Source organism: Bubalus bubalis, chromosome 4, assembly GCF_019923935.1.
Source record: "Bubalus bubalis isolate 160015118507 breed Murrah chromosome 4, NDDB_SH_1, whole genome shotgun sequence".
NCBI classification, from domain to species: Eukaryota; Metazoa; Chordata; class Mammalia; order Artiodactyla; family Bovidae; genus Bubalus; species Bubalus bubalis.
Window position 1 is genome coordinate 14,200,993 of NC_059160.1, and position 53,368 is coordinate 14,254,360.

General features: G+C 46.9%; 2 protein-coding genes across 3 annotated transcripts; one reads left to right on the forward strand and one right to left on the reverse strand.

Annotated features, from left to right (window-relative positions):
* Positions 1-9,673: 9,673 nt before the first annotated feature.
* On the forward strand, positions 9,674-29,484 carry TIGAR (TP53 induced glycolysis regulatory phosphatase). 2 transcript variants are annotated; one of them, XM_045165254.1, is made up of 6 exons: positions 9,674-9,842; positions 15,614-15,651; positions 19,717-19,838; positions 22,487-22,564; positions 23,199-23,309; positions 24,332-29,484. In XM_045165254.1, the coding sequence occupies exons 1-6, from the start codon at positions 9,811-9,813 to the stop codon at positions 24,761-24,763; spliced, it is 813 nt and encodes a 270-aa protein (XP_045021189.1). In that variant the 5' UTR covers positions 9,674-9,810; the 3' UTR covers positions 24,764-29,484. The 2 variants fall into 2 exon arrangements, with proteins under 2 accessions (XP_045021189.1, XP_045021190.1); XM_045165255.1 differs by lacking the exon at positions 9,674-9,842 and adding an exon at positions 12,534-12,592.
* Positions 29,485-30,999: 1,515 nt separating this feature from the next.
* FGF23 (fibroblast growth factor 23) lies at positions 31,000-40,275 on the reverse strand. The gene is made up of 3 exons (XM_045165256.1): positions 39,803-40,275; positions 33,554-33,657; positions 31,000-31,966 (listed from the first exon to the last, which is right to left on the reverse strand). The coding sequence occupies exons 1-3, from the start codon at positions 39,996-39,998 to the stop codon at positions 31,529-31,531; spliced, it is 738 nt and encodes a 245-aa protein (XP_045021191.1). The 5' UTR covers positions 39,999-40,275; the 3' UTR covers positions 31,000-31,528.
* Between the last annotated feature and the right edge of the window lie 13,093 nt (positions 40,276-53,368).

Genomic DNA, 53,368 nt, shown 5'->3' on the forward strand with positions numbered 1-53,368 from the left:
AAGGAAACTGCCATCTGCAGCAACATGGTTGGACCTAGAGATGATCATACTCAGTGAAGTAAACCAGACAGAAAGACAAATACCATATTATATCACTTACACGTGGATTCTTTAAAAAAAAAAAAAAAAAAAAAAAGGAACTTGTGCACAGAACAGAAACAGACTCAGATTTAGAAAACAAAGTTATGGTTACTAAAGGGGAGAGATGGTAGGTAGGGATAAAGTAGGAGGTTGGAATTAAGGTACAGATACATGTCTGTATGTTATAAAACAATTAACAAGTGCCTATGGTATGGCACAGGGAGCTCTATTCAATACGCTATATGGGAAGAGAATATGAAAAAGATAAAGGTATAACTGAATCACTTTGCTATATACCTGAAACTAACAGTGTTGTAAATCAGTTACACTCCAACATAAAAATTTCTAATGTGAAAATTTAAAAATGTGAATTTCTATGGGGGTTAAACAATAAAATGTTAAAGGAAATAGAGCTGTAGAGACAGAAAATAATAACCTAGTCTCTAAGGGGTGGGGGAAGTCACTTTAGGCTATTTTCCAGTTTAATTCTGACCTCAGTTGCAAGCAGGAAGGGTAACAGTGGTCATGGAGGAACAGTCTGGATGAAGACATTTGGCTGTTATCCCCTAGTAACTCCACTCCACAGGATGCTTCATCTTAGAAGCACTCTAGAAGTTCCCCTTTGTCTCCGTCCGCCGCGGACTACCAGTGTTCTTGGAGGAAAGCAGGCATAACTTTTTTCTTGGGTTTCTGCCTAGTGGCGTCCACTGGGCCTCTCGGGAGTTTCCAAGACCTCTTTGGTTGGTTGCTGCTCTTAACCATCCTTGGAATCCTCTTCTGCACGACCGACAGTGCAGCCAGGTCCCTCCCTTCCCTCCCCTCCCCCATCTGTGCCCCACAGTGCTTGTGCCCTGTCTGTTAGTAACACTCCGGCACCTCTCCTCCCAAATACCGTCCAGTTGCTGCCGGCTTCTCCCTTCCGGGGCTCTGGGTATTGAAGGTGGGAAGGAAGCCGAAGCCCAACCCTGCACAGCTGGCCTGGGATCCATCCACTGGCCCGTCACACACATTTTCAGACTCACTTCATCTTACACTTGGAAAATCTCAGACTTGAAACATCGCGAACACCGATGTTGCTGCTGCTGCTAAGTCGCTTCAGTCATGTCCGACTCTGCGACCCCAGAGATGGCAGCCCACCAGGCTCCCCCATCCCTGGGATTCTCCAGGCAACAACACGAGTGGGTTGCCATTTCCTTCTCCAATGCATGAAAGTGAGAAGTGAAAGTGAAGTCGCTCAGTCGTGTCCGACTCCTAGCGAGCCCATGGACTGCAGCCTACCAGGCTCCTCCGTCCATGGGATTTTCCAGGCAAGAGTACGGGAGTGGGGTGCCATTGCCTTCTCTGGAACACCGATGTTACCCTCATGAAAAGAACGCAAGGGTTCTTTCTGCAAGTGGATCAGAGATGTCAAAATCCCAGGTCTTTTGTTTCTGCTCTAGGGACTTCCCTGGTGGTCTAGTGGCTAAGACTCCGCACTCCCAAGGAGGGGGCCCAGGTTCAATCTGGGTGCCCCCGTAAGACCCAGATGTTTTGGTCTTCCCGGGTGGCTCAGACAGTAAAGAGTGCCTGCAATGCAGGAGACCTGGGTTTAATCCCTGGGTCAGGAAGAGTCCCTGGAGAAGGAAATGTCTACCCACTCCAGTATTCTTGCCTAGAAAAATCCCACGGACAGAGGAGCCTGGCAGGCTACAGACAATGGGGTCACAGAGTCGGACACGACTCAGTGACTCACACTTTAACTTTGTTTCTGCTCTAGGGAGAACTTTTCTAACAACTTTGCAGAGATCTGGGGCTTTGAGTCGGGATACAGAGGTCACACCAAAATGAAAAGTTCCAGTTGCCCAAGTAACACACTCAACCTGCTGCCGTGAGGAGAGCGTTCAGACCTGAGTGTCACACCGGATCATTTCTGCCTTGTCCTTACAGCAACAACGGCAGCAAGAATGGTGGTGACTGTGGGTGTGAAGGTTCAGCGTGTCTCAAAGAGCTGACCGGCCACGGCCAGCACGTGTGTGCAGGGCCAAGTACACTTGGCCTCCAAGGAGAAGCAGAGCAGACACAACCCATGCTCTCCGGTTTAGGAGGTTTTCCATGAGACCCCTGAGGTGGCACAGAGCTCTGATGGCAAACGCCGATGCCCTGGGTGGCTCCAGGTGCTTTCTGACAAGATGGTTGGGTTTGCTCAAGCAAATGAGTTTTAGGAAAATACATACAGCCGGCCTTTCTGAGCTTATTGCTTGGGCTCAGGGATGTCCTGCTGTTGAGGGGCAGATTCCTTCAGGATCTGATCAGACAGGCAGACAGAACTGGGCGGCCTGAGAACACAGCAAGACAGTCCCAGGGCCCTGCCTCAGCATCCCATGGGAACTTGGTGTCTATGCTTATCCAAAACACTGCTTCCGTTTCACTGGTGGTGACTTGCTCTGACTCTGGCTTTTGCTCCACGTGGCTCAGTGGGTGAGGAGTCCACCTGGAGAGACGCAGGAGACACAGGTTCGATCCCTGGGTGGAGAGGATGCCCTGGAGGAGGGCATGGAAACCCACTCCAGTATTCTTGCCTGGAGAATCCCATGGACAGATGAGCCTGGTGGGCTACAGTCCATGGGGTTGCAAAGGAGTCAGACACAACTGAGCAACTGAGCACGCAAGCTGGGCCCCCGCCATCCTCTGGCCTTGGTGGGTATCAACTTCCTGGGAAGTCCGCTAGGTGGCACTAATGCCATGGGCGGGAGCAACTTGCAGAAAGAACCTTGGCAGACAGGTATAGGGCAACACCTCCCTCCCACAGGTGAGCAGAACTGGCAGCTGCCTCCCCAGCATCTCTCAGCACTGCTGCCTTCTGACTTCTCCTGGGATGCGCTGGTGCTATTCATGACTTCTTACTGTTCTTCTCAGTGTCTAATTTGGAGATGCACAAAGTAATTTATGGACCAAATCCACAGCCCTTGGGCATGTTGAGCTTGACTCCCATCGCGACTTATATTCATTGGAAATACTGATGCTGAAGCTCCAGTACTCTGGCCATCTGACTCAAAGAGTCGACTCACTGGAAAAGACCCTGATGCTGAGAAAGATTGAAGGCAGAAGGAGAAGGGGTCCACAGATGGTTGGATGGCATCACCAATTCAATGGACATGAATTTGAGCAAACTCCGGGAGACGGTGAAGGACAGGGAAGCCTGGTGTTCTGTAGTCCATGGGGACACAAAGAGTCAGACATGACTTAGCAACTGAACAATGACAACTCAGCCCAGAGAATCTTCCTGGTCCAGGGGACAGGGAAGATTTCATCACAGTCTCCCAAACCCTTGCTTATGTCAAGATTATTTTTTTATCCTCCAAGGAGAGATGGTCATTTCCTTGGCCTCTGGCACCTCCTCTTCCCTAAAAAGGGGACATGGGATAAAGAGCCAAAAAATGCAAGGGAAAAATGCTGGAGGAAAAACACTGATTACCATCTCAAAGGTATCCTGCTGCCGACATGATAACCTGAACCCTGCTAGGGCTCATGCTGTTCTCAGTGTAGGGTCCCTCAACAATGGAGGCCTTGACATAGGGAAAGTGCTCTCAGCTCGTGTGGGTTTCCGTTTGTGGCAGGGCTCAATGAGTCTGGACACCTCAGTCAGTACCTTCCTGGAAAGTCTTGATGCATCAGATGTTTTGACAGCAATCATTCACTATCTCAGAATCAGAATGAAGAGTCTACAGGGGACTTTCTTGGTGGTCCCTAGGTTAAGATTGTGTCTTCTAATGCAAGGGGAGAGGATTGATCCCCGGTCTGGTAACTAAGGTCCCACATGCCGTGGAGTGTGACCAAAAATTAAAAAACAAAACCAGAAAAAAGGGTAGGGAAGATCTGCTTCAATATGGTACTTTCTATGGCCTTACCCGCTCCACATCCTAAATCTTTCCAGATACGAGGGCCAGGAGAACAGGATTGTAGGGTCTTCCTGAGCACTCTTCCTGGCTCTAGGGGAACCTTCCCAATCACGACCCAACACTCCAGTGCCTGGAGTGTTGCTGACAGTGTTGTACATTTCTTCATTTCCTGCAGATTGTCACAGTGACAGGAAGGGTCAGGATGGCGTAGTGGAGAGGGCATTTCACTTAAGCAAGAGGCTCTACATTTGAATCCCAGGGTGGTTGCTTGTTAACTGTAAGATGCTGGATTATTAAAGGGATTACACGAGGTAGTGTAGGTACAACACCTAATACTGTAAGTTTCAAGCAGTGTCTGACCATAGCCCTTCCATATCCATAGGTTCAACCAAAGATCGAAAATATTTGAGAAAAAAATTCCAGCAAGTTCCCTAGTGGCTCAGACAGAGAAGAATCTGCCGGTAATGCAGGATACCCGGCTTTGATCCCTGGGTGGGGAAGATCCCCTGGAGAAGGGAATGGCTACTCACTCCAGTATTCTTGCTTGGAGAATCCCACAAACAGAGGAGCCTGGCAGGCCGCAGTCCATGAGGTTGCAGAGTTGGAAACGACTGAGTGACTTACGCTCCTAAAAAGTAAAGTTTGAATCCGCAGAGTTCTGACAGCTATTCACAGAGCTTTTATATTCTGGGTATTCTGAATAACCTAGAGATGACTGAAAGTGTCTGGGAGGATGTGCATAGGTTACCTGCCAATCGTAGATGGTGCGTTATATACGCACCATCGTGTATAAGGGACTTGGACATTCACAGATGGTGGTACCCAAGGAAAGTCCTGGAACCAGTTTCCAGTGAGCAGTGACTGTATATGCAAACACATCAAGTACCTTGTCAACTATTTTTAAAGGCGTTATGAATGCAAATGTTAACTTTCCAAAAGGGCAGAGATGACGGGAGGTATCGCTTTCCTGTAGATCATGATAGAAGAGACTGCTCTGATCCACGACAGTGAAACCATAAGCATTTACTCTGTCCACAGTATCCCCTTCATCCTGCTGCCCTTCTCCCAAACATCAGTGAACTTGGGCTTAGGCAAAGTTCTCTCCCCCACTAAGTGACAGGCTATCAGGCAAGGCATGAAAAGGGATTACTGGATACATGTATTCAAATAAAGGGGAGTTCCCCAGAAGCAGGCTCCTTCCACCATCCATCAGTAGAAAAGCCGTTTGATTGGCAGATATAATTTTTTGGAAGCAGCAGTAATGGCGAACTCTGGGTGACAGATGTCAGATGTTGACAGAGTGACTGCCAAAACAAATCTCCTTGCACCTTCAGACATCAAGCTGATGGAGGACTGGGCACAGTTGGACTGGCAGCCCCTTCCTGCTTGGATCACTGCTCACATTATTATTTCTCAATCGCCGGACAAAGCAGATGGTTTACCATGTATTTGTGACTTGTTATTGGCCTTGAAGTTCTGTTCTTCCATCAGGGTACAGCATGTAATCAATTATGACAGTGGGTGGTGTAAAAAAAAAAAATCCCTGCCGATAAAAGTCCAAGACTTTCTCTTTTATTACATTTGCATAAACCCTGACAATTTCCAACTTAAAAGCCAGAGGAGCAAAAAGCAAAGTCATGGTGTTAAAAATACAGTAACTGGGGTAATTGAAAAAGCACCAAATTTTAGTTGGTCCTGAAGACTCTCGTTAGTTTAGACTAACATCTGATGTCAGCTTGGTCCATTTTGAGTCTTCAGCTCAAAATCTTCTCATCTCTATTTTGGTGAGTCTTGAAAAACATTTTTTCTTTCTTTCTTTTTTTAGTTGCTCTGGGTCCTCGTTGCTGATCGTGGGCTCTCTCTAGTTGTGGCGAGTGGGGGTCCTCTTCGTTGCACTACATGGACTTCTCATAGCAGTGGCTTGTCATGTTGCCAAGCTCTAGGCGTGCAGACTCAGAAGTTGTGATGCACGGGCTCAGTTGCTCAGGAGCACGTGGGATCTTCCCGGACCATAGTAAAGAGTTTTCTCTTATGTTCCCCGCCCCCCTTTATTCTTTAGGAGCATGATTTTTGTGGATGACAAATGTTGATTGGGCTTCTGCAACGTGACTGTCACCATTCCAGGCACGTGTAAGAGAACAAGGGAGTCCCTTCCTTAAAAAAAAACCCAAAAAACCCTACATTCCAGCATATAACAAAACAGAAATGGATTTATACATACAAAGGGCAAACAGGCGGCAAAATGGCGGTAGTGGAGGAAACAAATAGGTGAGAGAGATTAGAAGGTACAAACTTCCAGTTGCAAAATAAATGAGTAGTGGGTATTACAGGTTCAGTGAGGGGAATACAGGTGACGTGTGGTAACCACTTAACTTGGTGATCATTTTGAAATGTGTCAAGCCACTGTGTTGTAACAGGAACTAACATAGAGTTTTAGGTCAATTATACTTCAACAACAAACCCATGGAGCGGGGGAGATCAGGTTTGTAGTTATTGGGGGCTGAGGAGTGGGGAAATTGGATGAAAGCAGTCAAAAGGTACACACTTTCAGTTGCAAGATAAATAAAATTTTGTCTCTAAGTTATGTCCGACTCTTTTTTGACACCATGGACTGTACCCTGCCAGGCTTCTCTGTCCATGGGATTTCCTAGGCAAGAATACTGAAATGGGTTACCATTTCCTCTCCAGGGGATCTTCCTGACCCAGGAGTGGAATGGGTGTCTCCTGCAGTGGCAGGTGAATTCTTTACCACTGAGCCACCCGGGAAGCTGCTGCTGCTGCTAAGTCGATTCAGTCGTGTCTGACTCTGTGCGACCCCAGAGACCGCAGCCTACCAGGCTTCCCTGTCCCTGGGATTCTCCAGGCAAGAACACTGGAGTGGGTTGCCATTTCCTTCTCCAATGCATGAAAGTGAAAAGTCAAAGTGAAGTCGCTCAGTTGTGTCCGACTCTAGTGACCCCATGGACTGCAGCCCACCATGCTCCTCCATCCATGGGATTTTCCAGGCAAGAGTACTGGAGTGGGGTGCCATTGCCTTCTCCACTGGGAAGCCCTAAGATAAATAAATACTAGAGATGTAATGTACAACATGATAAAGATATAAACACAGCTGCAGAGAGTAAATCCTAAGAGTTCTCATCAGGAGAAAAGCCTTTTATTTTTTTGCTACAATTTTGTGTCTCTAAGATGATTCTTTCAGGAAAAGAAACAATTTCGAACTTGATTGATAATCACTAGAGTTTTACTGGACTTCCCTGCTGACTCAGATGGTAAAGAAGCTGCCTGCAATGCGGGAGACCCGGGTTTGATCCCTGGGTTGGGAATATCCCCTGGAGTAGGAAATGGCAACCCACTCCAGTACTCTTGCCTGGAAAATCCCATGGACAGAGGAGCCTGGCGGGGTACAGTCTGGAGGTCGCAAAGAGTCAGACACGACTGAGAGCGACTAACACGTGACATGACAAGATGAGGGATATTCACTAAACTTTTTGTGACAGTCATTCCGTGATGGGTATAAATTACATCATTATGTTGCACACCTTAAACTTATAGAGTGCTGTATGTCCATTATATCTTGGTAAAACTGGAAGAAAAAGTAAACGAATAAGGAGAAAGCTGAGGGAGGGGACTGCAGGCTGGAGACACAAGTATCTGTACACTGGGTAGGATCAGTGAGGAGACTGCATGGTGGAGAACAGAAGAGGACCAAAGGCATAACCCACGGAGACCTGGACACACACTGTATGGGAGGCATTGTCCACACGCTAAACACTCACATGTCCCTCACTTTTCCTGCCACCTTTGCAGTTAAGGAGGGTCCTGTGAGTAGCTTCAGACACTGAATGAAGTATCTAAAAACTGGTTCAACACCCTCAATTGTTCTCGCTTCCTGCCCTAGTTATTGTGAATCCATGTAAGGAGGTCATTTTTAACTGTTACCTTAGGACTTTGTGGAGTAAAGCCTCTTCCTGATCCATGTCAGACATGTAGCATGAGAGAGAAAGAAAACTTTTATGTAGTAAGCCATGGAAACTCCAGGATTAATTTGTTACCATAACTTGGCCTATCCTGACTAATTCAGAATTCTATCATATGAGTTGCCACAACAAAGCATCCTTTTTTATAAAAAACAAAACAAACCAGCATGTTATTTTATATGTTGTCAACAAAAGTTTATCAGTGGTCATTTCCAGCTTATATCTAAACAAAGTTTAAATGAATTCCTTGTTCATTTTATAAACTGTAGGGTAGTCTCTGAACTCTTGAACGAATAACGCAGAATAATGTCCATTCTTTCAAAGAGTCTCATTTTTTCAACTGTTTTTTTCCTGATTCTCAATGTTTTTGAAAACATACGTGGTTTTTATAGGTAGTTCTTGGATAATTAAACATTTCATATTATTTTAATTTTCTAAATTTTTCCAAAACAATTCTCTCCTCTTATATTATAAAGCTAATTTTTTTAAATGTTTGATTTGACAAATGAATGCAACTCTGAACACAAGGACAAATGGAAATTTATAGCCAAGGGTGGGCCACCCAGAGGCTCAGGGGAAAAGAATCTGCCTGCAATGCAAAAGACGCAGGTTCAATTCCTGGGTCGGGAAGATCCCCTGGAAAAGGAAATTAATTACACCCTACTCCAGTATTCTTGCCTGGAAAATTCCATGGACCGAGGAGCCTGGCGGGCTACAGTGCATAAGGTCACAGAGTCACACACAGCTGAGCACACATGCATAGCCAAGGGTGCAGGGTGAAGGATAGAATAGAAAATGAGGTAGAGAACGGAAAATATGACCATGAGGAACTAGGTGAGATATTGGGGGAATGGGGACGGAGAGGAACGTGATTTTATTAACAGAATGGAGGAAGAGGAGTTCGATTAGACATCAAGGGTGGAAGGATTCTCCAGCAAGTGGCTTCGCAGGATTTTTGGTAAAAATCGGGCCCTGCAGGCGAAACAAGAGGCCTAGTCTAGATAAGGGCTGCTGCTGCTAAGTCGCTTCAGTTGTGTCCGACTCTGTGCGACCCCATAGATGGCAGCCCACCAGGCTCCCCCGTTCCTGGGATTCTCCAGGCAAGAACACTGGAGTGGGTTGCCATTTCCTTCTCCAATGCATGAAAGTGAAAAGTCAAAGTGAAGCCGCTCAGTCATATCCGACTCTTCGCGACCCCATGGACTGCAGCCTACCAGGCTCCTCCGCCCATGGGATTTTCCAGGCAAGAGTACTGGAGTGGGTTGCCAAAGGGCTGCCAGGGGCCAAGCCTAGACTTTGCGTCCGGAGCAGGTCAGTCTAGGCGGAGGTGGGGGCTGAAGCCGGGTGGGTCTAGGCACACTGCTGACCCCACGCTTCCAGTGCCAGCGGTTAACATAAACCCTAGGACCGAACGTGTCTGGAGCTGTACACCCACGAAGCAGGACTGCTGGCCGCACTCCAGCCTCAAATCAGACTAACCGCAATCGGAGCGGCAGGAGCCTTAATCATCGCGGAGCCTCCAGCCCTGGGTTTGCCCCAGCGCAACCCGTCTGCCGGGCTCGGGGCGGGGCCGCCGCACCTGCCGCTCTCCAATCACGGGCCTGCGCGCAGCGGCGCACGCGCCACGGCCCTGGGCGGGATCTGGCCGCCCATCAGTCTTCGCGACCTGCCGGGCCTCCGCCTCCCTGATTGGCTGGTCAGGGAGTGACGTGGAAGCCGCCTTCACCTATAGCTGAGGAGCCGGCCGGCGGCGCGGTGCGGAAGCGGCGGGGCTCGGCGGGCGCAGTGCTGGGCAGCGGGTACAGTGCTGGGCAGCGGGTGCGGATTCTGGCGGCGCTGAGGTCCTTGGTCCTCTGGCTCCGGGCGTGGGCGGGATGACGCGCTTCGCTCTGACCGTGGTCCGGCAGTGAGTATGGCCGTCGCGGGCTGCCCTGTCCCTTCCGTGGCGTGCTGCGGGGCTGGGCCGGGGGGACCCAGGATCCGCACCCGCCGCGCCAGTCCTGTCACGTGTGTTCCCCCTCTGCTCGGCCTGGCGATTTCTGGATGTTCCCCGTGAGTTACCCCCTTCCGGCCCTACTGGCCCAGCGACGCTGAGCAGAAGGCCAGGGGTCAGATGTCATCGGTCCCTCAGTACGTGGGGACAGGGATGTCGGAAGGAGTGAGGTCAAGATCCCGCCCCCCCACCTCACCCCAGCTTGGGGGCGGCTGAATCCGAAGACACAGTCGAGTCCCCGCACCTCCCGGGCCGCGCGTTTGCCCCCAGTTGGGCCCGCAGGGTCTGCAGCGTGGACCGGCTCGGGGCTGACCTTTTCCCTCCAGGCTCTGCTCCCACTCTGTCCCCTCGGTCCCCCAGGCTCGGATCTGAGATTCTCTTCTTCCCCGCAGAGCTTCGGTCGCTGGGGGAGGAGCTGGGGCCGTGGGGGGGCGCCTCGCCTGCTCTCAGCCGCCTGCACCGCCCTCAACAAATATTTTTAACATGCAACGTTACAGGGAGCCAAATGCTGACATGTCTTGCCATGCCTTCCTTTTCCTTTTTGACTCTATGTTTGCCCGGTGTTAACTGAGTTCAGAGCGGTCAGGAGCACAGATTTTTCAAGCAAGGGCGACATAGATTGGAATCTGGGCTCCACCTGGGAGCCTTGTAACCTGGGCTTCCTTTAACCGACTTAATTTACACTACCTCAGTATCCTGATTTATAAAATGGGGATAGTGATAGCCCCCACCCCACTGGATTAGTGTGATCATTAAATGTTAGAAAGGTAAAGTGCATAGCACTGGGGAGGGGTGGGGAGCATGTATGAGAATTAACGAACTTTTGTTTTTGTTAAAGACAGCTCTGATAAAAATGCAGCCTGTTGTCCAGTATGTGTGTGTGTGGTTAATGGGACCAGCATTCTGAGTGGGTTCTGTGTATCAGAGGACTGGGTTGCAGGTCACTAAGATTCCATTTTTGACTTGTTGGAGCTTGCAAGCAACATCAGAATGGTCTAACCTTGTCAAGCTGCCTTTAGTTGTCTTTTTTTGGTCCTGTTCTTCCTTAATAGGAAGGTTATCTCAGCTGTGATCTCAAGTTGTCCCTTTAGGACTCACAGGATTTTAATGCCCAAGCGAGAAATGGAGATCCTTTCTCCACCCCATTCCTCTGCATTTTATAGAATGGTTTATGACCATCATGTGACCTTCCAAGGACTTACAGCTACTCCATAGCAGAACAGGAACTAGTCTTGATGGCACTTTCCTCTTAATTTGCAGCACTTTCTAGATGCCTGACATAAAATTGAAGCCCAGAAGCCATAGAAAATCTAGGCTAAACCACCCCTTGAAAAACAAGCTGATCCCTATTTAGATGCTTAATAGACAGTTGTTACATGAATGTATATTTTATCCCCTCCTCCCTTCTTAAAAAGGGCTTGAAAGGTGTAAAGTTGTTTCCTCAAAGAAATCCTTTGAGGAATTAATTTAAAAATAAGTCTTAATGAATTAGTATTTGCCAGGTACTATTGTAATTAAATTCTGACTACCATCCAGTGAGGTAAAGAAGGCCTCTCAATTTGCAGATGAGGAAACAGACACAGAGGTCATGTGACTTGCTTAAAATCACGTGATGAGTTGGGGAGGGGGTTTAAACCAAAGTGGCAGTACTGTGGCCCATCCTGTTAACTGCTTTGCCCTTCTGCCTCCTATTTTAGAATTAAAGCCTAGGGCTTGTAAAAGTGGCAGTATTGTGGCCCATCCTGTTAACTGCTTTGCCCTTCTGCCTCCTATTTTAGAATTAAAGCCTAGGGTTTGTGGATTGCTTGACTATCTATCAGCAGCCATTTCAGAAACTACTTTTTATTTCTTGTGATCTGACTGTGGAGAGTGATAAGAACAGTTTACTTTGTTCTGTTCTGTTCATGGGAAAGGGCTTCTATGATGGTTCAGTGATAAAGAATCCACCTGTAGTGCAGGAGATGCAGGTTTGATCCCTGGGTCGGGAAGATCCGCTGGAGGAGGAAATGGCAACCCACTCCAGTAATCTTGCCTGGAAAATCCCATGAACAGAGGAACCTGGCAGGCCGCAGTCCATGGGGTCAAAAAGAGTCGGACACTACTTAGCCATTGAGCACACAGGCATCCATAAGAAACTGCAGAGAAAGTGTTGAAATAATTGATAGGGAATAGTTAGTTTCCTCCTTCAGAATTCTCAAAGCTAAAAATTGATGATTCTTTCAGGAAAAGAAACAAGATGCTAAAAGACGCTTACTCCTTGGAAGGAAAGTTATGACCAACTTAGACAGCATATTAAAAAGCAGAGACATTACTTTGTCAACAAAGGTCCGTCTAGTCAAGGCTATGGTCATGTATGGATGTGAGAGTTGGACTATAAAGAAAGCTGAGTGCCGAAGAACTGATGCTTTTGAACTGTGGTGTTGGAGAAGACTCTTGAGAGTCCCTTGGACTGCAAGGAGATCCAACCAGTCCATCCTAGGGGAGATCAGTCCTGAGTGTTCATTGGAAGGACTGATGTTGAAGCTGAAACTCCAATACTTTGGCCACCTGATGCGAAGAGCTGACTCTTTGGAAAGACCCTGATCCTGGGAAAGATTGAGGGCAGGAGGAGAAGGAGATGACAGAGGATGAGATGGTTGGATGACATCACTGACTCAATGGATGTGAGTTTGGGTAGACTCTGGGAGTTGGTGACGGACAGGGAGTCCTGGCGTGCTGCCGTCCACGGAGTTGCAAAGAGTCGGACATGACTGAGCGACTGAACTAAATTGAGTTTTATTGAACGGTGACTCTTCTGATAATGGAAGAAAACTTTTTAATTGCAGTTTAAGCTCAGCCAAATTCTTTATGAATCTGGTGCTGTTTCTGTCAGCATGTTGATCTTCATCAACATCCTTGAACGCAAGAGTGCCAGCGTGTATCATTGTTGGAACAGAATACCCCAGATTTCAGACTTCAAGTTTACTAATCTGATTGAGCTGTAGTTTCTCATGGTCTTAGAACAGCATTGTTGAAAACCCCAATAAATACAAAAAGGCCTCTGGTTCCCTTGAAACGTTCTTGTAGATGTTTTCAATTAGTTGCCTGCCAAACTATCCCATTTCACTTCCATTTTTAGCTAGTTCTATAAACATTTTTACAAACTAAATTTAATTTACTTTTAATTCCTGAAAGATGATTAATTAGTATAGGTATTGACAGCAACACTGATTTTTTTTTTTTTTTTAATTCTGCCTCTTTGGGCAGTTACTTAGTTTTCATTGAATGCTAATCATTGTTCTAATAGAGCAGGCAAGTTGAATATTGGATCATCTGTAAACTTTTATAAAGATACATGTAATTGTTATGTTCCTGTGATGTGTGTTTTCTGGGAGTAGGATTGATTAATTGGAAGAGCCTGTGCAGCTAGGGCTAATCTAATGTAGATACAAATGTATCATGAATTGGGTATTTTATGTTCCCTAACTCCCACCCAACCATCCAGTGAAAATCCTCACATTCCTAGCCCTTGGAAACTTCTCTATTTTCAAATGAATTAATTGTTGTGGAGGAATCACTGTAAGGCTGTCTATTCATGGTTGAATAGCGGGAGAGTACACTCCATTCTCGTGTATACCAGAGCATATCTACTTTGACAGCTCGCCCCAGTTGTACCCTAATGTCCCATGATTTGTCTCTCCTGAGGCAAACCCAAGTACTTGTCTGCTGAATTTGAATTATTTAAAAGGATGTGATTAGGAAATTAAGCTCTCTTACATCGTTTCTAGAGAAGCACTGTCGAGCATAAACCAGAACTAACAAAATAAAATGTCTTTTAAAGTGAAGAACAGCGTGATAATCTCCCAAACAAACGGTGCATATTTGAGGGCCTATAAATGGCCAGTCATCAGACTTGGCTTCTTGTCATAAGGCTTGGGATTCTTACAGAGTCGGGTATCTGTCTTGGAAGTGAATCACACTGCAGATTTTGAAAATGAGTGCTGTTACTCCTGGCTCCTTCAAAATATATTCCTCTGACCTTTCCACTCTCCTGATTTTCCCTGTGGCTGCTACAAGCCAAGCTTTGGTTAGGGAAGTGGATTAATAGTAAACCTATGCTGCTGCTGCTAAGTCGCTTCAGTCGTGTCCGACTCTGTGCGACCCCAGAGACGGCAGCCCACCAGGCTCTTCCGTCCCTGGGATTCTCCAGGCAAGAACACTGGAGTGGGTTGCTGTTTCCTTCTCCAATGCAGGAAAGTGAAAGTGAAGTCACTCAGTGGTGTCTGATCCTCAGCGACCCCATGGACTGCAGCCCACCAGGCTCCTCCATCCATGGGATTTTCCAGGCAAAAGTACTGGAGTGGGTGCCATTGCCTTCTCTGAAACCTATTCTAGCCACCCACTTTTCTTTCCCACTCCCCAAATTAGCTATAACCAGTTGCTTCAAGGATTTGTACAAACCTCTTGAGAAATGTTTGGTTTGTAACAAACATTTACAAGGCTGTAAAACTAAATATTTGTGCACATTTTTTTGGAGAAAAAAAAATCCTGTTGCTAGATTGCTTCTCTGTGATGTTTATAAGGTGATTTGAAAGCAAAATATGCCCCATAGGATGCCAGTGCGCCCCGCCCTCCCCTGGCCAGCCTCAATCCAGTTGTTTTGTGACAGTGTTTCTCACCCTGTCACTCTTCTGGTTGCTTCAGAATGGGCTGGGTTTGGTTTTGTAATCCCTCAGCATTGCAGAGCGGAGCAGCTGGGGCTGCTCGGAAGCCAGGGTGGGGGCTGTGGGTCCCTGTACCCCTTTCCGCTCCACTCATGGTCCCCTGGACCTGCTCGCTCAGCCCAGCAGACGAATGGGTGGACTGGCTGTCCTATTTGGTCCTGACACCTGGGCAAGTAGTTTTGGTCAACATATTTGAAGATTTTTAACAAAAATTTTCTGTCTGTACATACACTTTTTTTTTTAATTGGGGTATAATTGCTTTACAGTTAGTTTCTGCTGTACAGCAGTATGAGTCAGATACCTGTACACGTACGTTGCCTCCCTGCCGTCCCTCCCTCCTAGCTTCACGGAGCCCCGAGCTGAGCCCCATGCCCTGTGCAGCAGCTCCCTCTAGCTATCTGTTGTACATGTGGTGGTGTGTACATCTCGGTGCTACTCAGTTCGTCTGCCCACCCCCCCCCCCCACCATGTCCACAGATGCGCTTTCTACATCTGTGTCTCTGTTCCTACCCTGCAAGGAGGTGCATCAAGACTTTTTTCTAGATTCCATATATATGTGTTAATATACAATATTTGTTTTTCTCTTTCCGACTTGCTTCACTCTGTACGACAGGCTCTGGGTTTATCCACATCACTTACAACTGACTCAGGTTCATTCCTTTTTATGGCTGAGTGACACTCCATTGTGTATCTGTACATATACTTTGAAAAGTAATATTCTCTGCCTTCAATTCACTGAAGATTTATCTATATACATTTTACTTTGGAACAGTTTGAAATTTTTAGCTCATCAATTTGGTACATAGAATAGACAGCTGCAGATAGTAGTTCAGAGTGTCATTTTTACAGGTTAGATTCTAACGTAGGTACAATGTGCTGTCTTTACAAATATCATGACCTTTCATTGCTGATTTTTTTCCCCTCATTTCAAAAGTAACCTAATTTGATGATAAAGGCTTTCTCCCTGTGTTTCTATTTTAGTGGAGAAACAAGACTTAACAAGGAGAAAATAATTCAAGGTTGGTATTCTCTGACTTTTATTTTTTAGCTCTCTCTGTTCATGTTCATGTGAAATGTAGGTTAAAGAGATCTGATAGGGTAGGATGGACCGGGGGCAGGTCTGGACTGTGACCTGGGATTACAGAATTAAAGCATATGGTCACAGAAGTATGATCAGAGTAGATGGTACTCAAGAGGAGTAAGTGTCTTGAGTGAATTGGATGTGAAGACCAGTGGTCCAAGTTGGTTGTGGGCGGCTCCAAAGCGACCTCTCAGCTGATTAAGGAGCTGTATTGGGTCTAATTGTCTTCAAATATATCTGCCAGGGTTTAAAATGACTTCATATTTGGAAACAGAAATTTACTGGCTGGTGTTAATGGTATTTTTCCTGCTAAGATGTATTATTTTTAGTAGTAACAAATAAATAGTTTAAAAAGAGAATTCCTGTTCTCACGTGGGGTTGTACTTTATTCTGTCTTCCTCCCCACCCCACCTCAGCCAAGCTTGTTCTGTTAATTTGGGCTCAGGTTCTTTTCATCTCCCTGTGATCCAGCTGGTCTGGCTTCCAAAGAATATCTTTCAGCTAGACATGCTATTTCTGTGCTCCGATGATACAAGCGTTGAGTTTTATATTTTGGGGCTAGGGACATCTGGTGTTTGCAGGAGCTGATTTTTAATACCCCACGTGCCTGCCTCCTTCTGCTGGAAACCAGTCTGTTTCCCACTGACCTGGGCCCCACTCAGAGCATCCTCAGGACTCATTACCTTGTTTGTTCATGGGCCCTGCTCACTTGTCTCATTTCATTTGAAACTGGCAGTAGAGCATGAATAAAAGTTTCCATGTTCAGGACCTGTTGTTTAGATTTGTTTTGTGTTCTTTTCCTAACTTTGGAAGTTAGATGCTTAGTTTCTTCAGTCACAGCCACCTTTTTCTTTTAAGTTTTGTCAGCATTCAAGCTTATATGGTTCTAAGTACCGTTTTTGTTGCATGCCTACGGTTTCGATTTATAGTAATCTAGTAAATATTCAGTACCAAGTATCTTAAATTTCCATTATGATTTATGATTTCTGTAAGTTATTTCGAACTGTTTTTTGAATTTCCAAATGAGTGGACTCTTTGGTTTTGTTCTTCATCTTTTGTGATTGACTTAGCGTGTGATTGCTTTCTGTTTTGACAATATGGCTTATTTGGTAATATGTCTGAAATTGGTTAGCGTGGTCAGTTTTTATAAATTTACTATATGTTTGAGAAAAATCTTTGTTTTCTAATTGTTGGGTTTGGAATTTTATATCAAATCATTAATCTTGATTTTGTCGTTCAAATCTTCCCATACTTTACTAGTTTTGTAAATTTACTCATGTGCCTATATGACATAAGGGTCAGTTTATGTGTGAGATATATTGAATTTCCCACTGTGATAGCCAATTCATCCTTAAATACCTTCAATTTTATCAATTTGTGCTTTATATATTCTGCTTTTACATCCTTCGAGACTATTTTATTAGGCACATACAAATTTAAAGATTGCTCTATCTTCCTGGTGAATTGAACCTTATTTATAGTGATCTTCACAATCCTTAGTAAGACTTCTGTCACAAAGTCATGTGTTTCTGAGAGAGAGATGGCAGCTCCAGCTGTGTGGGGTTGGAATTTTCCTGGTGTGTATTTTCCCATCCCTTTCTTTTCAGCCTTGCTGGGTACTGGTCTCCTAAGTGTTAACCTTGTCAATGGTAGGCAGCTGATTCTGGTTCTCTTAAAAAAAAAAAAAAAGCAGTCTTTTTGTTAACTGGTGAGAGTGGTTTGATCCATGTTGACTCTGGTTTCTGGTGTGTTTGGATTTTTCCTTTGTGGTTCTTTTTTTTCCCTTCGTTTTCTAATCTTTTCCTTCTCCCACCTTTACTTCTTAGGTGCCTGCTTTTCTTTCCCTTATCCAACCCCCTGTTATCTTGCCTTCTGGCCTTGAAATAAGCCATGTCTGTTCTTTTAATCGTTGTCTTTATATCGTCACCATTCATACCTAATAAAGTAGAAGGGAAATATCCTCTCTCCTGAAAAATGTGTCGGCATGTGCTGTTGTTTTAGTCTCCTGTCTGTTTTCACCTGTGCAACCTAGTCATTATTTTACTTAGTGTTTGTTTACATTTACAGCCCTACTTGCCAGCTTCTCCTGTCACCATTTCTTTTGCATCTCGGACCTTCATTCCTGAAGCATCTTTTCTGAGAAGTTCTCTTGTGTAAATCGGTTGGTGGTAAAGATAGTTTCAATCAGTTCTGTTCCAGGCAGTTCTGTTTTTATTTTCTTTAGTCTTTTTTAGTCCAGTTATAGACTGATGGTTCTTTTGGAAGCTATTACTCTTCTGAGTTTTTTATTTTGGCTTCCTTTGCTCCTGTCCAGAGATCTTCTCTCAACCAAATGGTGTCCCATGGTGGATATCCCATCATGGCCATGGTGTCCCATCATATCCCATGGTGTCCCATCTGTCTTTCTCTGTAGCTGTTTTTAAAGTCTTTTTATTTTGGTTTTCTAGTTTCTCTTACTAAATCTGGTAGGGTTTTGTGTTTCTTTTTAATAATTTATCCTTGGTGTGCATTGTGTTTCCTTTATCTGTAGTTTTATGTCTTTCCTGATTTCTGTTCTCCATTTCATACTTTGTATTCTCCATTTCACACTTCCTGTTCTGTTTCATAGTTCCTGTTTTCCATTTCACATTTCCTGTTCTCCATTTCACACTTTTTCACACTTCCTATTGTTTCATACTTCCTATTCTCCATTTTACACTTCCTGTTCTCCATTTCACACTTGCTATTCTCCATTTCACACTTCCTGTTCTGTTTCATAGTTCCTGTTCTCCATTTCACATTTCCTGTTCTGTTTCATAGTTCCTGTTCTCCATTTCACACTTCCTGTTCTCCATTTCACACTTCCTATTGTTTCATACTTCCTATTCTCCATTTCACACTTCCTGTTCTCCATTTCACACTTCCTGTTCTGTTTCATAGTTCCTGTTCTCCATTTCACACTTCCTGTTCTCCATTTCACACTTCCTGTTCTGTTTCATAGTTCCTATTCTCCATTTCACACTTCCTGTTCTGTTTCATAGTTCCTGTTCTCCATTTCACACATCCTGTTCTCCATTTCACACTTCCTGTTCTTCATTTAGCACTTCCTGTTCCGTTTCATGCTTCCTGTTCTCCATTTCTGTCTTTCTTGAGTTCCCACTGGCTGTAGTTAGGAATCCTTGTCCTTCCTCCATGTCTTAACATGTCTGAGACGTGCTCTTATCTCCTCATATCTGTGGGAGAGGGGCACGGGGGATGACTTCAGCCTTACCTTTGGGTTTGTGAAGCTTCTCAGCTTAATGAATTTCCTTTTATCCACTGAGGGATATTTTTTACCTCCACAGCAATTCCGTTTTTCATTGTTAAAAGATTTGTTTAGCTCTTTCAGAAACCTGTCTGGTTTTTGAGTACTTGCTGTTGCTTGTTTTTGTGATGCAATGTGCAGTCTCTGTTGATTTCCATGTCTGAAGTACTGGCGGTTCCAAGTCTGTTACCCGTTGTTTCTGCTGACCCTCATTCATGATGGCTTATTGTCCTGTGTGTCGTGTCGCTGGCCGAACTGATCTTTGCTCTAAGCTGGTAGAAGGCTTGTCGGCGTTTATGGAGAGTAATTTGCAGTACTGTATGTTACTGAATTTTAACAGTGGAGATAAAGAAGGAAAACTTCTCTAGGTGATGATCCAACCACCCAGATACAGCAGCTGGGCTGAAAAGGTAGATCAGAGGCAGCACTAATGAAACAGGCTGGTAAAGTGGGCGGTGCAAGGCAGGGGAGCTGAAGACAGTCTCATCACCCACCAGTTCCCATCAGGCAGACATGCTGGAAAACACTTGTCTACCTGAACCTCTATAGGGATTATAGCTTAATTTTGCTTGCTTTTAGTTTTCTGAACAGTTATGTGGAAAGTACTCAAGGAAGTCTTTTAATAAAATATAAACGCTCTTTATATTCTCTTAGGTATGATTTTTATTTGCATCCGTTACATATATTTGAACGTTACTGTTCCTTCTCTTAATACTGCAGGACAAGGAATAGATGAGCCTCTTTCAGAAACTGGATTTAAACAAGCAGCTGCTGCTGGTATATTTCTTAAAGATGTGAAGTTTACTCATATTTTCTCCAGTGACCTTACAAGGACAAAGCAGGTAAGTTTAGTCAAGGATGAGGCTCGTGAGTCAAAAGTTTCAACAGTTGGACCTTGAAAAATTTCCTCCCAGAGTTCATAGAGAATTAAATCGCACACAAACATCATCCCCAATCCTCTTTCCTCGCTGACAGAAGTTCTTTTTATTTCACTTTTATATTTTATTTTATTTTGGTAATTTAATCAGAGCAGCTTGGGGGAAAATGTCTAACAGAATGCCAAAAAAAGGCAGAGGGTGTTTTGAGAGAAACCCAGTGGAAACACCACAGAGATTTAACGATTGCGATGTCAGATATTGGAACTCAGATCGAGTTTAAAAAGCAGTTATGTTGCTATAAAGAAATGAAAGATGTATGAAATATCTTTAGGGAGCAGATTACTATAAAAACAATCCCAGAGGTTTGAAAAAACCAAATCAACTTCTGAAAGCTAAGGGAAGGAGACTTTAGTGATAACCATGGGGGAATAACAGGGCTGGAATGTAGCCTCCCCCAAGAAACAACCAGAAAACAAGACAAAACCTGTGAGACAACTGTTTTTAGGTAGTGGACTCCAGGAAGCCTGGGCTGCAGTCTCAGATGGGGTGAAACAAAGGGGATGAGCCCTCAGTTGTTGTGGTTTTCTGACTGAAGTGATCCCCAGACTTCTGCAAAAGCAGCCAGCTGGAGGTCAGTGGTTTCTGAGTTGAGGGGACAAAGCTTAGAATTTGGAAGGCTTAAGTAACTAAAATCTGTGGGCGTGCTGGAGGGAGAAATGCACAGAGAAGACTCTAGACACGTGTTTAGAAGTCCTCATCAGTCTCTGGTGAACGGTTAGTCTGCACACGTGTGGCTGGAACTGCACGAGGGCAGAAAACGAACTCCGGGGGAGAACAGTTGCAGGGGTGCGGTTGTCCAGTTGATTCCTGGGGCCCACACAAAGTGGGGAGGTGTTAGAGCTCCCACAGCACAAGTGGAGGCTTTGCTGAATACAGAGAGTGTCACCCCTTCACAGTGAGGCCAAACTGCCCTCAGAGGAGCATAATGAGGGGAGAAGTAGGAGACGGCAGAAGCAACTCCATCTTCTAGAGATGAAAAATGCAGTGTTCTGAAATGATAATTTCACAGGGTGGGATTAGCAGTAGATTAGACACTGTAGATGGAAAAGGCAATGGCACCCCACTCCAGTACTCTTGCCTGGAAAATCCCATGGATGGAGGAGCCTGGTGGGCTGCAGTCCATGGGGTCGCTAGAGTCGGACACGACTGAGCGACTTCACTTTGACTTTTCACTTTCATGCATTGGAGAAGGAAACAGCAACCCACTCCAGTGTTCTTGCCTGGAGAATCCCAGGGATGGCGGAGCCTGGTAGGCTGCCGTCTATGGGGTCGCACAGAGTCGGACACAGCTGAAGTGACTTAGCAGCAGCAGCAGCAACAGACACTGTAGAAGAAGAGGTCAGTGAATGTGAAGACATGGAAACTGAACATTCCAAAATTAACTGTGGAAGGGAAAAAGGCTGGAAAAGGAAAAATGAAAAGTCTCTGAACTGTGGGACAGCACCAGGCAGTGCAGTATTACATATAGTTGAAGTCTCAAAAGGGAAACAGAGAAGAGAGTTGGGGTGAGTGTGAAGGTAAAAGATACTTTGTAGAAATGACAATTCTGCAGTGCTTTCGAAAATTAAGGTGAAATAAAGACTTTCTCTTTCAAGTGCGAGTTGAGGGACCCACACTCACATGGTCAGTTGTTTTTGTAAGTGTTTTTGGTCAGTTGGACTTTGACAGAGATGCCAAGATAATTCTGTGTTTGAAAGGGTGGTCTTTTCAATAAAAGGTGTTGAAACAATGCGCCAGCCATCTGGAAAAACATGACATGTGACTCTTGCCTACACAGTACACAAAAACTAACTTGCAGCCGATCATAGAACAAGTCTAAAAGCTAAAGCTATGGGACTTCTATAAGAAAACACAGGAGAAAAGTCTTTATGAAAGTTTTTTGGGACAAAGCATAAATAAGACATATGAAGGGAGAAAATGATAAATGTGTATGTTATATGTGTGTGTGTATATCTGACACATATATGTATTTGTCAATAACTTTTTATAAGTGATTGCTCTACAACCTTTATTATATTAATATATATACCTTTTCCAATAAGATTTTTGCTTTCATGTATTCTTGCTATTAATCAGTGCCATTTCTTTTCAGCTTAAAGAAGCCCCATATATATTTCTTGTAGGGCTGGTTTTGTGGTGATAAACTCCTTTAGTTTTTGTTTGTCTGGAAAACTCTTGATCTTGTCTTCCATTCTGAGCAACCTTGCTGGGTAGAGTATTCTTAGCTGGAATTCTCAGCACTTTGAATATGTCACACCACTACCTCTGACCTGTGAGATTTCTACTAGAAAATCTACTGTTAGCCTTTTGGGGTTTTCCTTGTCCTTGGGAGTACGTGAGTTGAGGGTCTTCCTATGATACCATCCTGAGCCCTCCCAGAATGATTTTTTTCGGGGGGCGGGGTCCGTGTCATACAGAACCTTAGTTCCCCAACCAAGGATCTGAACAGTGCCCCCTGCAATGGAAGCATGCCCCGACCATTGGCATGCTACGGGATTCCCCAGTAATGATTATTTTTATAAGAAAAGAAATGGTTGTCTTTTGATTTGCAGACCGTGCATGGGATTTTGGAGAAGAGCAAATTTTGCAAAGATATGACAGTAAAGTATGATTCAAGACTCCGAGAAAGGGTAAGTATTAATAGCTTACTTATATGTTGTTCTTCTACCATAAAATATCACTACAGCAACTCAGTTTATCCCATGGCTAGAAATCAAATGCCTTCCTGCTTGGGATGTGAAATTGGCTGTTACATGAAGAATCTACTGTGTGGCAATTACTCTTACTTACTCTCGTGAATAGTGTCTTATTTAATCATTAAAATCGTAGGCGAGAGGCATCTTAAATTATAAAAGCAAGGCATACTTGTGAGGACTTAGTACAGAAGAGTTTAAAAGTGAAAAGTTCTCTTCCCAGCCTCCGATCCTCCTACATCAACACTGGTTGTTAGTGGTCTCTTTGGTCTTCTGATTTAATGACTTATGAAAGGTGTCATTTTAATCTTTCTTACTATGGATTCCTGAGAAGGTAGATTTTCCGTGTCTCTTGGCCATTGGTATTTCCTCTGTGTCTTGTGCGTTTTGCTAAGGCTTGATTTTTAAGAGCCTAAACAGCTCACGAGCTCTGAAGTCACATGGACCTGGGTTTGCATCTTTTCAGAGGAGATAGGATAAAGTAAGCTGAAAGTGTGCTGTAGACATGTACTTAATTGTCTGTGAATTGCAAATTCCCCTTGAGGCACTTTTGTCTGTTGGATCATTGCAGAAATATGGGGCTGCAGAAGGCAGGCCGCTGAGCGAGCTGAGGGCCATGGCCAAAGCGGCGGGGGAGGAGTGCCCAGCGTTCACACCGCCCGGAGGAGAGACCTTGGACCAGGTATGCAGCCTGGGGGAAAGTGGCTGTGTCCACGAGCTGGTTGACATCCGAGTAGCTGAAACCTGACTCTTCGTGTGAGCAAGATGTTTCTGAGTTTTAGCTAAGCAATTTGCAAGTTGTTTGGTTCACAGAACATCTGCATGATACCATTCCCCCCCCCCCCTTTTTAACCTGTCCTGTCTTATCTCGTTTATTAATTTGGCATCATTACTGATCATGGATTTGAGGAAATGGGTTGTTAGATGGTCTTGTTAAGAACGGGGAGCAGCAGTCTTTGCAGTGACGGGGGGGTCAGTGAAGCAGATGTGTGCCGCTCGGGGAGGGCAGCCGATAGAGGCCGTCACGCCTCCCCTGCCCCCACCCCTCCAGGTGACATCATAGCCCCTGGAGTGTTCTGCTGCTCAGGTGTGTTACGGGTGGTCGTCTCCCCCCATTTTTAATTTTCATAGTTCCCTTGTAAGGACTTTGCAGAGTTCAGCGAGGGCCGGCCTTTCATCCTTGCCGTCATTGAGCTTCAGAAGTGTTGGATGCGGTTTCCTAGGTGACGCCGTTTCACGACCTTCTGTTTGCTTCAAGTCAGGAGTTGGGCATTGTATCTTACTCACCTTTGCCCCCGAAGTGCTCTTATGGTTCCAGAAGTATACTGGGCACTTACTTACTAGTGTCAGTGGAAGTACTGATTGAATGAATAGAGTTTCATCTGCTTCTGTGGTATTACTGACTTGCAGAAAAATCAGTTCTGTTTATATCCTAAGTGTTATTCGGTCAGTTGTGTCCAACTCTTTTTGACCCCATGGATGGTAGCCTGCCAGGCTCCTCTGTCTATAGAATTCTTCAGGCAAGAATACTGGAGTGGGTTGCCATTCCCTTCTTCAGGGGATCTTCTTGACCCAGGGATTGAACCCGGGTCTCCTCCATTGCAGGCAGATTCTTTACCATCTGAGCCACCAGGGAAGCCTGTTTATGTCTTAAGATAGTCATTAATGTCACTTTATTTCACCTTTTTTTTACTTTCATTGCAGCTGAAAAGGCGTGGGAAAGACTTTTTTGAATTTCTTTGTCAACTGATCCTGAAAGAAGCCGGTCAGAACGAACAGTTTTCCCAGGAAGCCCCGAGCAGCTGTCTGGAAAGTTCCCTGGCAGAGATATTTCCTTTAGGGAAGAACTGTGCCTCCACGTTTAACTCAGACAGCGGTGCCCCGGGTCTAGCAGCCAGTGTCTTAGTCGTGAGTCACGGCGCCTACATGCGAAGCCTGTTGGATTACTTTCTGACCGACCTCAAGTGCTCGTTCCCAGCGACTCTGAGCAGGTCCGAGCTCACTTCAGTCAGCCCTAACACGGGGATGACTGTCTTCATCCTAAACTTTGAGAAAGGAGGCAAAGGGAGACCAACTGCCCAGTGTGTGTGTGTGAACCTGCAGGGCCACCTGGCTGGGGTGAGCAAAACTCCCTAAATCTGAATCATCTGCATGGAAATCAACAAATGTGAGCCTCTGAGGGAGTGCCTCTTGACTTGACTTCCGTCCTCTGCTAATGCAGATTTGGAAACAGTTAAAAAGCTGTCCATTACAGCAGGTTATAAAACTCGAGTGGAATCAGAGCCATGTAAAACACTAATAGAAAACCATCCAAAATGGACTTCTTTGGTGCAAATACAGTTGGAATTTTCCAGGGTAATTTTACCACCCTGCTCAGTGACCTCTCTGTATTGTAAATGGATGAGGGAACTCAGTATTGTGAATTGAGGCATGAATAACCCTGTTACTATGGTTTGGGTTTTTTTTTTTTTTTTTTCCCCACCTTTTTAATTTCTTTTTTTTTTTTTTAATGTTTTTCTTTTATGTCTGAAAAAGCTAACTTGTTTTCTTGGTATGATACTGTATTTTTTTTTTTTTTCTTTTGCTGTCTTCATCCAGTGCTTGGAAGAGGGTGCTTGTAATTTCCACTCCATATTTGTGTGACAGTATGTTATATTCAAAAAGCCCTTAAAGGAAACCTGCTATCATAGTTTACGTAAAAGCAAATGACACTAAATCTTTACTACGGAAATCAACTGTTGTAACTGTGGATTCTGGAGGGTTTGAGATATAGATGAATGTGGCTTGTAGTTGAAGAACAGTATAGTGAGGAAGAACCATCATCTATTACAGAATTTTCAAAGAGGGAATCAAAGCAGGAGAAACAAAAAGAGCAGACCTTTCATATCTAACCTGCGGGCTGAAGAATTTAGTTTGAACATGGTGCTTAAGAAAGCACACAGTTGCTGATTTGCTTCAAAGCAGTGGGGATTTGTTCAAGATGAGGTTTCCTCTCTTTTCCACCAGATGGTGCTAGAGAAAAGGGATTTGGGTTATCATCACCGACTTCACGGACCTGAGTTTGAGCAGGCTCAGGAAGTTGGTGATGGACAGGGAAGCCTGGCATGCTGCTGTTGTTGGGGTCTCAAAGAGTCAGACAGGACTGAGCGACGGAACTGAACTGAAATTCTGTGCAGCAGATGGGGGTCCCTCTGAAGTTCTCGTCTCCGTGGAGAAAGTGTTTTCCGTGCAGTTCTGCTTATAAATAGTCATGTTGATGAATGCTGTGAGCCTCAGCTCACAAGAGGGTAAGACTGAGTCTGTCCGTCACTTAAGGCTAAAGTCACACTTAGACGTGCGTCAGGCTTAGGATCATGCGGTCCTCAGTGTGCCAGTGCACCGGTGGCCCGCAGCGGAGGATGTGGTTGCGCACACAGGGAGCTCACTGCAGACAGCTGGCACGTAATCAGAAAAGGACAAATAATAAATGCCCACTCCCCCACCCTCCAGAAGTAATAACTAGCACCCTCCTTTTTTTTAATAACACACTGGGATGGAAGTAAAGTTCCTCTAAGCAGTCATCACTGCCCTGTTCCCTCCTGTTCTCCGCAGAGGCGGCCAGCACCACGGGTCCGCACTCCCACCCATCCTTCACGTGGCCGCCTGGTATCATCGGGGAACGCTGTCATTCTGGTGTTTTACAAATGGACACAGCATCGGTCTATTCTGACTTCTCACTTCCTGTGTGTATCTTGGGGCTCTATCCTGGTGTGTACAGACCAGGTCACTTCCCTAACCACTGTATTCTGCAGAATAAGCACAGTACGTTTTATTTCTTTATTCTCCCGTCAGTGGATGTTTTGGTTTATTTACCATTTTCTGAATAGAAACAGTGCTTCAGGGAGTGGCCTTGTGCTGTGTCAGAGAAAGCGTGCATCCCTGGCCTGACAGGAGCCAGTATTCTCCAGAACAGAGGTTTTTCAGTATCACTGGAAGTATTTCAAAAGCTCCTGGTCTCCACATCTTTGGCAACACTTGATTTTGTCTGGTGAAATTGTGTTAATCTGATGAGTGAAGGCTATGCCCCTGTGTTAATGAGCTCTTCTGTGACTGCTGGAGTCTGGGCATTTTTGTGTGTGTGTGTGTCTTGACCATGTGGTCAAGAGAGGTGTTCCCTCTCTGGCAAGTCAGCAGTCGGCACGCATCCTTGGTCTGGCTTTCTGTTCGGCTGCGTAGCTTTTTTTTGGTGAGTTATAGGAGGCCTTGAAGATGTCCTCCAGTTCACTCATCTCTTGTGTATGCCACCATACGCCTTTTTCATATGTGTGTCTTTTTTTATTTTGAAGTCAAACGGATATACCCTATTGTTTATGATTTGGGGGAGTTGGGGGTGTCTTTAAGAAGCTTTTCCTACCATGAAGTCATATCCTAATCTCCTTTTTCTTACAGTGTTAAGGAGTTTTCTGAATGTTTCCTCTCTAAATCATCTGGAATTTGTTTTTGAATACTGTAAAGCCAGAATTCTGTTTTAGATATTTTTTCCCATGTGGTGAACAGTTACCAAGTCTTTCTTTTCCCAGTTGGTTCCTGATTCTCAGGCAGACCCCCATGCACCCACATGTGCTAGAGGGAGTGGACTTTGCCCCATTTCAGGGAGCTCTGGATTCCCATGCGGGCTTCCCAGGTGGTTCAGCTGTAAAGAATCCACCTGCAATGCAGGAGACTTGAGTTCAGTCCCTGGGTTGGCAAGATCCCCTGGCAAAGGAAATGACAATCCAGTAAAGCAAGCTAGTATACTTGCCTGGGAAATCCCACGGGCAGAGGAGCCTGGTGGGCTCCAGTCCATGGGGTCGCAAACAGTCGGACATGACTTAGCCACTAAACAACAACAATTCTGTTCCCGTAGGACTGTCACTCTCAGTTACTGCAGCTTCACAGCCAGGTACCCTGCACGGGGAGCAGCTCTATTCTGTACACATGTTGGAATCAGTTCATTAATTTCCAGAAAAATTCTGTTGCAATTATAACTGGAATCGCATGCCTGTGTTCAATTAGTCATTCGGTAGATATATTTTGAGCATGGCACATACATGCCAGGCTGTTACAAGAACTATTAGAGCTATTCTAAGAACTGCGAATATATAGTAATAAACAGAAAAATAGACCATCCTTGTGGAAGCCGTACTCTGTCCAGGAAGATGAACACAGGACCTGTCAGTGGGCTCTTTGCAGTGGAGGGAAATGAGGCGGGAAGACCCGAGGGAGGCGTGCGGCTTTATTTGAGGGATGCCGGGAGGGTTCCCATAGGTGGGAGCAGAAGGTGGGATCCAAAGACTGAAATCAAGAATGAACTCTGCTCGTCTGTGGGAGGAGACGAGCAACCCAGATGGAGATGGGGGGCACAGGGACGGAGGAGGAAGGGTCAAGCTCTGTGTGGGACCCAAGCTGGTGTGGGGGAAGCAGGTACTGGGAAGTCTGGGTGGGCGACAGGAGAAGGGAGCAGAAAGCAGAAGGGATGAGGGAGGGAGGCCTGGCTTTGTGGCCTGTTGTAAGGGCTGGGGCTCATCTGCTGATGGGTTAATGTCTGATGGGACCAGGCAGTAACATGGGGAAGATCCGTGGTCAGTAGACTTGGTTCAGCTTCTAGTAGTTTTGTGGCTGAGTGAGTCTCTTCATGTCCCTGAGCTTCTATTTCCTTATATTAAGTGGAGAATAATTATAATAAAGTGTGTGTGTGTGTGTTGGTAACCTTTTGCTTTTGATATGTCATGCCTACAGAAAAGTGGCAAGAATAATACAAGAAACTCCTCATGTTAATCTCTTTACCCAGATTCACCAGTTGCTTACATTTTGAGCCATTTGTTTTGTCCTGCAGGCTCATGTGTATGTTTTCCCCCTGAAACACTGGAGAGCAATCTGGAGATCCCATACCCTTTCCCCTGCAAAATTTCAGTGTGTTGAAAGTGTTAGTCACTCAGTCGTGTCCGACTCTGCTACCGCATGGACTGTAGCCCACCAGGCTGCTCTGTCCATGGGATTCTCCAGGCAAGAATACTGGAGTGGGTTGTCATTTCCTTTTCCAGGGGGTCTTCCTGACCCAGGGACCAAATCCAGGTCTCCCGTGTCTCCTGTATTGCAGGTGGATTCTTCTGCAAATTCTTCTTGCAGCCATCCCCAAATCACAGTTTGACTGTGATTACCTTTGTTATTTTTCTTGAGGTTTGATGAACTTCTTGTATCAGTGTGTTCATTTTCCATCAGTTTTGGGGAAATTTCAGTCATTATATCTTCAAATATTCCTCAACTTTTTCTGTTCCTTTCCTGGAACTCCACTTACACATATTTTGGACAATTTGATACTGCCGCACAAATCACTGAGACACCGGTCATGATTTTTTTTAACGTATTTATTCTTTCTTCAGATTAGAGTATATGTTGACTTTATTATCTTCAATGGCTATTTATCTGCTTAATAAATTTATTATTTCAGATATTGTATCTTTCAATTCTTGATTTCTGCTTGGTTCTTTATTATTTCTTTTCTCTGATCTGTTTATTCCTTAGTACCATTCTTTCCTTTTAAATCCTTAAATATATTTATCATAACTGCTTCAAGGTTCCTGTCACTGATTCCAGGATCTGGCTCATCTAATGGCTGGTCTCTAGTGGTTGCATTTTCTCTGGACTGTGGGCCATTTCCCCTTATTTTGTCCAGAGCCTGGAATGTGTCATCTTCCTTCAGAGGGTTACTGGGATCTTGATGTTGTTGTGTCTGTGGGTATTTTTCAAATAGAAAATTTTCTTTCTTTGAAGGAAACAACAAGCTAGAGTGATCAGAAATATAATCACGATTAAAATTTTTTCTTTGTTTTCCAGAATTCTGTCTGAATTAGTCAAAATTACTGAGTTCATTTGTGTATGGGGAAAACCTGGAATATTTTAAAGTTCTGATTTTTTTTCAACTTTGCTTTCTCTACATTTTCCCAGTGCTCCTCTACCATAATTCCTTTTATTCTCATGTTTTGATATATTTTTATGTACGCATACAAAAAAAGAAACACTCAGAGAAGCTGAGATAAATTTTATTTTTTTTAACAGAAGAAAAGAAAAGGGTGGGGTTACATTTTTATAAATATCTATAAATATAGAGCGAGAGGCAAAAATCTTCCAAATAAATAAATAAATATTGCCATGTGCTAAGGGACAAAAGACTGTGGGGCTCCCTCGGCTCTGCCAAAGAGAAAACCCCAAAGAACCAGTTTTCTGCCAAAGTCCTTTCCATGGAGTTCTCCAGTAGCTCTTATACAGTATACTAGTATCTCCGATGGGAAATGAAGACTATAGAGGAAATAGTTGCCAAGTACTGCTATTTAGTGTCATACACAGTCTGAGTGTTTCAAAATAGGAACCGGTCCTTCAGCCTAAAACCATCAGGTGAGGGCAGTGGATCAGTTTCTACGATTGGGTGCATGATGAGAAGCGGGGGGCGGCAGGGAGGGTGGTGAGGTGACTGGGAGGAAGCTGCTATTCAGATCTGCCCTGCTTGCTCACATTCTCCTTTTCAGGTGGCCATCGAAACAGAGGTAGGAACGGGGCCCCTGAGGATGCCTAAGTCATCAGCGCCCTGCCTGGTGCTCCATTGTCTGTAAGTGAGAGTCGGTATTCCTCAGGATGCCACTGGGGCTTCTGGGACTGAAAACTGTCTTTGGTGCCCCCAGAACTTCCAAGTGGAGTAACACCCAGACGTGCCAGCCTAGGAGCCTAGCTAAGCCTCTGGCCATGGCTGCAGGGCAGGTAGGGTGGTGATGAAGAGCTGATAGTGCTGGCTTTTTCTAACTCCTGCACTGGGGTTCCCAGTCCTGGATTTCTTTCCCCAGGATCCTCAACGCCACTTCGTGAAAGGGCACAATTGCCACAAAGACCCCAGAACCCACAGCAGTGTTCTCAAGGCCCCTCCCTGCAACAGTTGTGTAGTTGGGATTGCCACTCAACCTGGAAGCAGAGACTTAGCTAAACGCCTCTAAGCAGAGTTTGAATTTTTTTCCCCTTGGAAAAAACAAATCCTAGCAGGGTAGATTCTCTGGAGCCAAGACTGGATCCCCTCTTCAGGCTCAATTCACTCAAGCCAGAGGTGATCCAGGAGGCAGAGCTGTGTCAGGGCCGCAGGGGTCACTCTGGGCCCCAGGCTTTGGCTGCAGAGAGGGACAGGGCAGGGCAGGGGGACCGCCCAGTAGGGAGGGGATGTTTCCACCTTGATCCCTTGCCTCTGGTCTCTGAGCAGTCATTCTGGCTAAATTTTGACCAGCCTACCGCCAATCTTGTGGACAGGCTTTTCCAGAGATGCTTAAGGATGTTTGCGAGTAGGATTGCCCAGTCCATCTGTTAATGTCCTCTCGGGTCAAGGTCAAGCAGGGTCCAGGCAGATGACACAAAGTAGTGGGTAGTGGAGAATCGGCTGGCTTGGGCTCTCCCCTTCACCACCCTGGCTGAGAGGTGGGCGTGTTGAGGGGATAAACTGCTTAAACCTTTGTTGCTTTTTAAATTTTGTTTGTTTTGGCCCGCAAGGTATGTGGGATCTCAGTTCCTCCACCAGGGATCGAACCCACATGCCCTGCGTTGGCACGGCTTAATTTTAACCACTGGGCCACCAGGGAAGTCCCTAAGCCTTTGTTCTTAATGACTGGACTGATGGGGAGGACAGGAGAGGGAAGAGGAGAGTGGGCGGGGACACCTCTCCCAGGGGTGCGTGGAGAGGTGGGGTGAGGAGTTCCATCCCGCAGGCCTCAAAGGGCGATTCCCCCTGGAGCAGGGAGTGCCGGACTTCCCGGGGAGGGAGCCGCCACTCCACTCCACTTCCTCTGCTGGGGGTGGCAGGGGAACCTGTCCCCCAGGAGACGACGTGGCTTTCCCAAGTCGGGCGCCCTAGGAGAAGCCGGGGAAGGGCCGGCAGCGCTCGGCGCCCGCGGAGCCAGCGCGCACGTCCAGCCGGTGTCCGCGGAGCACCCCTAGCGGGTCGCTGGCGGCAGGGCCGGAGTCCTCGGCGCTGGGCAGCTCCTGGGAGCAGGCGGCGGGCACGGGCGTGGCGCGGGCGCGCGGCTTGAGCACGCTGAGCGGGTCCCCGCCGTCGTGCGCGCTGCGCGTGTGGCGCCGGGGCCGCGCGGTGGCGGCGAAGTGCGGCAGCGGGATCTCGTTCCTGCGCGACAGGAACTGCGCGTATGGGGGCGGGTTGGTCCCCGGCAGGAAGGCGCGCTTGGCCCGGCCCAGGCTGACGAGGAAGCGGTGCTGCGGCGAGTGGTACACGTCGTAGCCGTTCTCCAGTGTCCGCTGCCGGAACCGGCAGCTCTCCGGGCTGAAGTGATGCTGCAAGCGGGGCGGGGTGACTGGGGTGAGCCTGGAGCCTGCGGGGACGGGACACGACCAGCCGCACCCCAGGGACCCCATCCCTCCCATCCGCTCTGCAAGAGCCGTGCCTTTAAAACCCCTTCGTGCCCTGCTGGGCAGAAGGGATTTCCACTCATTTCTAAGCTACCCGGCCCCCAGCGCGGTTCCTCTCGGCCCGCCTGGGGACTCCCTGGCGGTCTGTGGCTGCCTGGAGCCACGCTGGACAAAACTAGCTTTCTGGAGGGAGGCCGACTTCCATGCAGCCTCGTCCTGCCCTGTCACTGCCTTTTAAACCCTTTTTGGGCTCAGCGGTGACTTGGGTCAGCCTTTTCACCTGGACAAAGGTGGGGTGAGGTTTGTGGGGCCCCGCATAAGTGAGGGTGCTCCCAGCCGAGACAGAACGTGGGAATTCAGGACATGAACTTCATCACCAGATGACCTAGGCAATCCTTCACTCAGCCACTCACTGGGGCTGGGTTTTGCCCAGTGACTGCTGGGACCTTTGCAGAGTATGCCATTTAATCCTCAAAGTCCAGGAAAGAAAATGTTAGGCACTGAGTCGTGTCTGACCCTTTGTGACGCCGTGGACTGTAGCCCGCCAGTCTCCTTTGTGCGAGGAATTCTCCAGGCAAGAATACTGGAGTGGGTTGTCATTTCCTTCTTCAGGGGATCTTGCCCACCCAGGGTTTGAACCCAGGTCTCCTGCACTGTAGGCAGATTCTTTACCGACTGAGCTACCAGGGAAGCCCCAGAGTCCAGGAAGTCAGTATTTTAAAGATGAGGACTCTCTATATGCCTGTATGTGGTCAACAGGTATTTTCATATCTATTAATCTATATTTGTTCAACAGATATTTATCTGCTCTGGGTCAGATTCTGTGGTGGGTGCTGGGACACAGCAAGCAAACAGAAAGTAATTGCTGTCTTGGAATTTCTGGTGGGAGGAGCTCCGGAGCTCCGCCTTCCTGCGCCTGTTCTAAGGCCTGATGTTTGGAAGGGCAGTGCTGCCTTGTAGGTCGGAAAAGCCCTTGCTCTCCAGCGCAAAGCAGCTGTCACAGCTGGGACGGAGAGAATTCCTTACAGACCTTGAATTGGGGGAAGCCCACAGGGCATATGATCCACATCCCCACCCTTGACTTCTTCCAGGTCAGGAAACTGAAGTTGACAGATATAGGGGACTTGCCCAAGGTCACGGACATCTAGGAACAACATCATGAGATGCCAGTGGCTCCTCACCCTTTCTTTCTAACGGACTTTACAATATGAACGGATGTGACGTGAGGACCTGGGCTGCAGACAAGGTACTGTACCAGGCACAAAAATGGGGACAAAGGGGAGCAGGTCAGATTAGAAGCTGAGAGCCCAGGAACCATGAGCTGGACGTCCTGGGTTCAGACCCCAGTTGTATAAACCAGAGCGTCTGATACTTAGATTGGTAAAAGTCCTCAGTGAATAGATCACCAAGATACACTGCAAGTGGAAATCTTTAAGCTATAAGGTTCTATGTTTTGCCAGAGCTGTGAGATAAGTATTTGCAAATAATAACCCAGCACAGAAAGAAACTCACGGATCCAAAAATGTTGCCTGTGAAGTCCATGCAGAGGTACCGCCTGCTCATCACACCTGTTATCACCACGAAGCCCGCATCCTCTGACCTGATCATCAGGGCGCCTGTGGAGAAAACCATTCAGGTCCAAACCTGGCTTCACATGTGGTCCCCACCTCCAAGAAGCCTGCCTTGATTGATCTGAAGGGGCAGGGTGAGGACTTCACAGAACTCTCCTCACAGTTGTCCTTGTTCAGCCTCTTTCTTCTGACTCCCACTTCCCCACGCCCCTCCCCTCCGCCTTGCCTCCTGTTTCTCCCCTGCCTGTAGGGAGCACCCCAAGCTCCCAGCATTCTTCTACTCGTGCCAACACGTTTCTCTCTCCCTGGACTCTGTTGTCCCTTTTGTTTGGCTCATACTTTTATTTTTTGACAGTATGGATCTTAGTTCCCCATCCAGGGATCGAACATGTGTCCCCCCTTCCCCCACACACTGGAAGTGCAGAATCTTAACCATTGGGCCACCAGGGAAGTCCTTGGCTCATACTGCTTAATGTTTGCCATGGTGGTCACATTCTCCCAAGCTTTTGTGATTTTGAAATCTATGCCCAGATGTCTTTCAGGAAGCCAGATTGTACTTGGAGCCTGATCCTCCACCGAGATAGCTGTGTGGAGCCGGCGATGCAGAAGTCAGCACCCTTTCTGTGTGAATCTTCTCCTCTCCTTTCTGTGTATCCAGGTCACTCATGCTCCAAGGCCAGGCTCATATGTCACCATTTTATGGAGACTTTTCTAATCTCCCTCATCTGCATGGACTGTTCTTTCTTCTCAGCCCCTCCAAACAATGCCTCACCCCATCAGAGCATGTACCTCATCACCTGTGTTAATAAGTTTATGCCTCTCTAGGGTGGAGAAGCAGGTGGTTTAGCTTTCCATGTTGAATGGATGCAGGGAATTGCTTCTTGCTTCTTCATCACTATTCTTTTTCCTTTTCTCACTTGCTGGTGCCCCTCTCCCCCAGGGGCAGCCTCTCTCAAAACCTAGCCCTGGGGCTTCCCTGGTGATCCAGTGGTTGGGAATCCACCTGCCAATGCAGGGGACACGGGTTCGATCCCTTGTTCGGGAGATTCCACATGCTGCGGGGCAGCTAAGCCTGGGCACCACAACTACAGAAGCCCACACGCTCTAGAGCCCGTATTCCTCAGCAAGAGATGCCACTGCGATGAGAAGCCCTTGTACTGCAATGAAGAGCAGCCCCCCACTCGCCGCAACTAGAGAAAGTCACGCTCAGCAGTGAAGACCCAGCACAGCCAGAAATAACAAATGAGTAAGCCCCTAGCCCTGGACAAGAGCCTGACAGCCATTCACACTACTTACACCCTGAGTAAGTGACAGCAGCTCCCTTGCCCACCCCGTGGAGACTTGCAGTTTTAAGAAGTACCAGTGACTAGTTAAATAAAGTCTAAAGTTTCTGTTTTGTAGCAAGGGTACAAGTAGACCATAAAAGGTGTGATGCGAGTGATAATTGAGCAAGACTTCCTCCCCAAATGCTGTTTAATTTCATGACATTTTCTACTAGGATCATTTGTTTAAGTCTCAGGGTCTCTTCCCTTAGCCAACCAGAGAGTTGTTCCCCACGTGTCTCATTTGGCCTCAGAGTCCCCAGGGAGGTAGTTCAGGCAGGGGTCTTCTAGAAAGGTAGCCTGGAGAGCTGTGAACGCCGGGCCTGTGTGCCCAGTAAGTGGTGGCGCCTCCTGGGTGAGTTACACCCCAGATACACCCCCTGTGGGCTCCATGCAGAGCCCTCCAAGGACAGCTACAGGCAGTGCTCAGACCCTAGGTGAGCTCAGAACAGTCAGAAGGATGACAGGCAGAGGCCGTGAGGCTGAGAGTGAGCCAGAAAGAAGCCCAAGTGGAGCGGTCATTAGTTTCCAAGTGTGGCTAAGGATTAGTCTTGACAGAAGCTTCTGGAAGTGGGGTGGGTTATGGGAGGTGCAGAGGATATGAAATCCTCCATAGTGGCGTCTGTTGGGGTGTCTCAGATCTACAGTTACTGTTGAGGGAAGACCTGAAACATAAGGAACAAGAAGCTGTTTCTAGCCTGATGATTTTTTAGTCTAGCTGGAAAAAAAAATTACACTTCATAACTGTTTTTGAGAGATTGTACTCTGAGTACTTGATATATTTTAAATTCTCAAAACAGCTGCTATGGGACTTGCCTACTGGTCCAGTGGTTAAGACCCAAAGTTTCCATTGCAGGGGGGCTCAGGTTCAATTCCTGGTTGGAGAACTTAGATCCCACATGCCTTGGGCACTAAAACTAAAGAAATAAAAATGTATTTTTTAAACCCCCAGCTTCTATGTTGTTAATGTCACCACTATTAATGTTGGAAATAGCAACCTCCCAACTTAAATGATGAGGAACCTATGGCAATATTCAAACTCCAGTCCGTGACCCTGACATCCTCTGCCCACGGCCCAGGAGCTCATCTCCAACTGAGGTCACGACAAGCCTCAGAAGACACAATCAGGGGCCAAAATCCAGGCCACGGCTATGAGGCTTCCAGGTCGTGGTGCCCTGGAGGGGGTCAGGAGGTTCTGAGCCAGCAGCCCGGAACCCAGACACTAAGATTCTGTTCCCCATTACGCCTCTTCCTAATGTTGTAGCCTCAGCAAGTCATCGCTCTCATCTCACAGCTGTGCTGCCTGCTCCCCCGGGCTGCAGCAGGATCAAAAGGGACGATGCTGTAAAAGTGCCTTGAAAATGTTTAGCAGATGGAAGGCTCCATGGAGGGTGGCTGGCCTGCCCTTGACGACAGGCCATCATGTGGGCCGTCACCGGCAGATGCCTGCGTCCCTCTGGGTGGTGTGTGTGGTGTTCAGGGCCACTGCGGACAGAAGGCAGCCTGCAGAGGGACAGGAGCTGCTGCTGTGAGGGTGCGCAGGCTCGAACCAAATCCACGGGAGCCGATGAAGAAGTCTAGCAAAGGCAAGAGCTGCTTTCCTTCCCTGGTGCAGGGGCCCAAGGCAGGTCTACACAGACCCATGGGCAGAATTTGGCAGAAAGAAAGCATCAACCAACCCCTGGCTGCTGGGGCCACATCTGTTGGAGCCCGGCAGGTGTGAAGGACATTTCCTTTCCTGATGCCGTGTCTGTGTACCTGACCCCAGAAGAAGCGTGGGACCCGGTCCAGGTGTGCTTTAGGTCACTTACCATATGTGACCACAAGCCACTTATCTGTGTTCCTGAATCTCTTTTCTCATTTGGAGCACAATCATTTACCCCATTTGGTCGACTTCAGGATGTAAGGAGATAATATTTTTATCCACTATAAACACACTTTCTAAATACCAGTGATTGTTACTATGACCATTTGCCTCAACCTCTGCTGTAAAAGTGAAAATTTTCTGCCCTATTCTCGTCTCATGGCCAGTTAGTGATAAATAAGATGATGGGTGTAAAAGCTCTGTGTTGTGTGTTAGTTGCTCAGTCATGTCCGACTCTTTGCCACCCCATGGGGTGTAGACCGCCAGGCTCCTTTGTCCATGAGATTCTCCAGGCAAGAATACAGGAGTGGGTTGCCACTTCCTTATCCAAAACAGCTTTGGGGTCCCCAAAAGAAAGATATTATTTTGAAAGATTAAAAAGCCCAAGGATGGTTCAGCTTCATGTAAAGAAAGTGACACTGGGGAAGGTGAAGGAAGTAAAAAGTTTAGGATCTAGAGAGAGATATTAACTGGGAGTAATAAGCATCTCCTTGCTACTCTTGCCACAAAGTGGGGCTCACGGGGTTCAAGAGGGTGACCTTGTTTACAGTAGGGAGGAGATACAGGCTTCAGAGGGGTTCCCTGTTAACAGCTGTGAGTCCTGAGGGTCTAGCATCTTGTAGCAGATAATTTAATGATGATCAACAAACCAAAGATGGGCTGAACACTCAATGATTCATCAAAATTCCTCACTTATAAAAGTTAAAATAAAGAATTTAGTAAAGCACATTAATCAAGTCAACTGCATTTTACTGGAAATGCATAATTAACTGGGAGGGAAAATACACCCTACATCTTTCCATCAGTGTAAAACCATCGTTGGTTTTACAAAAATTCCAGCATTGCTTGGTGTTCACTGGGGACGTCATTACAAATTCTTTCTCGGCCTGGTACCTAGCTGTGTTACCTCGTTACATGTATCGGTGTTTCTTCTTTCCTTTTTGGGTACCTTTTATCTTAGCCTACCTCTCTCTCTCTCTCTCTCTCTTTCTTTATCTATATGTATGTAATGCTCATGATAACTGATCTGAATAATATAAAAGTTTATACAAACTAGGAGAAGTGTCTCCCTCCCACCCCTGACTCGGTCCCTTCCCAGGTTTCTTAATTGGCAGAGACACAGGCTTAGCTAGGACCTATATATGACGAAAGCACATTTCTGGAAAAAAAAAAAAAAAAAAAAGATCTGAAATCAGTTCATTTCACTTTGCTTCCTCTCAGTGATTTTAATTCATTTCAACTAGCGCTCTGTGCCTTTTGGGGGCCTGAGGTCAGTGGCTACAAGAGGGAAAACTCTCTGATTCATTCTGCAAACTCAGTAGGCTAAGCCCCGCCCCCACCGGCACCACTCACAGCCCTCCCTCCATCCCCACCAGGATGCATCTTTGGGGGCTTCCTTTCATCAAAGGAAGATAAGTTTTAGAAGCAGTCTTTAATTGTCTGCAGCCCTTTCCATCTAGGGGAATCACAGTAATGTACCGTAAGCTACTTATCCTCATCTTGAAGGGAGGACGACCCTCAATGAGAGGTGCAAAACCATGTTTCCCAATAGTCTCTTCACAGCGGGAAGACATGAAGGGTTAGAACCCTGGAGGTGCTTGAAGGGCTGGGTCTTCTTCTGAAGTCACCTTAGCTTTGGGGAATGTTGGACACCTTGCAGATGCTGCTAAGTATCCATTGAATAAAACACGCACTCTGTTGGCGGCAACAACTGTATCCCGATTTAGTTCAGATTTTTGCCATGTGGCTCAAACTTGGCTCCCAAGATGTTGACGCCTGAATCCTACCATATTCCCCTGAGTTCTGGAAACCGTTTGGTGTTTGGGGAGACCTTCTTCCTATCTCCCGTCACCATCTGCTGAGAACTTGAGGTCTGAACTCTCGGCTTTGCATGTTCATCTGTCTTGCTACCACGTTTAAGGCCCTTTGATTCTTAACAGAATGAATGTCTTGCATACAGCAAGGCCATCGCAAAATTACTGAATCATTCCGTGCAGCAATAAAGGGCAAGTCATTCCTACAATACACTTTTTAAAATTAAACAGAGATTGTGATTACTCTTTCTCTCCTCTGATTGAATTTTGAATCAGTTGGCAGTTTTCTGTATCCTTAGAGTAATTTTTACTAGTTTTCATAAAAGAGAAGACCATGTCTTTTTAAACATCCATCCTCTTCCCACCCCATTTTCCCTTCTGGGGACATCGGAAGCACAGGTAGTTGGCTGACTATTGTAGACTGTGGTCCAATTTTCCACAAACCTGATCTTTAAAAACATTCTGATTGTCTTATGTTTTCAGTGAGTTTCCAAGCAGCTCAATTTGCTACTAGGTAGACCTTTCAGCTCCACAGAGAAGACTCACTGGCTCATAGCAGCCTGGGTACCACTGAAGCCCTCAGTAAGGTTGTTGGATAGATGAGTGGATGGATGGGTGTGTGGATTCACTGGGTCAGACTCATCAAGACAGTGAATGCTGTCTAGTCTAGTCTTTGATGCATTTTTCCTGAGAACTTTTACAAGGCCAGAATACTAGAAGCCCGGAGTTGGAAAGAGCCCCTGGATTCATCTATCCCAAGCCTTGGTCTGGTACAAGAATCCTCTTTACAACCTCCAAGGCTAACCCAGTCCAACGTTCATGAGCATAACTCAGCGTCTACTGACTGGTCTGGCTTCTCTTCCTCCCAGCCTCCTTGTCTATCATTTGTACATTTTTATGACTCTTTGGACAGGGCAAAGGGGAAGAGGTTGCTCTTTGTGGGAAGACAGATTTTAGTTAAGATGGAAATTATTCTGTTGGGAGAAACCAATAAACACTAATTGGGGAGGTGACAGAATATTCTCCCGAGGTCTAAACACACACACACACACACACACACACACACACACACTGGACGAGGGTCTAGGAGGCTGCATTTGCCCTCTGGCCCAGCTAAGGCCTCCCCAGGCCCTGCAGGTGGATCCTCAGAGCAGCCAGCTTCCCCCCGGCATAGGCGGAGCCCCACTCACTGTAGACGGTCTGCTGCGGGGAGCCATCCACGTGCCCGTCTCCGTGGATCTGCAGGTGGTAGCTGTTCCTGGCCGTGGCCGTGTACAGGTGGGTCAGGCCGCCCCAGCTGGAGCCCAGCAGCGGGGAGCTGTTGGGATAGGCTTGGACCGCACAGCTCAGGGTGCAGACCCAGAGCCCCAGGCGGGCCCCCAGCATCGCAGCTTTCTGAGTGATCGGTGCTGAGTCTGAAACCCGACCCTGCCTCCCTGACTCTGCCGGCCTCTTTCTCCTCTTCCTTGCTGGTTTCTGGCCCGAGGCTCCTCAGCTGCATTCCCTCCTTTTTTCCCCTCGGACTTTTAAAGGGTAGCAGTGTGACATCAAACAGGAAAAACTCCGCCGTCCACATCCTCTGTGTTGTAATCAGCCCATTTGAAGAGAATACAGGGATCTCTGAGGCTCACGGAAGGCACGTCGGTTCCAGACACACACACACACACACACACACACATAAACACACACACCCCTCAATTTCAAGCCAACGCTCCCAAAAGTGAATGATGTGTGGGCAAAAGTTATCTACGACTCTGGGCTGTCTGCTGACCTGCCCCACTTCCACCAGGAAATGTGAAGGCAGCCAGCAGTTCTGAAAAAATCCAGCTTCAGCCATGCAGTCGACAGACGCCTGTGCAATTAATCTCCCATCAAGTCCACTCATTTTGCTTCTCTCCCAAACGAGTGTTTTGAATTCCAATCAGGAGCTGTGCATCCAGAACGTTCTCTGTGCACAGTGCTAGGTGGGTGTCTGGAGGGATGCAGAAGTAACCCAGGTCAGCATCAGGCCATGGCATCCTCCAAGACTCCATCCTCGTGAAGATTTGGGAGCCAGAGCCTGAGGCACCCAAAGCAAAAGTTGCCGCCTTGGGAAGGATTCGAAATGGGAAGGAAGGATAAAGACCCAAAGTCACTTCTCCTTTATGAAATGCTGAGGTTCGATCGCTTGGTTTCCCTGATGAGGACTGCCCAGGGCCACTCCACCAGTATAGTGGTCTCCCCGGCAGTGTGGAGTTGAATTCAGAGAGCTCGTGAAGATGGGATGTCTGCTGGCCATGCCCAGGGAGCAGCGCCCAGGAGGGTCCCTGGAGCAGAGCTGCAGGCCAGGGGTCCCCACAGTTAGTCTTTAGAGGGCCTGGGTCCTGGGACTGGATGTGTCCTCTGATTGGAGGAGAGAGATGTAATGCCTGCCCCAGGAGCCCTCAGCTAACACAGGAGGCAGAGAAGAGTCAGGAACTATTACACAAGGCATCACGGGGTGTGAGGTCACACAGATGCAGGCACAGAAAGCTGGTGTTTGTTATTCTGCACGTATACATGTTTTCATAGTTTATAAAAGCATTTTCACATGTATTTGCTCATCTGATCTCATGGCCACCCTGTGAGGTAGACACACCAGGCATTAACAATATTTTAATTTTATACACAAAGAAAGGGAGCTCTTGGGGTTTATATGTCTGGAGTCACAAATCAGATGAGCAGGAGAGCAGGGACAGCGTCTTAGTTTCCCCAGGCCGCTGGCCCCATAATAATCCTGGTTACACATGGCACTTACAGAGAGCTTACTAAGCGCTTTACATATCACTCATTTATTCTTTATAGTAACTCTCTGGGGGAGGAACTGTTACCTCCTCTGTGTAGATGAGGAGGCTGGTGCAGACAGTTTAAATAACATGCAGCTTATACCGGGAGTGGTTGAGTTTGAAGCTGCATATTCTTTTTTTTTTTTTTTTAACTTTGCATAATTGTATTAGTTTTGCCAAATATCAAAATGAATCCGCCACAGGTATACACATGTGTTCCCCACCCTGAATCCTCCTCCCTCCTCCCTCCCCATAACATCCCTCTGGGTCGTCCCAGTGCACTAGCCCCAAGCATCCTGGCATTGAAACATGTAAAATATCATGTATGAAACGAGTTGCCAGTCCAGGTTCGATGCATGATACTGGATGCTTGAAGCTGCATATTCTGAGCCCACTGCGGGTTGGGGCTGAAGTCATGAGAGCAGGAGAGGAAGGACCAGGAGCAGAGGTGCACAGTGCTCCTCACCTGGACCCAGGATGTGTCTCTAAGACAGGGTGCTGATGCCCCAGGTTAGAGAGAAGATTTAGGACAGTTCAGTGCTATATGTGGGGCTTCCCTGGTGGCTCAGGTGGTAAAGAATCCTCTTGGCAGTGCAGGAGACCTGGGTTCCATCCCTGGGTCGGGAAGATCCCCTGGAGGAGGAAAGGGCAACCCACTCCAATATTCTTGCCTGGGAAATCCATGGACAGAGGAGCCTGGTGGGCTATAGTCCATGGGGTCACAAAGAGTCAGACACGACTGAGCGACTAAACCACCACCACGGATGCTATGTGTCAGACAGCCTTCTTTAGGAAGAGTCCCAGAATGGTTCATACAAAGAAGCCCATGCCTCAGTGAACTGAAGAAACAGCTTTGAAGATTGAAGTGCAAGTCATTCGGGAGCACCTGATGGTGGGTAGCACTGTGAAGCCGGCCGCAGGTACTGAGAGCCTTCCCTGTGCCAGAGCGGGCAGGGGAGGAGTTACAGAATACAACGAAACTTGTCTTCAAGGGACCCACAATGTGATCCTGTAATTTGTTCCCTACAAGTTGCCTCCTGAGAAGGACTGGATGGCCAGGATGGGTGGGGCTTACCAGGGCATCTGGAGGAGGGACAGATCTCTGGGTGGATGCAGTGGTCAAGGAGGACTTGAGGGCAAGAGAGGCTTGAGGGAGACTCACAGGGTGGACGGGGAGGGGTGTCCCAGCCCCCGCCAAGGCATGGTGGGACGCAGGGCAGGTGTCTTGGGAGGAGGATGTGGGCATTGGCTCCAGTCCCAGATTGGTTGGAAGGCAAACCTCCCTGGCCCCTTCCCTTGTTGGGAGGTAGTCTCAGGGTGGGTCAGGGATTTCTCTGCTTTGTGGGACTGTGAAGCCCCTGTCTGCAGAGGAAGGTCTCTGCTCCCTACCTGTACGTCTTCACGGTATATAATTTCAACTGTGGTTTCCCCCGCCATCTTGCTCATCCAATCCCTGGAGTCAGGGAAATCAATGCCTAAGCCTCCAGGAGGGATGGCCTTCCTGAAAACATCACCCTGTATGTTGTTCTGCTGACAGTTAGTGCGTTTCCTAATATCCAATCAGATTCTCTCTTCCCCAATGCATCCACTCAGTCCTCACGTAAGTGTTTATAGGAACCCTATCTTACAGTCATGCTTTGTAGGAAGTCTTTAGGGAAGCCTAAGAATGAAAAAGGACAGTCCTGCTCTTCAAGGAGCTCATGACATGCAGGGCAGGAGACGGCTAGCTTCTGTCTGGCTCTTCCCAACCTACGATCTGCGTCTACACCCAGCATCCCATTTGATGCTCTGACAGTCCTGTGAGACAGGCTGTCAGGTCACTTTAAGAACTTTACATCTCAAAACTACGATGAAGAACCACCTCACACTGGTCAGAAGAGCCATCATGCACAAATCTACAAATAATAAATTCTGGAGAAAAAGGAACCCCCCTACACTGTTAGTGGGGATGTAAATTGGTGCAGCCATTATGGAGAGCAACATGGAAGTTCCTCAAAAAACTAAAAATAAAATTGCCGTATGATCTAGCAATCCCACTCCTGGGCATAAATGTAGAGAAAACTATAATTTGAAAAGATACATGAACCCTATGTTCGTAGCAACACCATTTACAATAGTCAAGACATGGAAGCAACTTAAATGTCCATCAACAGATGAATGGATAAAGAAGATGTGCTACATATATGTACAATGGAATACTAATACGACTCAGTCATAAAAAGAATGAAATAATGCCATTTGTGGATGGACCTAGAGATGATCATACTAAGTGAAGTAAATCGGACAAAGACAAATATCACATGATATCACTTCTATGTGGAATCTCACATATGACACAAATGGACATATTTACAAAACGGAAACAGACCCACAGACATAGAGAACAGACTTGTGGTTGCTAAGGTGGAGGCAGGTTGGGGAAGGGATGGACTGGGAGTTTGGGATTAACAAGTGCATGTATATATATATATATAAACCATGTATATTAACACATATAAGCGTATGTATAACTGAATCACTTTGCTGTACACCAGATACTAATGCACATTGTAAAGCAACTGTAGTTCAATAAAATACACTTAAACAAAGCTCATCAGCGCTCAGTCAAGAATCAATACCTCCCAAGGTGTCCTCCCAAGTCCCCCCAAGGGCCTTTATTTTGGGAAGGCTACCAGGACCAAATCTTCCCTGATAGCTCAGTTGGTAAAGAATCTGCCTGCAACGCAGGAGACCCTGATTTGATTCCTAGGTCAGGAAGATCCCCTGGAGAAAGGATAGGCTACCCATTCCAGTATTCTTGGGCTCTGCTTGTGGCTTAGCTGGTAAAGAATCTGCCTGCAATGCGGGAGACCTGGGTTCGATCCCTGGGTGAGAAGATCCCTTGCAGAAGGGAAAAGCTACCCACTTCAGTATTCTGGCCTGGAGAATTCCATGGACTGTATAGTCCATGGGGTTACAAAGAGTAGGACAAGACTGAGCGATTTTCACTTACCATGACCAGAAAAATAAGCTGAAATGTCTGCCTTGGGAAGGAGAAATTGAAACATCTCTTTTGGGAGGGAAAGGATGGAAGAGGTGAGTGACCCCATGGGAGGTTTTGATACTTGACTGAGAGGTGATGAAGTTCTTAAAGAACTTTCCAAAATAAAGGCCCTTGGGAGGACTTGTCGTCTGGGCCCACCCTTCTCCAACAGCCTGAGAGAGGGACCCTTGAACCCAGGCAGAGTGGATGCACCATTAAGGCCTGGAAAGAAGTTCAAATCCATCTAAAACACTGAGGTGAGAATTGTTTCCACACCTGCTGCTCCTGCCAGTGAACCCCAAGCTTCCAGTAACCTTGTAAATCTGTAATTACTGACACTGATGGGTTGGCAATGGCTGTGGATGAGAAGGATAGGCCTCTGGGTGTTATTTACTTGACTTTTGGAAAAATAAGCTTTGACTTTCAAATGCATACCATTCAACTTTGCCATCTAGTATCAACTTACTACAGAGCTTGAAGGGCTTTCCTGGTGGCTCAGCTGGTAAAGAATCTGCCTGCCAGGTTCAATCCATGGGTCGGGAAGATCCCCCTTGGAGAAGGGAAACGGCTACTCACTCCAGTATTGTTGCCTAGGAAATCCCATGGACAGAGGAGCCTGGCAAGCTACATATAGTCCATGGGGTCGCAAAAGAGTGGGATATGACTTATTGACTAAACCACTACCACTACAGAGCTTGAAAGCTTTTTAAAAAAATAAGAATAACAATTGTTTGAGTGTGTTTGATGAAAACGGTATCTGAGTGCTTGCTCAGCGTAGGGGTTTAACGTTTTTCAAGAAGGTTTACGTCATGCTGGATAGGAATTCTGAAGAGACTTGCAGGGTGTGTCTGTGTGTGTGTGCGGGGGCGGGGTGGGTGCTCTGCTACTTGGTGACTGAGAGGAAGCTGTCATGAGAATGTGGAAGGAGTGGCAGGGGGCGAGGAGAACCAGGAGATGGAGGATGTCCTAGGAAACAGCATCCCTGGAGGGCAAAGGCTTTAGGGCGGGGCCAGCCCCGCGAGTGTACAGTCATGGCCTGCACCCTGTCGTCTGTGGCTGCTGGCACTTGGGCACCGTCTAAGACAGAGGAGCTGAGCGCTGGGAGGACACCCACAGCCGAGCGCTGGAGCACAGGGGAGTTTTAGGGCTGTGAAACTGTTCTCAGAGAGACTGCGATGGTGGACACACACCCACGTAGAATTCACGACCCAAGGAGCGGACCCTCATGTACACTCGAGACCTTTGTTAGTCATCACATGTCAATATTGCTTCCCTGATTGTGACAAATGCAATACTTAATGCAAGATGCTGGTAGGAGGGGAGATTATGTGCTGGGGGAGGTATATGAGAGCTCTCTGCTCAGTTTTGTTGTTAACTTCTGTGTGTGTGCTCAGTCGAGCAGTTGTGTCCGACTCTTTGGGACCCCATGGACTGTAGCCCACCAGGCTCCTCTGTCCAAGGGATTCTCCAGTCAAGAATACTGGAGTGGGTTGCCATTTTTTCCTCCAGGGGCTGTTTCCGACCCAGGGATCGAATCTGCCTCTCTCATGTTTCCTGCATTGGCAGGCAGATTCTTTACTACTGAGCCATCTGGGAAGCCCACTGTTATAACTGCCCTAAAAAAAGAACGTATATTCCAAAGAATGAGAACAAAACTCAGCCATGGCATTTGCCTGAATGGGGGTCGAAATGGGATTGCCACCTGGAACAATTCATTCCAGGGTCAGAGAAATGAGGTCTGCTGAAACAGCACCCATCTGCCTGCGTTGACTCGTTACCTCTCGTGCCTTGAGATAAGACACGTTCAGTCTCTCACCTGCCCTGTCACATGGAGCAGCTTCTCCGTCGCTGTGCAGACTTGTTTTTTTCTAAATCTGTGCCTGCAAACTGCGGAACCGCATCCTCTCTGACCTGTGTTCCCAGCTGTCTGCTGGGGAGGTGGATGTGTGAATGAAATAATCTCTCAAGTCCCTACCGGGTGTCTCAGTCTGGCAGTGTGTGTGGGAGTCTGTCATGTCTTCCATTCCCCTCTGCAATAACTCGCTTTATCATCTGCTACACTTGACCTGGTCAGCTGGGAAATGCCCACCTGCGGATGCAGAGAGAGGATTTATTGTTCTCTGCTGCTGGCCTCGTTTTCCCCCACTTGCCTTGCTTATAATGTTCACACTGGATTAGGGATCAACTCAAGCAATAAAGATGCCTTTGCTCTCTATTTTCTTTTATTTCCTCTCCGATCATTTGGTTTTAAATTACAGATGTTATTTCATTTATCGTACTACTTTTTAAAATTGGAGATTTTTTTTTTTTTTACTTTTGGTGATCAGTCTGTTTAAATGATCAGTTTTTTTCTTAATTCAATTTTGGTGGGCTGTATGTTTCTAGAAACTTGCGCATTCTTTCTAGGTTGTCGAATTTGTTGGTATGTAACTGTTCATAGTGTTCCCTTGTGTTATTTGGTGTTTCTGTAGTATCAGTTGTTATGTCTCCTTTTCCATTTCTTATTTCGCTTATTTGGATTCTCTCTCTCTTCTTGGTGAGCCTGGTCGGAGATTTGCCAGTCTTGTTTATCCTTTCAATGAGCCAGCTCTTGGCTTTATTCATTTTTTAAAATTGTTTTTGAAATCTCTATTTCCTCTCTGTCCTTTATCATGTAGTTTTTTAATTACAAATGCTACAGATGCTGTTAATTTAATACTGAATATCACACAAAGGATTGTGTATTTTTAACATTTAATATTATAGGTCTCTATAATATCAGTCTCAGCCCAACAGATGTGCTCAAGAGGAAATCCAAATATATAGATAGAACCCACCTGATACATTCCCCAGTGAATTGCAAACGGCTTCTCGAATGTCACAGAACCCATGTTGCTGCTGTTTGGCCTGTGGTGGTCTGAATGAAGCTTATGTTGCAGGACAAAGAGGAGTTAAAGCCTTGCAGAAGTCTTCGCTGGGGACCCCGGTCAAGGGCGGGTCACAGAAGAGCCTGACAGCGGAACATAGACTGACCCGAGGCTGCAGCTCACGTCTCCTTTCCTCTGCCACCTCCCCCCTTCCTCTTTTCTGCTGACACCCTTCTTACTGGAAGCCCTCTCCCGGCCTCCTCCACGACGGCTGGGGAGAGATAAGACAACACCGCGTGTCCGGGGCTGCGGGAGGGATTTCAGAGGGTTCACTTTGGGTGACAAGAGTGGGGCTGCACTGGGTCCATTCAGAGCAAAGCCAGAGACTGGGGTCAGGCTTGCTGGGGAAGCGGGGAGAGGTGGGCCTGAGGGTGTGGGGGAGGGAATGGGGGAACACAGCTTGTTTTTGAGATGAGATTTTATTTTGAGATAAGACTTTATATGTTTTTGTATAAAAACAAAAGATTTCATTTATTTTTTAAAATTAATTTTTTATCAGAGTCTAATTGCATTCCAATGCTGAGTTAGTTTCTGCTGTGCAGCAAAGTGAATCAGCCATACATATACATATATCCCCTCCCTTTGGGATTTCCTTCCCATCTAGGTCGCTCGGAGCACTGAGTAGAGTTCCCTGGGCTATATGGTAGGTTCTCATTAGTTATCTATTTGATACACGGTATCGATAGTGTATATGTGTCAGTCCCAGTCAGACAGGAATGACTCCAGAGTGTGTCATACAGAGAGAAGTAAATCAGTAAAAGGAAAACGGTATAAATGATCTTACTTGCACAAGAGAGACACAGACATAGAGAACAAACATGGAAACCAAGCGGGGAAGGGAGCATGGGATGGACTGGGGTAGCCAGCTTTTGAATAAGGATTCTCAGTATTTGTTGCTGTTGTTGTTCAGTCGCCAAGTCGTGTCCGACTCTTTGCGACCCCATGGACTGCAGCACACCAGGCTTCATGTCCATCACTGTCTCCCGGAGTTTGCTCAGACTCAAGTCCATTGAGTCAGTGATGCCATCCAACCATCTCATTCTCTGCCGCCTGAGGATTCTCAATATAAAGTTTGTCAATTTGTTACCCTGCCCCCCACCAACAGATCTCACTTAAAAAAAAAAAAAAAAGAAGTTTATAATTTGAAGTGGTGCTTTCCTGATCTCTGTGTCCTGTGAATCCCCAGGGATAGCAGGTGTGCAGGGCATGGCTGGGACCTGGGGGGATGGGTGGTCAGCTTGCAGACAGATGCCACCTTCTATCTGGACCCCTGTGTAAGGAAGATTGGGAAGCCCCATTCCAAGGTCATCACACTTGCTCCAGGTATAAAAACAGCCGTAGGGATAAAGTGCTTTCTCACACCTCCTCGGGCCCGAGCCCCTGTGTAAGCCCAAGGAGGAGGCAAGGGCAGTGTCCCAGCAGATTTTCAGCAGTGTCTCCAAGGTGATCCACACTGAAGCCGGGACTGGCCCGCATGCCCTAGGTCTCATGTAATAACAAAGCTCCACCCTTAACATTTACAAAGGGCTTTCCAAATGGAATAGTCTGACAGAACATCCTCACATCCATTCTCTCTCTCTCTTTTCTTGGCTACTCTGCAGCATATGGATTTCTAGTTCCCTGATCAGGGATTGAACCTGCGGCCCCTGCATTGGAAGCTCAGAGTCTTATCCACTGGACCGCCAGGGAAGCCGCTCTTACTTGCATTCTCTTATCTGATCTTCCAAACTACTCCGTGCAAGAGTAGGAATCCCATTTGATGTCTGAAGAAACCGAGGATCAATCTGGGACTTATGCAAGGTTTTATGTTTCCTCTGAGGCACAGCCGGGAGACAGACCCTGGCCTTTTTGCTCTGAATTCAGAGCTCTGCCAAAGACACCCCCTTGCTCCATATCTGGTATGTTTTCCCATTTTCAGGGACTTTGAGTGGCTGAGGTGGGAACATGGTGGGCAGAGAGCAGTGGCAGGGAGAGCCGGAGGGATCTGGTACCCTGGAATTAGGCTCTGCAGGAGGAACTTGGAATGTTTTCTCTCTTCTAGGTGGGGAAGAGGGCTTCCCAGGTGACACCAGTGATAAAGAACCTGCCTGCCAATGCAGGAGACATAAGAGACCAGGGTTTCATCCTTGGCTTGGGAAGATCCCTTGGAGGAGGGCCTGGCAACCCACTTCAGTATTCTTGTCTGGAGAATACCTGTGGACAGAGGACCCTGGTGGGCTGTAGTCTATGGGGTCACAAAGAGTCAGACATGACTGAGCACACATGCACAGGTGGGGAAGAAGGAGCAAGGTCTACAAGCCTTGGTTATCCTGCTGGCTAAACTTTGCTGGGCTGCTATCTCCTCCTAACCCCTCTCACTCTGCTCTTTTGACCAGAACCAGAGAGAAGACAAGGATGCTTGTCAAGCTGGGATTGTGTCCAGGGAAGAACAATGGGAACTGTGAACTGCAGAGTTGCCTTGTGTGTGTGTGTGTGTGTGTGTGTGTGTGTGTGTGTGCGCACGGCCTGCCTGATCTGATTGGCACTTGCAGGCTGCCCATCGGAACCCAGCCCGCCCTCGCAGGATGCCTGGGGCTTGTCACGCAGCCCACGTCGGAGAGCAGACATCCTGGTTCCCACTCACCTCCTTGGAGTCTGTGACCCAGGCCAGTCCACCGGGTTTGGGATGCCGCACATCCGGGCCTGTGTTATCTCGGGGTCCTGGGACTCCTTGGCCCCCCTGCCCAGCCTCCTCCCCTCCCGGTGGACACGTAGCCACCGCACACTTCTTGGAGGGCTATTTCTAGCTGAGGGGGCTGGTGATTCAGCCCAGCCTGTCAGATCAGGTTGTCTGCGTGCTGCAGCTGGGATGGGCGGCCTGATGTGCTTGGGTTCAGCAGAAAGCAGGATGCGGGGGCTTCCGGAGAAAGGCATCCCCCTGGGCTGCTGGAGGTCACAGCTGCTGACACGTGGGGGTGGGGCAGACAGGATGCTCCTGCCGCACGATGGGGAGGGGCGGGGAGTCCTCAGGGCAAGGCGAGAAGCCAGCCGCCTGGCACCTCTGTGCTCTGACCCCCTGCCCCGTCTCCCTGCAGGAATCATTTGTCTTCAGTGTGGCTTGGAGTGAGCAGAGATCTGTGGTTGAAGGAAGGTCCTGGGGTTCGACAGTTTGGGCCAGAACCCGAGCTCTGCACCATCAAGCCACTTCCCCACTCTGAGACTCGGTTCTCTCATCTGTCAAAAAAGAGGTCAAACCTACTGCAGGGCACAGGGAATTCTGCTCAATATTCTGTAGCAACCTAAATGGAAAAAGCATTTGAAAAAGAATAGATGCATGAGTATGTATAACTGGGCTTCCCAGATGTCTCAGTGGTAAAGAATCCTGCCAAGCAGGAGACGCAGATTCCCTCCCTGGATTGGGGACGATCCCCTGGTGTAGGAAATGGCGACCCACTCCAGTATTCTTGCCTGGGAAATCCCATGGACAGAGGAGCCTGGCAGACTACAGTCCATGGGGTCGAAAAGAGCTGGACACGGCTGAGCGACTAAACCACCATCACCATATGCAAGACTGAATCACTTTGCTATACACCTGAAGTTATCACTACACTGTTAATCAACTATATTTCAATATAAAAGAAAAAGTTTTTTTAAAAAAAGAAATCATAATTATACCCGTCTCATTAGATGGGCAATAAGATTTCATACAATGACACACGTGGTACATAATCTCATGGGAAGGGCCACGTAGCCCTGCTTGGTAGATGGGCAGTTTTTCTTGCTGCTGGTAGTTCCTTTTCCAAACTCCAGCCTCCTACTGTAGATCCAGGTGGGAACCGTCTGACCATCCCCACCTGGATCTTTCCTGCAGTCATAATTCCTCACAAGTGACCTTCAGAGCCACTGTCATTTCCGAGTCACTGCCGATGCCTGTCACATATTGGAGCTTGTTGCTTTTGTTTGGTTGTTGTTCAGTCTCTAAGTCGTGTCCGACTCTTTACAACCCCATGGACTGTGCAGCACGCCAGGCTCCTCTGTCCTCCACTATCTCCCGGAGTTTGCTCAAATTCATGTCCATTGAGCTAGTGATGCCATCCAACCATCTTATCCTCTGTCACCCCCTTCTCTTCTTGACCTCAGTCTTTCCCAGCATCAGGGTCTTCTCCAGTGAGTCAGCTCTTCACATCAGGTGGCCAAAGTATTGGAGCTTTAGCTTCAGCATCAGTCCTTCCAATGAATGTTCAGGGTTGATTTCCTTTAGGACTGACTGTTTTGCCCTTGCAGCTAAGGAACTCTCAAAAGTCTTCTCTAGCACCATAATTTGAAAATATAAATTCTCTGGTGCTCAGCCTTCTTTATGGTCCAACTCTCACATCCGTACATGACTAGAGGGAAAACCATAGCTTTGACTATACAAACCTTTGTCAGCAAAGTGATGTCTCTACTTTTTAATATGCTGTCTAGGTTTGTCATAGTTTTTCTTCCAAGGAGCAAGCGTCTTTTAATTTCATGGCCGCAGTCACTGTTAGGATCTTATTAAGTATTTATGGAATGAAGGGATGAGTTCCTCCCTGAGCCTGATATAAGGGCAGGGCACTGAACTTGGAAGGAAAACGAACACAAAGCGAAAGCCTGGGTTCAAGTCCCCGCTGTCCCCATGGCCAGTAACATCACCACCCACATCAGCGAGATGGCCCCATTTCAGTGCCCCCTCCCTGGCGTGCTCTCTGCCCAGCCTTGTTCCAAGGGTGTGGGAACAGGTAGGCCAAGGGTATGGCTCCTTCTAGGCAGATTATCCTTCATCTCCAGTGACTTCCCAAAGAAGGAAATGAACGAACAGTTAAATAAAGGGAATAACTGAAGACCCTCCTCTGAGAGGCTGGAGTAGAACCCATCTGGTTTCTCCTCCTTCCAGCCTGGCCTTGATTCCCACCAGGTATCTAAGGAGGCAGAGAGAAGGGAAGGAAGAAAGGGAACTTAGTGGCTGAGAAGAGCCTGGTGTGATGTACTCCATGATGTTCCTAGCTATGATTTATTTATTCCTTCTACTAAAGAGCTCCAGCCAGTAGTGTGTCAGAACCCCAGATGTACACCTCAGAGAAACAAGGCCTTTTGGTAATTGACTCACGTGTGAGATTTCATTTCCCAGGGCTGGAGTGAAGAGGAAGTCTTCAGCTCCCTGATGTTTGTTCTTAATTATCAGGAATGAGGAGAGGAAAAAAGGAGAGTGGAGGAGGCAAGATTTCCAGAAAGAGGGTGTGAGGAACCATTCCCAACACTGCAGAGAGGACACACAAGCTCAGGGATCAGGCTTTGCAATTTTTCATTCTTGATTTTGCAAAGAGTTCTTTCAAAAGAGTAGGACTGGAAATCAGATTGTGTGGACTGAAGGCAAGATAAATGAGGGGATGAAAGTGGAGAGTGTGGACATTCTTTTAAAGTGTGGAGAAACATTAATAGGAAGAGCCATAGGGTGATGGTCTAGGCTAATTAGTTAAGAAACTCAAGAGAAAAAGTGATGGATTTATCAAATCACAAAAAGAAAAACTTTACAGGAATACCACTGCCATTTGTATCATTTGTTCCACTCATAAGGCTTTCTTTGCGGAAGGGCTTACAGGGCTAATCCATCCATGACTGACTGTTTTCTCCAATCAAGGAAGGCGATGAGAAATCAGGGGCTATTTTTAAATTCTGGGTTCAAACTGCAAAACTATAAAACTCCTAGAAGATAATATGGTTGAGAAAATGTAAGCGACCTTGGGTTTGGCAATGACTTATTTAGATACCAGTCATTAAAGTGAAAACTTTGGCTCTGGGAAAGATAAAGTCAAGAGAAGCTGCAGACTGGAAGAGAATGTTTGCAAAAGGCACATCTGAAAAAGGACTGTTTGCTAAAATACACAAAGAAATCTGAAGACTCATCAATAAGAAAACAAATGATTAAAAAATAGGCATAAAACCTGAACAGACACCTCACACAAAGATTCTACACAGATGCCAAATAAACATTCAGAAAGATACTCCACGTCATATGTCATCAGG

Coding starts and splice junctions, on each gene's coding strand:
- TIGAR (XM_045165254.1), top strand. CDS start 9,811: ATGACGCGCTTCGCTCTGACCGTGGTCCGGCA. Junction 15,652..19,716: donor CAAGGAGAAAATAATTCAAG/GTTGGTATTCTC, acceptor TTAATACTGCAG/GACAAGGAATAGATGAGCCT. Junction 19,839..22,486: donor ACCTTACAAGGACAAAGCAG/GTAAGTTTAGTC, acceptor TTTGATTTGCAG/ACCGTGCATGGGATTTTGGA.
- FGF23 (XM_045165256.1), bottom strand. CDS start 39,998: ATGCTGGGGGCCCGCCTGGGGCTCTGGGTCTGCACCCTGAGCTGTGCG. Junction 33,658..39,802: donor CCCGCAGCAGACCGTCTACA/GTGAGTGGGGCT, acceptor TTTTCTCCACAG/GCGCCCTGATGATCAGGTCA. Junction 31,967..33,553: donor CAGGCAACATTTTTGGATCC/GTGAGTTTCTTT, acceptor CCCCGCTTGCAG/CATCACTTCAGCCCGGAGAG.